This window comes from Haemaphysalis longicornis, unplaced genomic scaffold (genome assembly GCF_048455015.1).
Source record: "Haemaphysalis longicornis isolate Haplotype H1 unplaced genomic scaffold, Haemaphysalis longicornis Haplotype H1 scaffold_1, whole genome shotgun sequence".
In the NCBI taxonomy this organism is placed as follows: domain Eukaryota; kingdom Metazoa; phylum Arthropoda; class Arachnida; order Ixodida; family Ixodidae; genus Haemaphysalis; species Haemaphysalis longicornis.
Genome location: NW_027526203.1, coordinates 266,089,322 through 266,161,410, shown reverse-complemented (window position 1 = coordinate 266,161,410; position 72,089 = coordinate 266,089,322). Strand labels below are relative to the sequence as shown.

Here is a 72,089-nt window from a genome sequence, read left to right as displayed (position 1 = left end):
GTCGGACTGGGCCTGGACCTGCTGCTGGAGATGGAGCCCTTGCCCAAGCGGTGCGCCCTGCTGTGCGACTCCCGGGTGGCCCTGGTACGTCTTCGGGACGGAGACTCGAACTTAGTGCGGGGCATCCGGGAGAAGGCGGCACAGCTGGCGGATCGGGGCACTCAACTGTGCCTGCAGTGGGTCCCCGCCCACAACGGTCTGGATGGCAACGAGTGGGCGGACGAGCTGGCCGCCGGGGCACACGCGCTGCCTCCGTCGGACATGGTGGCCCAGGCGGCAGCGGACGACGCCCGCCTGCTCATCCAGCGACACATCCGGACCAGGCATCCAGACCCGCGGCTGCGTGTCGGAGGGGGCCTGCCGCCTGTGCGGGCCTCACGCCTGCCTCGACGACTGCGCTCGGCCATGCTGCGCCTCTGCGTGGGGGACGCTTGGACGGCGGAGCGGAAGCACCGACTGGGGCGGGTGGCCAGCCCCGCCTGCACTCACTGCCGAGCGCCCGTGCAGTCCCTGCCGCACGTACTTTACGAGTGTCCCAAGTTTGCGGCAGGGCGGGCAGAGCTGCTGGTCGTGCTTCAAGGAGTGCGGCCACTTGAGGAGCTGCTTTGGCCCCCAGGCAGTGCTAGGGAGCGGGACCAAGTGCTTGAGGCGCTGGGTACATACCTGGGGGCCTCGTGGCTGCACAGTGCACTCCACTACAACTCCTCCTAACTGCTCAGATTGTGGTGGAGTGCTGCTGCTGAAGCAGCTTCTCTACCTGTGTGTGCGTGTGTGTGTGTGTGTCCCCTCTTACATGTGTGTTAAACATTGTCCTCTGTAGTTTCATGTGTTGTCTATATCTGTAGTGTTTCTCTGTAATGCCAATTTCCTCAATGTTTACTCCTTTTTTTATTTTCAATGTGTAACTCCTTTTTTTCTTTTTTTCTTTTGTGATTTATATTTACCCTTGTTATATACATTGTAATGTCAACCTTCTCCCCTATCCTCCTATCCCTATGTATTCTTTCCTCCCTGTCCCCCCCCTTACACCAGCAGGCGTTCCGGTGTCCGCCCCCTAGGCGAGACAATTTACGCCTGTTGGTGGATCTTCCTTTTACAATGAACAATACATCCATCCATCCATCCATCCATCCATCCATCCATCCATCCATCCATCCATCCATCCATCCATCCATCCATCCATCCATCCATCCATCCATCCATCCATCCATCCATCCATCCATCCATCCATCCATCCATCCATCCATCCATCCATTCATTCATCCATCCATCCATCCATCCATCCATCCATCCATCCATCCATCCATACATACATATATACATACATACATACATACATACATACATACATACATACATACATACATACATACATACATACCCATTACCTCGAAACTTGCGTCCGCATTACTCGAAGCTTCGCTACAGCAAAGCGCAGCGGAATAAAGACGAGGCAGCAAGTGGATGGAAAGTCCCACGTACTGCACTTGGTTTTTCTACGTCGATGTAGTGAAGGAAAATATTCCTCCATATTCCTCCACGACAATATAAGATAATATAATTCCAGATTCCTCCACGCTCCGTGCTCGGAGCCCACGGAAGCTCACCTTGGGGTACAAGGTTCCGCGTATATAAATGTCCATGATATACCGAGAGAAGGAAATTGGGAGCAACGAACTAGCCAACCATTCTGCTACTCGACCCATCGAAAGCCCCATAAACGTACAATAACAATTCGACGCCACAATATCTACCTTACACCAAATATCGCTGTCGTGGAGAACTCGTCGAACAGGAGCCAGAGGTAGACATTTCTAAGAGGGGAAAAGAAGCGGCTAGATCGACTCCATTCAATATTTTCTCTGGACCAGGACCATCCCCTGCGCGGAATGGGCACGATGTGCTGTTTCTAGGAATTCACACAGGAGCAGCTACAATGCCTAGACCCGCAGAATGGAAAGTTTACTCAGCCAGAAACAAGCAGCGTAGGGAATGGCGATATAATGAATGAAATTGTAGGAAAGGAAGCCGTGGACTCGGTGATGCTGTGGCTCTCCTACATTTATTCATGGTGTGCAAGCCCTCATAGAGTTTCATTAACTAGAGGTGAAACTGGCGCTAGCGGCAACGCGAACACGGCGGCGGCGCTTACGCTTCAATGGGAATGATGGGTAGTTATGGAACAGGATTGCGTAGGATCGAAACGGGCCTATGGCTGCGCAAATTGTGTTTTTTTTTACAAGAAAAACTCGTATTGCCCGGTTCTCCGTTTACAAATAACATGGCAAACAAGAAAGTTAGTGACCAAAAACTGGTTTTGTGCGAAATAAAACGGCGCGTTTAAATACAAAGCAGACGAGGAGTCGAGGAGGTTGGTGGAGCAGGTTTGCCATTTGCCGCCAACTACAGCAGGACGCGGACTTCTTTAAAAACTATTTGTAGAAGTTTCGGCGCTGGTAGTTTGTAATACTAAGAAAAGTTTGGTGCTCATAAAAAAAAGAAACCGATTACCTTTGGAGAAGTTATTTTTGCCTGAATTAGTGACATTCATCAAGCTGCGTTCCTATCAGCCGACGGTACTGCTGGTCTACGCCGTAGGAGCCGGCGTTCGCACTAAAGGTGGGGCTCTTCCAAGCAATTCGCAACCGTCATCAGCTTCGACAATACATTGCTCTGCCGAATGAGCAGTGCCGAAATTCTTAATTCGGAGACAACTACGCCACACAGAGCGCCGTCATTTGTGTTTTCGTGTTCGCTGTGCCGGCAATGAATTAAGTCACCAAATTCGCAACTCTGGTTATAAAACATTCCACTCAGCGCGGCGTCAGTGCGCGCGAGGCATGCAGTTCAAGGAGAAACGTATTTTTGATCGCTTCTTCTAACACCCCAAATGCGTTCATGTAAATCCAAAACGAAAACGAAGCTACCTGCAATCCATAGTAACTTCCACAAGCCATCGAACGCCAATCCAAATCCACAACTACTCATCATGCCCGTTGAGGCGTACGATCGCAGTGCCAGATTCCTCTCTAGTTATTTATGAAACTCTATGCAAGCTTCGGCCGGAACTGGAGAGCGGCGATGGCATAGGACGACCGCCCCTGGAGCGCAGCCGTGTTCGAACTCTGTCGCGTGGAACTGCTGACCTGGCCAGGGACCGCTGATGATGATTGCGAAAGGATGCAGATGATGATGATAGTGGCGCTAAATGCAGATGGTGCTGCCGCCACTACAGGACTCCCCCCTTAGCGGAGAACACGTTATGATAATTGTATGTCTGATCCACTGTGCCCGAAAAAAAAAACTACGCACAGGTATGCACTACACAAGCAGTTATAGAGGTTTGTCCGCATTCGATTTAAGACAGCAGTCCTGGTCGGTCGGGTGAGAGCGTCCGGGGCGTAGACATACCTCCGGTGGCCTAGCCTGGGAGTGGCGTAAGGGACGCAGATTGCAACGTACTTCTTGTGATGCGAAATCATACAGGCGCACCGAGGGGCACAAGAGAGGTCAGGAAGAACTCGGGCGCATCCTGGGGTTCACAAAGCGGTCCCAGGAACTGGGCGGACAAGGCTTGCGTGTGTGGGACGGCTCCGTTGTGCAGGCACCTCTGTGGTTACGCGGGGCACGATAATGTGTACCGTGTGAGGGGCAAAGGGTCTTCCGTAGTCGCCTAAGGATAGAATACTGGCGAAGTGACATGAACATTCGAGGTTGCTTTGTCCAGTCATTTATCTTACTGCTGAAGGAACATGAGCTTGAAGCACGTATACGGGTGACCAATGTCTGTCGGACGCGATGCTGCTGTTGCCGATGGTGGAGAGCCAAACGTTTCCTCAGCAGTGCTCGCGACGCTGGCAATGTCGTGAAACGGGCTGGGTGATGCAGAACGAGGACTCGGCCGCAAGGTGCACAACGTTTGCGTGTTTGCTGGCCGCTGCGGCGTCTCCGAGCAGAAGACGTGGCGTCGTTTCGCGAAGGAGCAGGCGAGAGTGGAATTTGGTATTTACGAGCGGTAGTGGAGTCTTTAAAGTTTTGAGCCAGTTATGGTATGGTCACGTGTGCTCGTTCAGTGTCCTCCAGCTCACTCGGTTCCTGACTGGCCAGCAGGTCCCTCTGAGGGATGGCAGTTTCGTCCATAATATCGTTGCGACTGCGGAAGTCTTGCGCGGAAGACTCATGCTGCTCCTTTGTTTTCGCCGAGACGGGACACGCAATGTCGCAATGACAGATGGTGGGTGCGTCGGTGTGTGTCTTACCAGTGGCCCGCAGTGCCTGCCGTGTAGGCTGGCTTGGAGGGGGCAGCGTTGCGGTGGACTGGTCGTGAGGTGATGTCGGAAAAAGGCTCGCCGTGGGTGTGGGTGGAGGTGGTGCTGTCAGCCGAAGAGGAAGTGAGGTCGCAGCTTCAGTATTGCTTGGCTCACGAGTGTCTTTGAACGGTGTGGCAGAAGCGGGCGAGGCGGGAGGTGGTCGGTGAGCGCGTGCAATGTCGTCGGGCTCAGGTCCGGCCGGTGAAGGTGAGGCTGCCGCGCTGGAGGTAGAGTGTACGATGGCGACGCTCGTGGCAGGAAACGACGCCGATGGTGCAGAAGGTACGATGTGCGGCGGCGAAGCATGCGCGGACCGCGCGGGTACCTTATCTGCTGCAGGCCGAAAGCAGTCGTCCCCGAAGCCGTAGTGCGCGAGCATGGCAGCGCGAAGGTCGTCGTATGGTGATTCGCTGGGCGGTGGTAGGGCGAGGACGTAGTGGAGCTCGAGGGGAAGCGTCTTCCAAAGGATGGAGTGCTTGAGCGGCTGAATGGTGACGTAGTTGAGCGAGAAGGTGGCCTCAAGCTTGAAAAACCATCCTCTGATGTGGCGTGCGTCGAACACCGGTATTGGCGGGTCCCCCCACGTTGCCATGTCGGTGTGCCGCTGGCCGGGGATCACGTCCGGGTCACCACTTGTAGGAAAGGAAGCAATGGCTTCGGTGATGCTGTGGCTCTCCTACATTTATTCTTGGTGTGCAAGCCCCAGCCGGAACTGGAGAGCGGCGATGGCATAGGACCGCCCCTGGAACGCAGCCGTGTTCTAACTCTGTCGCGTGGAACTGCTGACCTGGCCAGGCACCGCTGAAAGTGATTGTGAAAGGATGAGGATGATTATGATAGTGGCGCTGAATGCAGATGGTGTTTTCGACTCTACAAAGTCACCCAAACCCCATAGTTACTCCCTCTCTCTCTCCTTTCCTACAATATTTTAACCTAAGATGCGTTGCCCACTGAGCAAGCACCCTACACTCAGTTGACGGTGAAGAACCTGTTCTGGGATGCCTGGGGCAAGATTGGAGTCTAAGAGCAGGTACGTTGCATCCTTGGCGCGCACGATGCGTCAGTTGATTCTTACGATATCAGGATTTTCTCATCTTCTCGTGCTTGAGAAGAGATGAAGACGACTGTGAAGTCGGTTGTTTACTTTATGCAATAAGCTAGTATCGCCTGCTTCCGTTTTCTTAGTGCTTCACCCAGACCTGCCCATCAATTAAGATAACAGTATCTGTATTGCTAATCAAATAAACTACACATTGTGTCCCCATCAGCAGCATAAAAAGAATCGCCTTCTCATGTACCTAGAAGCCGGCCAAGCTCTCTGCCAGGCTGAATTCTTATCATGAAAAGCATCCCTCCTGCCTCCTTCTCTAGAGAGCTAGCCCATCATTTGCTCTCCTCAGACAGGCTAATCAGAACGAAAATGCTCAGAATAATCCCCACAGGGTAGTAGTAGTAGTAGTAGTAAGTATTGCTGAACGAGGCGGACTTAGCCTTGCATAGTTGCCGGCAATAGCTCCGCCTAATCATCCCCAATACAATATCAGAGACTCTCAAAGTCATCACACCTCACTTAGTCCTAAAATAACAGATACACAATGTCACCACAGCTCACTTAGTCCTGTGGACTGCAAGAATCCGAGTAGGAGATAAGACACCTCTCTTCGAACAGTCCAGTGGTCCCTAGGAAAAATAATGTCCTCCGATGTAGCATAGGGAACTCCTAACTTCTGGAGATCACGAAAAAAGTTCTTCCGCTCAGGGTTTTGGAGCAGTTCATAATGAAGTGATCAATGTCACCAGTCACACTGCACGAGGGGCACAAAAGGAATGAAACAATGTTGATTTTATGTAACCAAGATGGCGTACGGGCTGAGTGTGTTCTTACTCGGCAGAGCAAGCAAGCTTCGGCTCTCTTCAGGCCTTTCGTCACGACTGGTTGATGTACTGGCCGCAATAGCTGCCTAAAGTGCTCGCGAACGGTATGTTTCTGTATGCGTTGGAAATCGCACCATGTTTGCACCGTCCTTGTAGATGATAAGACGTCCTTGGCTAAGCTGTCAGGATGTTCGTTTCCCGCTACACCGACGTGCGACTGGATCCACTGGAATTGCACGGTGAAGCCTTCATGCTTGAGCCGCTTTAGTAGAACTAGGGATCGCTTACAAGTCTTTTCAACAGGTATACCCCGCTGCAACAGGTGAAGGGCTGACTTTGAATGGCTGAATATTGCGACTTTTTGCCTTTCAAACGATGACTGTTGGCGCAACGCACCTTCTACGGCAACACACTCACTCCCTAAAGCAATGGATACCCCGTTCACGCTGAGGGAGCTTCAAACAGACCTTGCTAGCTTACGGAAACGGTGTGCAGCTGGCCCTGACGGCCTCACGAACCAAATGCTTCTTAACTTGCCATTGAAGTACCAGCATATTCTCCTGCGATTCTTCAACCATATTTGGACGACAGACGGCATTCCGTAATCGTGGAAGCTGGCCTGGGTGGTACCGGTGCCTAAACCTAACAAAGATACAGCAGGCCTCTCATCCTACAGGCCGGTGTCGCTTGCTTCTTGTGTCTCAAAGCGCATGGAAAAGCTAGTCTGCGCCAGACTGATGTGGTGGCCAGAGCATCGGAAAAAGCTTCCTGCGTGCATGACCGGCTTCCGCCAGCGGCTGAGCGCCCAAGATAGTGTACTGGATTTGGTCAGCCACTTGAAACATAACAGAGCATATGGCTTGTCCACAGTTGCTGTGTTTCCTGATGTGGCTGAGGCATGCGACTCTGTCTTGTAAAGTGCGTTTTAGAGTCATCTGCAAGAACGGGAGGTGACAGGACACCTACTCCGCTTCATTCGAGTCTTATTAACCTACCGCTTCATGCAGGTGCGGATAGAGAATGTTTTTAGTTCAAAAAGAACTGTTGTACGAGGCGTACCCCAGGGCAGTGTTCTGTCCCCCATTCTCTTCAATGTAGCCATGGCTGCCCTGCCTTCTGCGCTGAAGAATCATCGGTCAAAAGCTCGTATGTCAATATATGCGGATGGAATCTGCATCTGGCTCACCGGATACCAGAAAAACCGATTGCGTGTAATAGCACAACATGCTGTTTCGTCTGTTGGGGCTGACAGTAGGGCTGACAGAATCAGAGGATAAATCGTGTTTTGTTCTATTTCCTGGTGTACGACGCAGGTCTGCGCGTGTCAGGATAGAACTGAATGGCATCCCCATCCGCCAAGATACTCATGTACGATTTCTAGGAATTGTTTGGGTTTGGGAAAAGGGCTACTTTAGACCCGCCTTGGTCCCACGAGAGTGTGGATTGTGCATTGGCCATCCCTAATACGCGCTCGAAGCGTTGTACACCTATTGCTGAAGCACGATCACTGGTGCTGGAGCATTTGGAGCGGGAATAAGGGGACTCTCTGCACATATACACTGATGGATCGGTTGACGCAAAAAGGGGGGTGTGCGCTTCGGCTTTTTTCATACCCAGTTTGAATATTTCGTGGGCTGCCAGGGTGACGCCTTTGGTTTCAATCCCCACAGGGCTTCAAAGAAAGTACAACAGACGTCCCGTTTTTAGCGTTTTCCCGTGGTTTCGCTACCCGCATGTGCTGCGAACTTTATAGTTTTTGCCGCAAACCTTTTGTTCTCAGCCCTCAAGTCAAGCGTGGGCGTTCCCTTAGAACGTTTCATTGCGCTCGTTTAAGCCAGGGTCCATTCATCTTTACTAATTAACGACCGCTATTTAAGGAGCCGCTCCTACAACGTGCGGCGAACAACCCGAGCTCTGTCGCATGGCGCCAAAACTTCGTTATAATTGATGAGTTTTTCTTCCGAGGAATCAGTTCGATGCAGTGGGCTCTGGACGGTAGGATTAATGATTTAATTAGGAAAGCGGCCGGCTGCACGGAGTTCACCGTCCGTCAGCTCGCAGCGATCGACGGGCACTGTTTCCTCCCTGTTCGGTTCAATGAGAAATGATTCACCATTCGTGCCTGGGCTCACGAGCCTTTGAAACAATGTGCGCACGCATGATGTTGCTTTGGAGACTTAAGGTAACACTTTTCTAGTAAGTATTCCCCGCTTTCAAGTATTCTTTTTCATACCTTTTTAACTGTTGTATGCGACGCTCGAGCGAGTGACAGGGACCATAGAACATGAATGTGAACAGAGCGCTTGTTGAATTACACCAATTGATCGCGATTAGCCCAGAACTTTTATGGGACAATTGAACTGCCATGTTCAGGTGTTGGCGTGTTTGCGCTGCCATAAACAATAACCTTTTTGGTTTCCCTGTAGTAGATACAGGTCGCGCACACCATGATTGGAAAATATTTGCATTTAAGTAAACATTTATGGTGCCTATACTTACGACGTTGGATGCCTCAAGCGTTGTATGGCCGGTTAATTTTTGGCGCCTAAAATGCGCTTTTTTAATGCCTAAATATCGTGTCTCTAATTCTAATTAAGACACGTTTGATTATGTGAAAGGTCGGGCATAGGAACGGACGTGAGGAGACAAATCTACGTCTTGGTTTTAGGCTTTTTACATGGCTTAACACAGCGAAAAAGAACGCAAATCATTCTTGTATGAACCATGCGTGGAATAACTTAAAACCAAGTGAGGAACATTTTCATTTTCTTTCCCGTGGAAACAGTTGGCAGAATATATTGGCGCGTTTGAGGCTCGCAAGCAATGCCTGTGCTATGAGGCTATGGACTATGTCTGTGATATCGCTTATCATCGACGAGACCCCCCTCCTCCGTGCCTCACCATGCCGGGTTCTGAGCTTCCCCTCTATGACCCTTCCTTCACCCGTGTCACAAAGTCCACGACCACATGTATGCCACCAGGTTACTCACTTGGTCGGATGGATGGTCAAGCAGCATGGGGGCCTTAGTGAACGCAGAGCCTGTCAACAGCCTTCGTCCTGAACAAAATCTTGTACTGTCTCTCATACTGCATATTCTAAGGTGATTAAGGTAAGGTAGCAAAACATTCCAAGGTAAGGTTCTAAAACATTTTAAGGTAAGGTAAGGTAACGTAAGAAGGTAAGTAACATTCGAAGGTAAGGTGACAAAAATTCAAAGGGTTCAATGGGCCCTTAACACACTTTACAAAGCTGCCATACGACCCCCAATTCGCACCTCCACAGTGAAGGGCAGCTGGGCCACCTGTCCGGCTCGACGCAGGGCCATTGGCTGCTCCAGGGGGTCGGCGTCTGGCCCCTTGACTTTCCCCTGTACACCTGTACACCCCCAACGGTCCATTTCTAGTAACCTACACGGGCTCTTTTATTCCAAGTGCGTATTTATTGTATCCATAGGAACGTCTCATTGTGATGACATGTACACAGTTGCGCCATCTACATCGCGTGCTGGAAATGGCCTTAGGAATACGTTTAATTTATTAAAGTTCTGCATCGCACCCGCAATGTCCGGCCTGCAGTGGCTTTAAAGCTGAATGTAGCATAGAGCTAGGCAAATATGGAAGTAAAAAATGGCTGAAGCAATGTAAAAGCTTTTAGCAATAGAGAAAATAAAATAATGGTGTGAAAATAGATTACAAGTATATTAAAAATATGGTTAGCTAATCGTCCCTGTACATGTCCTTTACAAGCAGGGTAAACGACTTGTTTCGGAGATAAAGAATGAAGGGTGCGACAAACATTCAGGTGTCATAATGCATGCCCCAATGCTCCCCAAATGATTATAAATTAGGTTCGGACAAGAAAAAACCCACGCGAAGAAGGGCAACCTCCAAGAATTAAATTAAGAGGAGGAGAATCGTCGGCATGAAATAGGAAGTGGTCAATGGTCTCCGCTTTTAAATAAGCTTTAGTGTCATTACTGATGGCGTTGTACGCCAATACGCCCTGCAGGAAAGCCAACCTTCCATGACGATGATGATGAATGATCGTGGGTAAAGTGGAATGAACGAATGAATGACTTTATTGCAGAGAGGAGGCTACAAAGCCCTGTGTGTAGGGAATGGAAAAAGAGGATTGGGAAAGACAACACTAAGTAGTTGTAGTACATCTAAGTGATGTTAAAGCTTCACTGCAGCTATTACTGTAGCTGTCAAGGTCCCGTTGGAGCAACGCACACACAGTGGCCTTCCCCTGAGGGGAGGGGGTTTCCGGCATAGTTCTTGATGGCACATTACGGTTGGTGTGGCAAGATGGATGCGCACCGGTGTTCATTTGTGACTGGTGAACTTGAAAAAGGTAGTCGGTCAGCCATTAAACCATCTTATAGAGACCATTTGTTAGGGCAAAGTTTGTGATTTTTCCTAAGATTTCGTGGTTGTCCTTAACATATTCGACATGCTCTAACGCGGACGTCGGAACCGTGGCGCTTGTGACCAACTGCGCACGACCGTCTGAGAAGGCTGCACATGACCAAATAAGGTGGAACAAGTTGGGTGTTTCGTTGCTGCCGCAGTGGGGGCACCTGAGTAAGGAGGGACGCCTTGGGTTCGTCCACTTCGAAATCACATCAGGGGTATAGGCCGAGTTGGCATAAACTTTGTTGTTGAAGACCTTTCCTGTTCTGGGAAGGGTCTTTAGTGGAGCGAGGAAACTAGGGGGTGAGGCCTCGGCTAGCCGGTGCCGGCTGAGGGCTCTAGCTTGACGAAGTTTTTGTTGCCAGTGTTGTTCAGATGTGTTCGGTGGGTCAGATTGTGCTGAAGTGGTGTCAAGAACCGTGGGAGGATTTAGTAGACACTCCCGGGCAGCGTTGTGCGCCGTTCGGTTGCCGCCCGCTCCAGATGTGCGCGCAGGTGTCCGGACCATGCGTATCGTGATTCCTTCATGAGACAGGTCCCTCACTAAGTAGAGGATGTTCATGGCCGTAGAGTTAGGCGTGAAGGTCCTATTCAGTTCCCGGAGGGCAACGTGCGAGTCAGTGATGATGCGGAACTTCTTTGTGTGGATGGTTGAACAATGGGTCTGGATGCTTTCAACTGCGCCCAGAATTCCAAAGAGTTCCACTTAATCTGAGAGGCCGTAGGTGTTCGTAATGTTGCGAGAACCGCCGAGTTGTGGAACCTCGGGGCAAGTCCAAGCAACAGCGGCTGTTATGTCTTGGATATCGGCATCGGTGAATAAATGAACTTCATCGTGGGCTTTGCCGTTGGCCAGGGTGCGGACGTGCTGTTCCCTAGCTGCTCGTTGACGTCGGGGAATGGGTCGTCATCAGATAGGGCCGATTGCAGGTCTCTTCCATGGTAGGATGGATTTAGGAAAGATTGCAGGGTTGAAATTGCTGTTCAAGGTGTCCCATTTAAAAATAGCTCGTCCCTGCGGCATGTATTCGAGGTGCTTCTGGAATAGCAGCTTGACTTCTTTTCTTCGACTAGATTGATGATCGGAGGAAGTGGCACTGCTTGTTCCAGCACGTCCGTCCTAGTGTGGATTGGTAGGCCTGTTGTAGTACCAATGAGATGTCTATTTAATATGGTTAGTTCCCTGAGATGCCGGGGATGGAATTCATATACGGGAAATCCGTAAGACAGTCGGCCGTGCGCAACGGCGCGCGCAAGCTTGAGACAGGCGTCTTGGTGTGAGTCGCCGTATTTATTGGACAGACGGGTAATGAGGTGCAAGGTGGAAAGCCATGTTGTTCGAACATGTCGGATCAATGTAGTGGGGCTATTGCAGCTGTTAATCTGGAGGCCAAGTAATTTGATGATACCATTTCTTGATTCAAGAATCGTATTGGCGATATTGAGGTGGAGGACTTAGTTAGGGTTAGTCGAACGCTTGCCGTCGACGCTGAGAAATTCGGTCTTGGGGGATAATTGCAGCTGGCATCGGAAGAGGGTGCGCTCTAAGCTAAAGATAGCAGCGTGGAGTTCAGCCTGCATAGATTCTTTTGAGTCATAATCAGCAGCCTCTGTCCACGCAACTATATCATCAGCATAGAATGCGAAACTGGCCGCTGAGTCCATTTCAAGGGTGTGGGCTACACGATTCATGGCCAGATTGAAGAGTAAAAATCCGAGAATTGAACCTTGGGCAACTCCTCTGTCATGGTAGTACGTATTCGGCGTTGCTTCCTTTGGGTTAAGGCGAATGGGTCTGTGCGTTAGGAAGCCGCGAATCCCCTCTGAGCCTTCTGACTGGTGAAGGCAGCGGATAGTTCTTGCAGGATACCTTTTTGACGGATGTTATCGAACGCCTTGTGCATATCAAGTGCCAGGACGTAGCCGGGTAGGCTCTTTCGGGATGTCCGGTTTATGACTCTACGAAGAAGCCAGAGGTAATCATGTGTGCCTAAATTGGGGCGAAATCCCGTGAGGGCCGGATGGAACCATCCTGTGTGTTCCAGGTGGTGGAAGCCTGTTGTTTATGAGACGTTCTGTCAACATGCAAATAACAGGAGTTAATGCGACGGGTCGGAGATTCTCGGGTTTTCGAGAATCTTTGCCAGGTTTTGGGATGGGGTGGATGATTGTTATTTTCAAACGGTTAGGAACTTGCCCAGAATCCTAGGATCAATTGATGAGAGTTTAGAGGGCCGCTTGACCCGATGAGGGAAGATTTCGAAGGTTTTGCCATTTTATTTGGTCGCGGCCCGGTGTAGATTTGGGTTTTCCTTAGGAGATGGCTATATGCAGCTCGCTCTCGGTGAACGGAGAGTCGAGCTCCGCGAGCGGTGCACGTATATCGATTTCAGGCAGAGGTGAGAGGGTCGAGATGTCAGCCGTGGCTTGCGGGAAGAGAGTGTTCACAAGAGTACCTTCAACTTGAGAGTAGTTAGTATGGAGGTACATTTCTTCTAGAATGGGCAGTTTTACTTTCGCCCGTCCACTGAGACCCCGAAAGAGGCTCCAGAGATGTGAGAGACCGCGTTCTTGCCCAAGTCGTTCGCAGAGATTATGCCCGTTTTCAGATTGGAGGATTTTTTGATATTCGTTTATCGCTTTGTAACGGCATTTTAGTTTCATAAGGTTATGGTGACGTTTACCGCGTTCTCTATACCTTTTGGTGAGGCGTTCAGCGGTACGAAGCAGTTAGTGCATGTGGGCATCCGGATTATTGACCTCAGCTGTGCTTGTTACCGTCTCTGTGGAAACGTTACGCGCTTCCTCCACAGAGGCAACAAACTCGGACAGCTCACTGGGAATTGCGAGCGAAAAAGATCCCAGTTGATGTTTGCGTACGTATTCCTGGAGCGGAATTTCTTGCAGTTCAAGTGGAGCAGAATAGGGAAGTGATCACTGCCCCATGTACAATCCAGTGTTCACCATTTTTTAATGACGCCGGGTATGGTAAGGGTTAGATCCGGTGTGGTGTCTTGCTGCGAGCTGTGGAGACCTATCCGGGTAGGAATGAAAGGTTCATTGCCGAGTTGGAGGGGGCTGTACTCCATTGCTTCTTCTGGGAATTTTCCGCGTAGATCGGAGTGGGAATAACCCCAGAGAGTACGTTTTGCGTTGAAGTCGCCTCCAATAATAACTGGACCAGAAACGTTTAGCGAAAAAATATGCGATATCCAGTCACAGGAATCCCTAGCCCGGGAGTTACATTGAGGCCTGTAATTTACCGAGACCACGAGCGCAGGTTCCCACTAGGGGGTTGAACACGGACGATAATTACTTCTCAATTTGTATTGCTTGCTTTATCCCATCGGGGTTGAACTGAATGACACGCCTTGTGCGCCAGAACTGCTGCCTGACCAGGGGTGGAGGGAGACTTTGCCTTATCTTTGTAGGTATGCGGGATTTCGGGGTCCATGTAGGTGGTGTAGTGAGGAATTTTGTAAGGGCCTCTAGTCTACTGTAGCAGTAGGGCTAGAAGACGGGTGGAGGATACCTGTGATTTCAGTAAGGGGCCATTTTGAGCGAAGCTTCAGCAGTTCCATTAAAGTATGATACGATTATGGTTCATTTAGGAAGATTGCTTCTTCTTGCGCTTGGAGTCACTAGGAGTGACCGCCTCAAGAAACTTGCGCCTTTGTTACATGACCTCTTGCATGTCCTGTTTAAGAATGGCGTATTGCCCCTGTAAGTCTGCAATATTGCCGCAGGCTTTCTGCCATTCCTTGCACACCTCAAACTTGATTTGCGCCTCCCGTTGTTTCAACATCTGTTCAGTGACATAGCTCGTGGGTTTGCTGCTTGCTATCTGCGAAAAATCTGCTGTGGGGCGACGAGAGGTGCGCGAACGGCTTTGCCGCCCCGAATCCGGGCCACGTGATTGGGGTGAAACCGATTGACGCCATGTGCTGGCTTTGCGGAGGAAGGCGAGTTCTTTACGCATCGCCTGAAGTTCTGAACGAAGTTCTAGAAGGCTCTTCTTGAGTTGAATATTTTCGATCATGACTGGGTGGTTTTCTGGTAAAGTAGCGGTGAGGTTACGACCAATCATCTGCTGGTGTACTGTGACAGTGGCTGCCCAGGAAACATTGTTATTGTTGGGACGGCTTGTTTGCTTTGTTTCACGGTTTGCATCAGCCTCTTTTGGTGAATCGGTCATTGGAGACTTTTACTCCTTCTTTGGAAGCCGGCTGGGGTAGACTTTGCTTACAGCAAGATGACCAACGGCCTGGAACTGGACATAAAAGGGTGCGGATTCACATTGGTCCTTTTGTGCATGAGGACGGCCGCACTCCGTACACACACTGGGGGATGGGCAGTATTTGGCCATGTGCCCCAAACTGTGGCTACGACTTCGCAGCGACGACTTCACAGCTAAAGGGTCACCCACGTGTGTATCTGCCAGCATAAAGGTCGAGGACCTCGAGGTGTTAACTCGCTATGCGACGTACGTATGTCGTTCGCTTGGAGGAAGAAGAGTGAACGCTGAAGATGCGCCAGCCCGAAAAGAAGCGTAAATGAGAGCGAAAACAACGAAAAGCCGCTGTGACCGCTGTTGCCGCCTCAAGTTACAGCTGGTCTAGTATTTGCGAATTCCTCCTGAATGAACAGCAACTGGCCCCCTTGAAGGCCGACGATGGCCAATATCACTTCTTCAGCTTAAAGGGCTTTCAGAGCGACACTTTCGACAGTGCCTTTCATTTCTAAGCACTTGGTGATGACCGGTTGCCGGCTTATGCGTATGCCGGTTTAAGGAGAAAATGGGAGGGGGGGGGGGGCATGCGCAGCTAAAGGTTTCATGCTTTTACCGATGGCATGCCCTTTGTGTTGGCGTGAGCTGTAATCGGGCCGTCAAACAGCCCATTGGACCGTCCGGGGTCCTTAGTGGAGGAGCGATTGCGTTGGCGTGTTACACAACAGTAAGGTGCTACGACGCCGGAGGGAAAGAGACAGCTCTACGTTTGTCCGCTAGGATAAAGCTCGTGTCTTTTCAAATGTAATTCAGGTAATTGGCTAGGAAGTATGATCAGTCGTAAGTTACAAACAAACATGCTGTGTTTCATGCAGTCCGTGAAGGACGTGCAGCTTTCCAGGTTATCCTTCACAGAGTAAAAAGGCACTAATTTTTAAAAAGTGTGTCCACGGAAATCAACAAAAAAGGCACCTCACGTGGTTTTAAATCATTATGCGCCAATTAAGTAAAATGAAATAAGAAAAACACCAAAAGGTAGATATTACTCTATGCGCATCATTTCCTTTGTCCAACCTTTCGCAACGAAACGTGTCATCAATGCAAAGAAAGTGAGTGCCGCGGTTCTTGATATAGTCATCAGTTTTTCAGGACGGGTAGAGCGGAGAAATTCGCGTTTTTAACAGACACCAATAATTATAGATATAGCAGGGTAAGCTGTTAGTTTATGGTGCGCACTTATTGCTCTGCAAGACACGGCATTCCTCAACTTTGCAGGTCCTCTGTGTTTCGTCTTGTAAGGAAAACCTGCACTGAAGCAGATAACACATGCAGAAAGGCAGGCCGGTCTCACACTGTCCCATTCTCACAGTGATCGTCCTTTCTACTTGTTCTGAAGTTGAGTTTCCAGCTCTGATTTGTTTCTGGAGTTTCCAGCTCTCACTGTCCAACTCACTACTCTACTGATACTGCTAGTCGTTCCGGAGGTGAGGTACTGCTGTCGACGAATTTAAGAGCGTCTTCCCAAAAAAGTTTCATCTCGTGCTTCATGCGTCTAATTACCCTTTTAGTTTGTAATGGCATAATCTGTTGAAAGATTCCGCAATGTAGCGGACAGAACGATGGCTGTGGGTCACGCGGAACCACGGTATATTCATTGTGACAAACGTCCCTGTGTGTTTGCTATGACAACGCGGTCCTTGCCGACGTCGCAAGCCGTTCAAAAGGGGCTTTGGACCTCAAGCTCATCACTTGGATATGCGCTTGGAGTTTATGAGTAACCGTTTTGTGGATCATTGTACTAAAAAGATTTTTAGATGCGGAGCGTCTTATGCTCGGGGGTATGTCCCGCGGCGTCGGCGGTGGTCCGGCGTCCGCACACCACCGTTTCTTGGCCAATCCCCCCCCGTGGGTACGTGCCATAGAAGAGGAACAACAACAACAACAACAACAACCCCGGTTGTGCTTGCGCTTGACTCCGTTCTTCAGATGAAGTAGGATGGAAGCAACAGCCCAGTCAGTGAGTGTGCTGACGCAACTAAGTGAGAGCCTCAGAGCAAACACTAACACACTGACTGTACACTTCAGTAACCATAAGGCCGTCAAACTCAAAGTAACAAGACGTGCAAACCTAAATAAAGACCTTTAGAAACCATTTCAATCTCGTCTCACTCGCGAAAATACGCATACAATAAGGAAAATTACACCCATCTCCCCGAAGGGAACCAAAAGTAGGATATATGAGCAATACGGGGTTCACTACATTTCCACCAAATTTGGCTAACAAACATAACAGAAACGCAAACGGAACCCCTATGACGCTCCGCATCCTACTCATGGTTCTCTTCGGGGAGATGGGTGTAATTTTTTTTATTGATTGATTGTAGGGTTTAACGCGCCGACGCAACGCAGGCGATGAGGCGCGCCGTAGTAGAGGGCTACGGATTAATTTTGACCACCTGGGGATCTTTAACGTGCGCTGAAATCTCGTACACATGGGTGTTTTTGGTTTTCGCCTCCATCAATACTAAAAAGAAAAATGGGTGCGGCATGTATGTAGGTACTCTCATAACCGCCGTTCAAGGCCAACTGCACTCATATTTCAGGTCATCCAATTTGACCTTTAGCGTACAGTATGTACAGTGTTGTACACATTCCTCTAAAAGAGGAACGAAAGCTAGTTGAATCGAGTTCCCGTTACAAGTTCATTTATTGCGAAAGGAACGCGTTCCAGTTCCACTTCGAACATTCGAACGTGCCGTTACATTAACGTTACATTATATTACAAAACCCAAAAATTTGTACACAAACAATCACGTGATCCACACTCTCACTCAAACTCCCAACAATTCATCAAAGAGCAAGTATAACACAGGTTGAAACAGACCAACTAAATCAACTCTGAACGCTAGCCGTCGACCTTCGGGCGGCCTCTCTCGGGTATTGTCCATACGGCGGGCGACGAAACTATGCCCAACATTAACGAAATTTCTGTCCTTTGTCAACACGACGCGTGCAGAAAGGACCTGTCGCTCCCGTTGACACATTCCTGCCAGATCGGCAACAGACCGCGCCGTGACGAACTGCGCGCGTACTCTGCAACTTCGAGCAGTACAACATCCCGAGACACTGAGGCGCACCTAGCTTTATTGATAGCCGGTGACCCTTCGAATGACCTCATAGCGAGCGCAAGTCCCCCGACAACAATGCACCCGCACCTCGCGCGCACTAATGCGGTAATTACCTCTGACAATACACATATACGGTGGTTTTCCACGGAATCTGAAGCGCCGCTCGTACTTAGACAACCTTTCCCAGCAGGGAACAATTCCATCGGTCAGAAGCGCTTCCTCGCCTCCCCAGACGAACGATAACAGGTGAAAAGCATTATCGCGGCTGCGCTATTCACCCGTCGAACGCCGCGTAAGCTCAACCGGCATGAAAGCAAGCACAAGCTGCGGCCCGCTACCTGGTTATTCTTCTGCTTTTGACCTTCGACGAAGCACCCGCTGAAGGGCTCGCAAATTGGCCAGCTTATAGGAATAGAAACAAAGTAGCGACTTGTGGATTATGTACTCGAGCCTTGGCATCAAGAACCGCCAAGTCCAAGCGATGTAACGCTTACAGGAGGAACGCCGTTCCTGCTGTTCCTTCACAAACCTAACGAGTTACCCTTACAGTTCCACCGAACCTTAATGGAGCGGTTGCGTTCCTCCGTTCTTCCAAAAAGGAACTAGTTCCAGGAACACTGTTCCTTGGAACGCCGTTCCGTACAACACTGAGTATGTACCACCAAACCAACTGGGACGTTACTTGTAGCCCCATGAAATGCGTTTTTATTAGTTCTAAACGTTTTAAATAGCTCCGTCGCAGGCGACGCTGCACGTGCCGGCGGATCGCACTAACAACCATGAAGCGGAAGTGACATTGCGGCCGGCACCACGCTTTTTCCTACGGCCAGCCAGGAGAACCACTCGAGCTCGCTTGGCCGCGATATAGTGCTGCGGCAAGGGCGAAGCGTTGCACGCAGGTTTTCTCCGGCAGGCAAGGCGGGTTCGGCCGCTCGATCACCAGGTGGTCCGGCTTGAACGTCACTGCAGCCTGGCCGTAATGGCCGCGCTCTCTTAATTTCCGTTACGAAATCTGCGATTTTTGATGCCCGTTTGCGCCGCTGATACGTGGATTTCATCTTTCAAGGTTTGTATATTGCAGTCTTTTTAGGCAGTCTGTATACGGAAATGACGTTTTCAAGAGGTTGAAATTTTGAGTGAAGTTGGCCTTTAACGATCAAGAGAAATAATATTTCATCGTATAATTCAACTGAATTCTGTGTCAGCTTAATGGCATGTGCTTAAAGCCCTAGCTGGTCATCCACCTTCGGAGGGCCGGAATGGCGAGTTAATTTTCATCGTTGCTTTGCTAGTTTGTACGATTAAAAAAGTGTCCTTCGCAACTTTGGCCAAGGAAGGAAGGAAGGAATAGTACAGGAAAGGCAGGGAGGTTAACCAGAATACTGTCCGGTTGGCTACCCTACTCGGGGGGGAGGGGATACGGGAAATGAAAGGGAAAGAAAGGACAGCGGTACATATTAAAGGAGAAAATGAGAGAAAGATAAGTAGAAAAAACACAAGGCGTGACCAGGCAACTATAAAGGCGGTACAAACAACGCACACAACCAGAAAATGCACAAAACTAATACGGTCCACTGATAACATGGGCGAACTAAGGGCACTGCACTATAGTAATGTCCCTACAATCGTTCAGACAGGCCCGTGTCCTTCAAAAAGAGCAGTAGGGCTTTTATAGCCTTTTCGGCCTGTGTCGGACAGCGCCTATGGCACAAAATTGTCTGCGCTGTAAAGGGGAGGTCGTCGAGTCGGCGAAGTGTGGTGGAGAGCTGTTGCCTCGGCGTTACGAAGCGGTCACAATGGCACAGAAGGTGTTCAATCGTCTCGTCGGTGGCGCACGCGTCACAAGCAGGGCAATACTGCTCATTGGCATGCCCCAAAAAAGGAAACGAAGGAAATGGAGCCCACGGCTGTGCATCTAGGAGAAGCTACACGAATAAAACACAATAAATGATGCAGCCAAACACTGAGATGGAGGTTTGTACGCTGAAACATAAACAAAAATGTGAATTCGATAGTAGACAGGGCGTAGGAAAGCTTGGTGAAGGCTGGGAACGCGTGCAAGCGTCGGCAGCAGCCCACAGCTCCCAACAGCGGCTGTTTGGAAATACGCCTCCAAGGTCCCCAACTACAAGCTTAACAAGTCAGCACTCAAGCTCCAGAATATGGTTCACGACTTGGATGTTGAACTGGAGAGATAGGAAGGCAAGTCGTCCGAGCTTGGGAAAGCTAGTGGCAGATTGATCCCTTGCTAATATTATAGGAGAGGCTTGCGGTGAAGAAAGACAGAGCGGAGTTTGAGGGGCTACGAACCATGCCGCCCAGAAAGAGAGCTCCCTCAAAAATCAGATTCAAGTCTGCAGTTGACCACAGGGGGAAGCTGCCGTTGGCGTCGCCCATGGTTCGCGAAAATTGGTAGATAAAATTAATAGTGCGTGACACCCGTTCAGGTGTCACGCACCTGAACGGTGCATGTCACGCGCCATTCAGGTTCTTACAAATGGGTGTCACGCTGCACGCACTATTGTATAACGTTTACATTTCCAATTCAGTTTTTTTTAAGCGGGCACAGCATCCCCTCAAAGCTCCAGATTCCTAGCCAATCCCCCAAATGCGCATGTGCCGCGAAGAAATGAACAACAATGCCAGCTTTTGCTCCAACGCTGGCGACATTGCCAACTTCTGTAACGACAAAAGAAGTGTTTTGGAAATGCTCAGGTTACCCAGGCAGTTCTGGGCAGTGTCTGGCGCTGCATTGAATCTCGAAAAGTCCAAGCGATTTCGGATCAGCATGTGGGGTACTCGGCCCAGGCTTTTGGGGGGAATGACGTGGGGTTGTAAAGAACTCCAGTACCTCGGAGTTCCTCTCAGCCACATACGTAACAGTGAACCTCACTGGGAATCAGCATTTTCCATAATTAAGCGTGGGACGCAATGATGGATGGGAAGGAAATTATCTATATTTGCCCGTGCTCCAGTGTGCAATGTTTTCCTTTTCGTAAAGCTTGCCCACGTCCTGCAGGTACTCCACTGTGCTAGGAATTAAGAGCAAGCACTGCATAGGGTGCTCGGTATACTTTTCTGCGGAGTTCACACTGTGAGCCCGTGCGCTGAGATAATCTCTTCCTTCCCTAAGAATCTGGAGTACTTGGATTTGCCCACATTTTTGTACACCAACTGGTTTTCCGCTTTCTTTTCTTTAGAAATATAAACCACCCGTCCCTAATAGCAGTGCTTCAACGTCCGTTGGGTGCGCATTTGCTGTATTTAATTGCTCCTCTAGGACCACTGGTGGCGATATAGGCCCCCTGGTTATTCTTAAAGTAGTGGAGACATTCAATTTTTGTTAAGTGCGTTTCTCACTGGAATACTTGTTTGACCTCTCCAGGTGTATTACTGGAAAACTTGTTCCCTGTACCTATGTATTGTGAGCCATACTTCAATTTTGATGAAAGGATTTTACCACGTGTTAGACGTATGTGCATTCAGTCCGCTGCGGAAACAGTCTTCTTTAAATTGGATGCGTCAACCCTTTCTGCGATAACGTGGCTACATTCTAAGGGATTTTTTGTACCATGGTTTGTGAACTGTCGGTTGTGTAGTCAACCTGAACCTGGATGTGTAGAGACGCAGTGTTTTTCTCTTTTTGCTGAACAATGTTGACTACGAGAATTGACATTTTGTGAACGTTTTGCTATATAAACGTCTCGTTCAAGAATTATTTTAGCTGTTAACTGCTAGGCGGGTGTTTGAATCGAGGGACAGACAGACAGACAGACAGACAGACAGACAGACAGACAGACAGACAGACAGACAGACAGACAGACAGACAGACAGACAGACAGACAGACAGACAGACCAAAATTTTCGCGTATAAGTATACCAAAAAAAAGTACCGTCTTTAAAATTCCACTGGCAAGTTCATTTCAACCCATTACGCCACGATGAAAGGTTCGCGTTACGTCGATTCCCGCCTACGCGTCGGATCTGTCAATTTTTCAGACACTGTCTTAGAAACGTCGTTGCTTTTTGTGACTCTGCGGGCAGCCTTCAGCTGGCCTCTGCCGGCGTTTTACAAAACCTATCTCTAAACTTTGTGATAATCCTCGTATGTTGTTTGTTACTCCGATTCTGACTCCTTTTTTCTTCCCGTGCCTTCTTCCCAGAGAAGGGTAACAAAACCGGACGTCGTTGTCTGGCTAACCTTCCCATCTTCCCTTTTTCCTGATCTCACTGTCTCGCTCAGATGTTATTGCTCTATCAGTAAACGTGGGCACACTGTGCGTAGCGGCGATATAAGCGGGAAAGGGGAAAAATTTGTCCCGCTCGCAGAATGACGGGATGAGTATAGGAAGGACGAAAAGCGACGTCATGAAGTGCGGCATCACTGCATCGTTCGCAAGAATAGCCAAAATATATGAATAGTAAGGCTGGCTCATTCTGTTTGGCTAACGACGCGATGCGTTATTTGACTCTACCTACTGATGGAACCAGCTTGAGCTGCTGGGGAATAAACGAAAGTAACATAAAAGGGTGCGATGTATTCAGCTTACTGGCACTTGAGAAACAGAGAATACACTGGTTTTCGTGGTTTCAAAATACAGGAATACTGGGGCTTTCCAGCTGCACAAAAACTGCTTCTTTCGACGGGGGTACATTCCAGGGTTCCCGAGCAAAGCGTAGACGGGGAAAGCCATGGGAAACAAACGGAAAAATTACACTGACTGAACAATCGGCGCAGTTTTGAGTCAACGAACATAAGTGGAAATTGTGTGTGCAGATATTTTTTTGTTGTGTTTTGTTGTTGTTGTTGACGCGTAGCAAATAGCGGGAAACGCCGGAGCTTTCCCCCCAACCGTGGGTACTTTCCCGTCCAAAGAGCGTTTGCTGTGCTCTAAGTTCATGGTTGGGGGCGTGCAGAATAGGCCTCCTTGATGTGGCAATACGGTCTGAACTGGTCGAGACAGAGCACCGCTGTCTTTAGATTTGCCAGCGCTGCTTGCTGCACCTGTACCTCACCGTTCGGTTCTTCCGGAACTTTCCGGAAGTCTTGAATCTCTACTCCAGCTAGCATGTTCGAATTCTTGGAAGAAATGAGACATCCAGCCGACACACGTCAGAAATTTTGCGCAGTTGACGCTACGAGAAAACAAAGAAAAAACTAGGTCATGCAAAAGCCACGGAGGAGCAAGAAGAAATGCGCCCACACAGCAAGCGGTGATCAGAGGACGGCTTGCAAACAAGATGAATATGTAGACGCCGCAGGGAAAAAATAGCGCGGTAAGGCTAGCCTGCGTCTGAACTCCAGTATACAGCGGGGTTCGCAGATATCCGTCACAGCATTACTCCGGTTGTATCTTTTAATTCACCGTTTACCTATTGCCTGTTCATTCCACATTGACCTTGTCAACTTGGGCTACAAAGAACGTCACAAATCTCTTTTAACTGCGTGAGAGGCACAAGGCGAGATTAGGTGGAATTACAGCAGGCATTACCTGATAGCCATAAAATACCAACGCAGCAATAAAAAGCTTTCTTTTTTTCTTGCTAGGCGTGCGGGAGAAGGAGATGGGCCTTGGTGCTTGGCGCATTGAAGGTATTAAAAGGGTCGCCAACGTTGTCCTCGTCCATCTTGAATCGGGGCCTGCAGCCCCCGCAGTTTTTCCTTGCCGTTCTCAAGCGCCGCAACCGATAACCTCTCACCCGAGCCTTCGAAGAAGGCGAGACGACAATCATGTGCATCTGGAGGCCCGCGGTAGGACCCCCACAGCCAACAAGAGTCGCCTTCTTTTACAAGCCAGAAAATAGCTACCCGTTCCGCTCCACTTCTCTAGAGCCTTTTCCCCCATCGAGCAACACTAACGGCGCAGGTTTGGCGGTCGGCGGGCTTGTACGCGATTGCGTGTGCGTCCGTTTTCGGGGGCAGCAGATTCGTTTCGCGCGGCGTTTCTCCTTTGCCTTGTAGAACAGCGAAACCCGGTGGTTTCTTTTGGGTGACGGGCCTGGGTCCCGCACGGCTGCAGAAAAGTCCCCGACGTGCTCCCCCCCCTCCCCTCCAACCTCCGGCTTCTGCGCTCGTCGCAATTCGAAGCACGCTGCAGGAACTTACGTACGCCCCTGTATTTATGTTGCCTCTGCCGCGATCTTCGAGCGCGAATGCTGGAAGAACGGCTCCCGGTGATTACACTCGCGAGTGAGAGCACACTTTACCGACACCGCGGCATCACCTTTTTTTTTGCGCAAGCCGCCCCAAAGCCTTGCGCTGCGTTGCCCTGCTCATTCACGTGTGAACCGGCTCACCATCCGCGCCTCGCGAAAGACAGTACAAACACGGAACGCTTCCTTCGCACGTGTTTCTGGATCTTTTACGTCATGCTGTCTTCCTTTTTAGCTCCCTAACTCGAAAATGTTCACGTCGCGTGCATCTGTGTGTACTCTTTTTAGGCCGTGAAGTTCCCTACTCGCAGAGGGGTTTGTAACAACCACTCTACCAGATGGAGTTGCCGGGGGCACTAAAAAGAATGAAAGAAAATCACGCAATCGGCTTACGTTGACGCAACAACTGCGGGCGACGTGCTTGTCTGTCGAACAGGGCTATCGTTCGGTGAAGAGCCGACACGAAGGCCCACGTAACGCGCATCGAGAGATCGTTGCCAGAAGCACGCCGCGTTCTTTCTACATCGCCTTTCCCCAACGGGTTTATTTCGACATAGCGGTCGTTTGTCTTATCCCTGGATTAATCAATACAGTCGATGCAAGAAAAATGTGCTGCCGAGACTGGTATTCGACGGCATTATCCGTTACATCCGTAAGCTTCGAGAATTCGGAAAATGTCACATAACTGGCCCTCCAGCCGGAGCAAAGTGAGGCCAAAAGGAAAGGAAGAGATGAATAAACACATGGAGCAAAAAATGATTTCCTTCTTACAAGTACATGCCGTGTAAGTAGGCGATGGCGCTGCACTCGGAGCTTCTGCAGCCTGTAGCGCTTATTAACTAAGCGCCGAGGATATGCACCCCCCCCCCCCCCCCCGGGATATATTTTAGTTCATACAGCTCTTGATGTGAAAGCGCGCCAAAAACCTACGTTTAGCTCTTGTGGAAGTCTGCCGAGAGCAATGCATTTTTTGCTGCAGTTTTGTTTTTCTTCCTTTTTCTCCCTCCCGGTGGTTGTGTTCCCAGCAATACCTTGGAAAGCGGTGGACGTTTTTTGGCCCTTTCGCTCAGTTTTACATGCATAATGCTCAGGATTGTGTAGCAGAATTAGCTCAGCAGCACACAGCACAGAAAGGTGGGGCAGCGACTTAAAAAATGCACAACACATCACACCGAAAGAATTCCGTCCTCACGCCACCTGGAAATGCTGCCACTGATTCGGCACGACCGAAAAGTAATCGTGCTTGTTCCAAATGCAATCGGCATTTGAGGGACCCGGCTGCATGGCAACGCATTCGCGCCCATTCGTCAGATCTAGCCGTAACCTGATAGGAGTTAGAGCTGGTCGAAGGCGACAAGGAGGAGACAAGGAGCTTTCTCCTCCATCTTTAGCTCTCACACTCTTTCCCGTTCCCTCCTAGCATGCTAGTGCTGTCAATTCACTGCTGCTTTTCAGACTTCCGGGGAGGTCGCTTAGTTCTCGCTATTTTGTTTACATGGGAAATTATATTCTACAGTGCAGTTACAACGAAGACAAGACCACGATGCCTTTCAGGCACAGTCCCGTGGCTCTGGTGATACTTCTGGTTTCTTAATTTCCTAGAAGAGGCGGAATTCTAATTTCTAGAAGTATCTTCATTTATGCCGGACGGTATGTTGTCGCATAAAGAATAAAGGTTCGTAACCGCTTCACAGTTAGCACCGCTTTAAAACCTCTCGCCAACTTGCAGATCGCGCACAATGGGCACGTGCTCCCGTTCCTTTAACTTTCCCGTCGACACAGCTTGCGCCACCGCCCGTTTGATAAGCTTCACCTCGAGATAATGTTCAGCCTGCCTGGCGTGGGCTTCCCTCTGGGTAGCAAGGATAAGAAGTAAGGGTAGCAAAGACATCGGGGACTTACACCTGTAACGAACACCAGCGCTATGAAAAATGCCATAGATAATGGTTCGAAAATGTTTTTATTCCTGGGTCCGTGCCCCAAATGACTTCGAACGGGATAGCAGAACGGGATAGCGGAACGTTCGCGAAATTCGTCAGGGTGCTAAACCATGCGGATATCGCACCGTATTTCTGTGGTTTAGAAAGTGCTTTACTCCCGCCTCACGCGTTTTTTTTTTATTTCTTCTCTGCGACGACTACAGCTGAACGCGGCCCAACTTGGACAACAAGTTGCAGAGAACAGAGATAGCATGTCTGTAACTTCTCTTATGTGGCTAAAGGTATGGGACACGTGTTATCTTTATCGCGTAGTATCCCCTATTCCAATAGTGCGGACTCAACAAACAGGGTGTAATTCAGTTAACACTAGGAAATAATATGAATTAATGGGGTTTGCTAATACGTATTCGTGCATTGTGAGTGTGCGCTCAAACATTCACCTGTAAATGTCATCGCGAAAATGGCCTTCAGCCTTCCTAGTATTATGCCTGTGCTACACGACAACTTTCGATTGACAGTTGAACGCTCACTTAAAGGTTGGACCTGTGCATTTACAATGGGGCACTCGATAGACAATTGGTTCGAAGGCCTTCGGAAGGCCTTTGAAACGGACGTGTAGCACAGGCATTAGGCGGGATAACACATCACCATTTGAAATATACGTTGCTTTACTCTCTAAAGTTAATCCTAGCTTTGAGAAGCAGTGGTGCGTTAAGTATGTGAACCATATGAACGTCGTAAGGCTCGTTGAAGTGGTAGTCTGCGAAATTCGAGGCAGTCAAGGTTCTGTGATGCGGCTGACAAGCCAGACGGAATACGGTTTTTTTGTCATGGTCGAAAGTCATGCGCCCTTATTGAAATTTTCGAGGTAGTGGTGTAACTCTTAAGACGGGCTGCAAAAAATAAATTACAATGGGTGTGCTCCGAGCAGACGCAGCGCATATGCTTTATTATTTTTCAAAATGCGCTGAACAATATAAAAGTATGCCGACTACGTTTCAAGTCGCATCTACAAGACAAAATCGCGTGGACGTTCCAGCCAGTTCGTATACTCCATAGACTGTTTCCACAGATCAGCGCAGACAAGGTCAATGAGAGGGTACACGAGCAAGCGCTGTCTAGGTTACAGCCCTTTCTTGATCCACGTCTCCGTCGCGCTGCGAAGACGGTCAATCTAGAAGGATTTAAAATCCATCGGCATAAAGTTCGTACTTGTACAGCTCTAGCTGCTCTAGTGATCCCTACTCACGGCGGGAAACTACCTCCCTAATAGTTACTAGCAGTTCTGAAACATGATGAAGTCTTTCCCTTGGCTTTTCCGCCAACATCGGGGCCCTCAAGCTGATTACTTTGGTTGGGAAATACGAAAGAGGTACATGCAAGAGAGTTTTCTTCCCTAGGCTAAAAAGACGATTTGGGCAAGCAACACGGTTTTGAGTTAGAGTATAGGGTATGCTTTATTTTTTTTTAGTCTGAGGTAGATTGAGTTGGCTAAGGTGACACGTCGTTGAACTCAAACTCAAACAGCTCATTTTTCACTTAAAAACGACCACGATTTTGTGTCCGCGGCTGTCAAGCAAAGAAAATTTATGTCTGGCGATATACCACGACTGAAGGTTTTGATGATCGCCATATTTGGCAATCTATAACAATTTCAACCATTGGAGGCAATTTAAACTACATTACATCCACATCACCCTCTAATGAAAGGGGCCTCACTTTGCCTGCCTTTAATCGCCCAAGATTCACCTTAAAATCACAAATATCCCCCATTCTTTGCCTGGAAACACCAGAGGGAGATCTTCGACACTGTTGACATGGTCAGGGGAAAAGGAAATGTCGTAAGATGGATAAAAAAGTCAGTGCAATAGCTTTGACCCCTGTGTATGAATTTGCAGGCATGTGTATACAAGGGACGCAACTCTACATGTTCCAGCAAGAGTGGTTGCTCTGCGAAACTTGCTGCTGAACAAGTGGACCAACCTTTTGTTTCCTACTGAGCCTGTCTTCTGCTCCGCATGAAATAAGTTCGTTGATATCGACAAAATGTAATACCACATCGCCCGCCGGCCATTCATTCGAGGCCCGCACTGGAGCGGCACTGCGACTGCACCGAGTTCTCCGTCTCCGTGGAAGCATACATTCTAAAATTTCTCAGCTGAGATTGCATGCACCTTCCGCCCGAGAGGAAGAGTAAAATCGGAGCTGGGGACTGTTTCCAATTTATTTCGGGCTACATTACTTTCACCGCGAATTGATTCAAATACGAGCGCAATACAATAGCGCCGTGATCCCTGCAGGTAACGCTTTCAGACGTGATCCCAGGAGGAGATAAGCAGACGGAGTGAGCTTCCCGGCACGTCCCCGGTTTGCGGGAGGGGATTCGCCCTCATGGTTCCTCCAGGCTGGCTGCAGAATTGATGGTGGAGATGCCGAAAAAAAGTGTAAATCAGTACCTTGCATTTGCGATGGGTAAAAAAAGAAAGTAGAAGTCGCCAGTAATAAGAAAAGTCTCCGGTGATTTGCTATGACGGAAGCATTGCTCGAGTATACTGGCGCTCCGATGCTATAGCGGTCAACAAAAAGCTGCAGCATTCATTTCCCACGGGAAAACGCACGTTAGCTATATGACAGTAGTTACGTTTCTTGCCTAGACGAACTGTTTCTGGAAGTATTTCGGGAAAGCCCGCACCGTGCAATAATACTAGCATTTCAGTTTGTGCAATCGCTATTTTCCTCTGGGACACTCCATCATAGGGAGACGAGAGGCGCTACTTTCTCTTCGTGTTGCGCTGCGTATATTTTCGGGGCTCTCCTGTCGAGGAGACTTCCGAATGGCTTGCTTGAAATGGGCTCACCCGTGTACACGCTGCGTGACAGGGTTCGTTTTCCAGCATTATTATACACCTTGCAGTAAATAAATTCACTACCAAAAAGTGACAGAGGAGTGAATGCGGCGGACCTTTAGCAGCAGCAATTCCTCAATGGTGCTCCGAAAACACATTTCGCTTTATTTCACCGCCATAAGCGTGGGATTCCCTCGAGAGCGCGGTCTTGTATCACTTTCCGTCTCCGTTGCTGTATCTTAAGGATGGCAAGAGGTAGGATCACGCATAACAAACATTCAAACATCCTTTAGCAATATCGGCAAATTAAATAAAATTATTGCGAGAACGTTGCGGGCGGAAGAACATTACGTTTACTATTGTTATCCCTGTGATTACTACATGTTTCTCCTGAGCACCACCAAAAAACAAGGTACTATCTTGGATGCCTAAAACCCATTCCAACACTTGCTTTGATTGATTGATTGATTTTAGGGTTTAACGCGCCGACGCAACGCAGGCGATGAGGCGCGCCGTAGTGGAGGGCTCCGGATTAATTTTGACCACCTGGGGATCTTTAACGTGCGCCGAAATCTCGTACACACGGGCGTTTTTGCTTTTCGCCTCCATTAGAAAAGCGGCCGCCGCGGCCGGGAATCGAACCCGCATTCTAACACTTGCATCCACGCCGAAGAGCGTGTAGTAATGCCGAACATGTCCCAGATGATTGACCTCGGGGGATTTTTGATGGCATATTAAATGTTTCCGCGCGTGCGAAATATCTTTTATGGCAAGCTTTTCGCTACTCAGGCTTCATCACGTCCAGAGAATTTCGCCACCGCAGTCCTCCCACACTCTAAAGAGGTTTCTCCTGAGCACCACCAAAAAACAAGGTACTATCTTGGACGCCTAAAACCCGTTCCAACACTTGCATCCACGCGGAGGAACCTGTGGTAATACCGAACGTGTCCCAGATGATTGACCTGGGGGGATTTTTGATGGCATATTAAATGTTTCAGCGCGTGCGAAATGTCTTTTATGGCAAGCTCTTTGCTACTCAGGCTTCATCACGTCCAGACAATTTCGCCACCGCAGTCCTCCCACACTCTAAAGATTTTTCAACCTGGGGCTGCCAGCTTTCAATGAAGTGTACTCCTGTCGTCAGTACGGCATGTGCCAGTGAAAGAGCAATGAGATCACTGCAAGATTCAAAAAAAGTTATTCTCAAGCATTTTTTTCACTCCAAAAAGGCAACGGTGATTAATATACCTTTTTCACATCCCGTCCGATGCTTGAGAGCCAGACGTACTAAAACTCACTTTGTGTTTAAAATTGCAGGCAATTTAATTTCTAAAAGGTTCGGGGGCGAGCTAGTAGGTACTTACTTTAACAGCACTTACAAGGCGAAGAAAGAAGGAGACACAAAATAATAACGCTTCGTGCTGTGTCTCCCACTTCTTTCTTCTCCTTTCTTCGTCCCTTGAAAGCGCTGTTCAGGTCGCACAATTTTTTTGCTTACCTGCTTCTGCCGTTCGTCTTCCAGGGCAGTAACCCTGGAAAGAGTAGCCGCAGAAGAACAGACCAAGAATAGCACCCCTCCTGCGACACCTCTAATAAACATTCCCACCCGCATTGCCCTCTCCTGCTGGACAAAATCGGACAAAACAGTGAATTCCTGACTATCTGGCAATAAAGAAGTCGATCACTACGTGCAAGAAACAATCCTTCCCCCTTTGTATGAACCAACATGCACTCGATCTCAACACGCTACTGGAAACAGGTACAGTTGATACATCCTTAAGAGGATACCCAACAGCATTCCGCACCACCATGCTATCGAAAATATTCCTTCAGCCCAACTCACTGCACACAGGTAGTTGGACTACACCTCCGCAGAACTCATACCACGACGCAAACAGCAAACCAACCTATTGGTTCTAAATATATACAGCCCTGATCACGCCCTACACGGTATTGACCTACTATAGTCAGAGCCCTTCGCCACAGAACGAAAGGCCATTAATTAATAATTGTAGGAGACCTCAACGCGCACCATCAACATACTACGCAAGGTTAAATTCTCTTAAAAAAAATCACGGCCCTGTACAATAAAATACAAACTGCAGAAGCATGTGCGCTCCTGCTAAGGCAGCAAAACTGGACACAATTTCAAAAGATTACAAGGAAAACTGGGGATTTGGCACGTTTCGTATCTGCCACGCTTCTTTACGGGGTGTTACGAATCGGCCAGCGCCGCCGTACTGTCCCGCATCACTCCTCGGCTGTGCGGCGAAGCCCCTGCGTGCTCCTTCGAAAGCAGGCGCAACCATGTCGTTGGCAAGTTGCGCATTTCAAAACTTCGGCGGTTGGCGGCGTGGCTCGTCTCCACGCTCTTCAAGGACACAGAGGCCCCGTCGATCGCAACGGAGTCCTCCTCTCTCCCCTCTCTCGGACTCAACGTGCCCGAGGCTATGAACGGCTTACGAACTCTGGAAAGAGTTGTGCGTGTTCCCACTTGTTGCGTTTGACCGTTATCGCTTTTGGGTATAAATAGAGCTGCCCAAGCGTTGTAACTCATTCCTGTTAGAGCAGCGAATCGATGTTGTCGCTCTGCTCGAGTCCTGTATTGTAACCTCGCCCGTCGGGGCATTGTTCTTTGGCTTCGGCTCACCTCTCGCTATGAAGTAAACAGTTACGTTAGCCTACGGCTTCTGGACTTCTTCACGGCTGCAACAGCGGCTGGCCGCTCGCATCATACACGCTACCACTCGTATGTCGGAGGCCACGGAGCTCGGATCGGGTGCCCCCGCCCGGTCGCAACAGGGGGCTAGTTAAGATTCGAAAATGTGACGATCATAGAATTGGTCGGCCGCTCGTGATTAAAGAGGATGGAAATAGGTGACTGCTGGCTCATGGTCGACGGCAGGGGGCAGACGATGGTCTATTCTAAAAATGAGCAATTTACTTGCGCGTACTCTTTACAGAGCCTAGCACAGGAGGTCAGAGAATGCGAAAATTCCGCAACCATCAGAGCTCCCCTAACTCCCAAGGTATCAAACACCTTGGTTGTCTTACGAAAACCCCGCCTCCAGAACGACGTCGCATCAGAGAGTGAGGAGGTCCTATCAATTCAGTAAACTCACGTTGAGCCGCTGCTTGGCAACAGCAACAACGATCGTAGTCCTGAGTGTGTACAACTAGTCATGTGACCCTGAGTGAGTGAGTGAGTGAAAGAACTTTATTGAGGGTCCGGCGATGACGCGAGCTCGTCGCGCACCCGGCTAGTCCCACGTCGGGATCGGCAGGTCTAGCCCACCGGTCCGGTCGCGGGCACGCTGGACTGCCAGGATTTGCTTGTCTAGAGCGGGGCTACGCAGAAGAGAGTCCCACTCCTCCTTGCTGAACTTGGGGTGTGCGGACCCGCACTCCCAGAGCATGTGAGCTAGAGTAGAGGTCTGTCCGCAGGACGGGCAGGTGTCGTCGCGATATACGTCGGGGTAAACTTCGTGTAGAACTGCCAAACACGGATATGTGCAGGTCTGTAATAGTCTAAGGGAAACGGCTTGCGCCCTATTCAACTTGGGGTGAGGGGGTGGAAAGACCCTTCTAGACATGTAGAAAAATTTCGTGACCTCGTTATAAGTAGCGGGAGCATCCCTGTGGCCGTAAGGGGGAGGCGAGTCAGCTCTCCTTACAGAGGAAGCGCGGTCAGTGAGGTCGCGCGCAGCCTCGTGAGCAGACTCATTGAGGTTCGGGGGAGCACCCGCGAGAGATCCTACATGAGCGGGGAACCAGTGAATTGAATGATGCGTGAGAGCATCTGTACGCCAAACGCTAAGAAGGCGAGCAGCTTGCTCAGCTATGCGGCCATTCTGAAAAGCCCTCACTGCCGTTTTGGAGTCACTGTAGATCTCTGACCCACGACCGTCTAGCAGGGCGAGGGCGATGGCGACTTGCTCAGCGACTTGGGGGTCTGATGTGCGAATGGAAGCGCAGTTAGAAATATTTCCGCTGGAGTCGACCACAGCGACGGCAAAGGTCTTCCGATTGCTGTACTCCGCAGCGTCAACGAAGCTTGCTATAATGTTTTTTTGCTTGATCTGTTTGAGGATCGCTGCTGCTCTTGCCTTGCGTCTGCCCTCGTTGTTGACAGGATGCACGTTTCGGGGCACGGGGGCCACTATGAACTTCTCTCGAATGCACCTAGGGATCGGGGTACTGCTCCTCGAGGATCCTGCTGAAGGGTAGCCTAGCTCTTCGAGGATGCGTTTGCCTGCTGCTGTGGTGTTCAGGCGAGCAAGTTGTGCGCGTTCTTGGGCTTCGGCAATCTCCTCGGCGGTGTTGTGTAACCCCAGCTTGAGGAGATCCTCTGTATGAGTCCTGATGGGCAATCCGAGAGCCCTTTTGACTACTTTACGGATGAGAGCGTTGAGCTTGTCTCGTTCCGCTCTGAGCCAGTTGTGCATGGAAATCGTGTACGTGAAGTGGCACAGTACGAAGGCATTGATCAGCCTGAGGAGATTGTCCTCCTTCATGCCCCGGTGTCGGTTTGCAATTCTTCGAACGAGCTGGAAAGCGTTTTCCGTCTTTGCAATGATTTTGCGGAGAGCCGTTCCATTCCCGCCATTGAATTCGACAAACATGCCCAGGACCCGAATGACGTCGACCCTGGGTATCAGCCCCCCGTCACTGGTGCGAAGAGTGATGTTGCTTTCGGAGACTGGCTTCCAGTCTTTGGGTCTGCCTCCCTTCTCCTTTCTGTAAAGCAGAAGCTCCGACTTCGCGGGGGAGCAACGAAGTCCGGTGGGGCGGAGGTACTGCTCGGTCACATCGATCGCCTCCTGCATAGCTTCTTCAACTCTTCCCTCGCAGCCGCCGGAGCACCAGATGGTGATGTCGTCGGCGTAGATGGTATGCTTGACGCCCTCGACTCGTGCCAACCTCTCCGAAAGGCCAATCATACAGATGTTAAATAGCATGGGGGAGATTACGGCGCCCTGAGGAGTTCCCCGTCCTCCGAGGGGCACTTCGTCGGAGCGGAAGTCTCCAATGCGAAGCGTGGCCTTCCGGTCAGTTAGAAAAAAGATAACGTACCTGTGGAATCTGGAACCGAGACCCAGGTCCGAAATTGTTTTGGCGATGAAGGTGTGGAGCACGTTATCAAAAGCCTTCTCGAGGTCCAGGCCGAGCAGGGCCTTTACGTCCCTGGAACGGCCATCCACGATCTGATGCTTGATTAGTTTCATGGCATCCTGCGTCGAGAGTCCGACTCGGAAGCCAATCATGTTGAACGGGTAAATCCCGTTGTCTTCGAGGTACCTGTTAATCCTATTAAGGACGACGTGCTCCATTACCTTGCCGACGCAAGACGTTAGAGAAATCGGCCTGAGGTTCTCGATGTTCGGGGCCTTGCCGGGTTTTGGGATGAGAACCGTGCAGGCCATTTTCCATTCTGCAGGAACAATGCCATTCTTCCAGACCTCGTTGATCTTGTCGGTCAGAAAGGCAATCGATGGGGCGTCAAGGTTTCGCAGCATTCTGTTAGTGACCCCATCGGGACCCGGCGCAGACTTGCGATTGAGCGCGAAGATGGCCTGTCTGACCTCGGCAACGGAGAAGTCTTCATCCAGTACGGGGCGAGGAGGGCCTCGGTAGTCCGGGAGTTGCGTCACCACATCCCCGTTGTGCCGGATGGGCAGGTACTTCTGAAGGAGTTTGGAGACTAGTTCGTCGCCCGTGTGAGTCCATGTGGCCTCGTGAAGGGCCCGGGCCAATGTGTGCTTCTGGTTTGACTTGGGGCCGCTTACGTCGAGAAGGTGCTTCAGCATGCCCCAGGACTTGCCGTTACGTATCTGTCCGTCGATGGATTCGCAGAGCTCGTCCCACTGCTGCTTGCACAGCACTTTGCAGTAGTCATCGATAACCTTGTTGAGCTCCGAAATCTTCTTTCGAAGTCTGCGGTTGAGTCTTTGACCTTTCCATCGGCGGAGCAGGGCATTTTTGGCCGCGATCAGGTGGGCAAGCCTACTATCCATTTGCTCGACGTCGAGATCGGTTACCACTTTCTTGGTGGCCGCGGAAGCGTCGTTGCGGATGCCTTCACAACATTCCTCGAGGCTGGCAGGTGCACTCGCTCTCCCGGGTTCTTCCCGAATCTTGCGGAAATGGTCCCAATCGACGAACGTGAATTCCCTGACCCTACTCCGAGCGACCTTGAAATGCGTCTCGAGAATGTAGTGGTCGCTGCCGAACTCCATGGCGGTGTTCTCCCATCCCACGTCCTCCACGTTCTTGACGAAGGCGAGGTCGGGTGTAGTGTCTCGGGTTGCGGAGTTGCCGATGCGTGTGGGAAAAGCCTTGTCTGTTACCAGAGTAAGGTCCATCTCGTTGGCGTCTTGCCACAAGTTGCGCCCCTTGGTAGTGTCATAGACATAACCCCAGAGTCCGTACGGGGCGTTGAAATCACCTACGACGACCAAGGGTCGAGGGCCGGCCAGGTCGGTCGCTTTTTTGAGGATGGTCTTGAACTGTTGGCGCGAGTCTCTAGGGTTGCTGTAGATATTGAGGACGAAGACGCTATTTTTTCGCTGATTCCGCTGTGGCGCGTCGAGCAGTACCTCCACCATGACGTATTCGAGTCTACCGCTCGCCAGCTTGAGGTCGTGGGTGAGATGAGTTAGCCTTTTATCGATCAAAGTACAAATACCACGGCCACCAGGCTGGCCCGATACGGCTCTGTAGCCTTGAAGCGATGCGGCGGAGACTAATGTTTCTTGGAGTGCGACGACCTGAGGTTTAACCGCCAAAGACCTGAAAAACTGCTGCGGAGGGGCTTTCTTGGTAGAATACCCCCTGCAGTTCCATTGCCAAATGCGAAAACTTTCTTTGGACCTATCCATTATGGGGCTGATCGAACTGACTACCGCCTAGCGGGGCAGTTAAGGTTGCGCTAAAAATGGGACATTCTGTCACCGCGTTGGTGGGATACTTAAGCGTAGCTTCCCTCAGTACGGTGGGAGCGGTTAGAGGATGTACGACAGTGGCAGGTGAAGCCATTCGCGCCTCATTGGCGTCGATGCGATCTGCGAGAGCTCCGAGGCCCCTGTTGGGATCCCCGAGCGCAACCTGAATTTGCCGAACGCTGTCGCTAAGAAGGCTGACGTTAGCGGTGACCTGTTTGAGGCCGTCTGCGAGCGCAGTGAGCGTTTGCTTAATCTCGCCAACTTCTGCGGTCAACACTCCCGACTCGCATGTGTGATCGACCACTGCCCTGCGTTTGGAGGATGTTGCAGTACCGTCTACCGGAGCCGCGACTGGAGTCTCGGTGGCCCTGACTGCCTCACCGTTACCCGACGTATTCGAAACGAGTTTTCTGATTTCTGCCATTTCATTAACTAGCCTGTTGATCATTTTCTTAAGGTCGTCGTTCTCTTTGCGTAAACGAATGACTTCCGCGTCCCTAGCTTGCTCTGGGAGCGGGTTGTTACGAGCGCCCGGAGCGACCCCAGTATTGGCGCTGGGGTTGGGACGCACCAAATCGGCCCAAGCGAGAAACGGTTGCCTCCCGCCACGTGTAGAGACGGGCTGATGTCCGGATGCTGGCTGGGTTCTGGAAACCGAACGGCCCCTGGATCCGGATGGGGACCTGGGACTGGATCGGATTCGGGATCTCGACCTGGACCGGATCCTGGAGATGGAACGGCTCCTGCTACGGCCCCGGGAGCGGCTACGAGATCTGGATCTCCCCTTGGACCGGGAGCGGCTGCGGGAGGATGGGCGTTGAGACGGTGATTGCTGAGCTTGATTCGAGGTCTCCATGGACGGAAAATCGTCGTCGTTGAAGGTGACGGTCTGTCTCGAACTCTCCGCGGCGCGGGAGCGTTCCCCCCGTCTGCGCCTGACCAGGTACGGTGTCTGGAATCTTCGCTTGCACTCCTTGGCGGCCGTAAGGTGACCGCCTCCGCACAGCTTGCATTTGGGGTAGCATCTGTGCTGAGCGTCGGGGTTTGCTTCTCCACATCCCCTGCAGACGGCATCGTTAGGCGAAGGGCAGACATCGGAGCGGTGCCCGAGGCGGCCGCAGCTGTAGCACACGTCCATTTGCTTGCGAAATAAAGTGCACCTGATCATTGTGCCGCCGTAGGAGACGAAATTAGGCACCCTGTACCCGTCGAACAGGACCACTACGGTGGTAGTTTTCTTGATTCGTTTGGCGCCGAGCGCCGCGGGGTTTCTTGAATTGACCAGCTTTTTTTCGATCTCCGCGGGTCCGTCGCTAAGAGGAACGCCTCGAATGACGCCCTTGCACGTGGAGTGGGGTGCTGCCTCGTAAGCGCTCACCTCGAAGCGTTGACCGGTGACGGTGATGCCCTCGATGCCGACGTAGCATGCAGCGTTGTCCCTGCTGGGTGTGCTTATCACCATGATATTTTGTTGAAAGTTGGGACACATCGTGTCGGTGTCCCGCGTCGCCAGACCGAGCCCGGCAGCTTGCCATATGGCGTCGGCGACGACAGTAGGTCCAACCTTGCTGATACACAGGCCTCCCCGGGGCCGCACGACGATCTTCGCTTCTTCTTTGGGCAGCGGAGGCATCCTGCCCCCTCGAATGATCTTGCTTTTAAGGTCGGCGCGGTCGGCGCGGCCCATAGCGTTCGAATCGGCGTTAGGCTTAAGCCCGCTCGCATTGCCGCCAATCTGGTTGATGGCCGAGTTTCGCACTGAAGAACGTCGGGAGACAACGTGCTGCCACCCGAAGTCTTTAGTAAAGTTCTCGGGGGCTAAGGGCTCCCCTTCCACCTCGCACTCCATCACAAAGTCCGTGAAAAAAGCTCCCGGCGAGAAAAGGCAGGCGAGCGATGCCTCGCCGCACGAGCACGGTTAGCGTTTCCACAGTCACGGTGTGGTCGCTAGAAAAGCGGCCATAAAAGTCACAAACGTCCACCCACCCATAAAAGTAGGGTATCAGCGTGTTCCTCTTGACTTCACGAATCCAAAAATGCAGAAAGTTCAGGGGAACACTATCAAAAAATCTCCGGAAACTTTGCAAAAAAGCAGGAGCCGAACGAGCCACGTCCGAACCCGTCACGTCCGAGCACGTGCCCATGTGACCCTACACTTTTTCATGCGGGATATATACTCAAAGTTTTATCGAACACAAGTTCAACACCAAAGTATAGATTTATTTGCCGCCTCCCCCCCCTCCACCCTTAAAGACTTTCCCATTTACTTGTTCTAATTTGTTTCGTTTTTTTTCATTCCTTAAATATTTATATTATGATATATGCTCCAGAGCGATGGCCTGGACTTCCGCCTTTGGGCCCGTCGTGGCGCTTAAAAATATCTTAATGGGAGGACTTGTACTCCCCCTCCTCCAAATGATCCTCGAGAGTCTCAGCGAACTCTTTTTCTATTTTCTTTTTGTTCTCTCCTTTGGTTGGCAAGCTTTTGATTGCTGACCCGGGATTCTAATTTAGTTCATTTTTTTCTCACTGTGCCTGTGCGAACGTTTTGGTTTCTGCGTGTCCTATATATACGTTGATTGATTGATTGATTGATTGATTGATTGATTGATTGATTGATTGATTGATTGATTGATTAATTAATTGGGTAACCGATTAAAATTAACAAACTACGTAATTGTTGGTCTGACGATTGATTGATTGATTGATTGATTGATTGATTGATTGATTGATTGATTGATTGATTGATTGATTTATTGATTGATTGGTTGATTGATTGATTGATTAATTAATTCATTGATTGATTGACACAGGGACAACGCAAAGCGAGAAGACCGAAGGAATGCCGGCACGGGGTGCGACTTAGCGAAAAGTTTAACCGATCTCGTGATGAAAACGGACGTCGCTTGTTCAATCTAAAGAAGCGGAGTCTGCACTTGGATGGCAGCCTAAGCGTACGAACGCCCTTGCGCCAACATTTTCTTCTACACTAACCAATTTCGGGAGTTGTAAATTACGGCGGAGCATTGCAGCCCGGTACGCACGTAACGTGGCAACTGCAGCTGCTCCGGGACGCCTCCCTCGGCGCATTATTCTTTCTCCCCGGCCTCTCAGCCCCTAGCGCACGCCGGCAGGCAAAAGCGAGTTCCACCGAGGTGCGACGACGCCTGCAGGAATGCGGTGGCGGTCGGCTCTCCGCCGGTGTCGAAAGTCTGCTCGTCGCTCGTGTTGCCCTTTGGGAAGCTTTTAATTATGCAAGCATGGGAAGAAGGCGCTTTGTTCTAAGGGCCCTTTTAATGAATCCGCGCCTTAAATTAGCGGGGACATCTGGGGAATTCGTTTAATTGAGCACGGAGGGAATTCCCGTTGGGTGCCGTCGCTCGGCTCGCGGCCGTTGTCGTGCGGGGAGGATATTCGCGGAGGGCGAGGCCAGTATGACGGCGACGCGCCGGTACGTCGTTTGGCGTCGCCATTCTTGCTTCTCTTACTTCCTCCTTTTCGGCAGGATGATTGCGAGAGCAGGGATAGGCACGCGCGCGCACGTCCGTAGCACGTTGCCGAGAGAGAACGAGTGTGCAACGCGCTTTTTCGTAATCGAAGCCATTCCTGACGTGTTTTGCCTTCCTTCTCTTGGCGCCCTATTACGGTCTGAATACCGTTAATCGCGCCATACCACTGTCGAGAGGCGTGGGCTCATCGCACCGTTCGAAAATGCCAGTCAGACGAAAAATTCTCGGCCTTAATTCTGTTTCCCGAGGCCGTCACTTTTCACTCGCTGTTTGCTTCTCTAAATACGCGCTTGAAAACCAAATAATTGTCAAGAAACGCTTAGGCACGTCGCGAGTGGCTTAGGTTGATTGCAATTCCTCGATTGCCTTAGTGTTTACTTGCATAGCTCTGTGGCGTTTGCGCAAAATGTCAAGACATATGTTTTTTTTTTCTCCGTAATGTCCTGAAGATCGAGCAGGCGCGGTCTGTACGCATTTTGCTGGAGAAATTAGCAATCATCATTTCTTACAAAGTGGCGTTTCGTTATCGTACACTCTTTCCTACGAACACTTTGTATTATACAGTTTGTATTGTATTCTGCTATCGTACACGGTTGTCGTGCGGGCACGTTGCACTGATGTTTGCCGTCCGAGCAGCAGCGTGGTTCTGCACATCATGGTGGTGTGGGGAGGACTTTTGTGCGGGCTCCCCTTGGAACTGCGCGTACGGCTCTTGATGATAAATTTTGAAGAAACTTCCACTAGTGTATCGAAGCCCTAGTGTACACTGCAGGCCCATTTCATAGGAAAAGCGATGCGCTCTTAGCGGCCTCTGTACAGTGAGGGGTGTATATAAAACCGTTGCAGCTAGCCTCGCTCTCTAGGTTGACTCTCAGCTCTTCGAGAGAGAGAATAAGGAATTCAGCAAGGCCGTACCAAAACGATGGCTTGACTACGAGGCAACGCTACCGCGTCTCACATGTTACGTCCTAAGCGTAGGTGTCCCCTGCAACTCTTTTTGTTTCTTCCCGCTGGGAAGCACGTCTACAAATCCTTCTGCTTAGGCCTAAAATGTTCTCTATTACGCTACGCCTTTATGGCAATGTCTGCATGCCACCCGATCCAATGCCCTGTCACTAAATTCACCAACTGTCCGCGCGTCTAGCCAGATAAGCAAATTGACTCATCCGAATGAATCGTCAAACCCCAGGAGTCATGCTGTATTCGCCCTTGAAAGGTCTCCGATCCACGCAGAGGGAACTGAAAGCCACAGCTCCCAGAAAGTAAGCTGGTCATCAGCGCAATGACGCGGATCCTTCATCGTCATAACGATCCACGCTCCCATAGCCCACCACCTCGATAAGACACCCGTTCTCGGCCCTCTGACGCCGGCTACACAGCACATAAACATGCTGCGAGGAACTCTCATCAGGTCCACAGGAAATAGGTCACAAAACTCCAAATTATAAGCGGAACATATAATATCTCATTCTTAATTGAGTAGGAAGCGCTATAAGGCAAATTGTTATTGATTAAAGCGAACTTATCGAACACAGGCTCCCCGAAAGGCCAGTATAAGATCAGTAAGGCGTATGCTACACGCAAAGCAGCCATGTAAAGACTTGCCTCTGGGGAGGCTTAACTGCCGCGCGTTGAAAGGTGAGTACTTCCGAGCTGTTGAACAACCCTAAGACTTTCCTTGTAATGAGTTTTTCAGCATGCGCTGAGAACAACGAAAACACTTCGAAGAGGAATAGTTACGTTTCCGGAAGGATAAGAATATAGCGAATCTTGAATGCTGCTGATGCCAATCCTCTTGTAATAATTTCAGGAAACGCTGGAATTCCTAGGAAGTGAAGAAGAAGTCAACAAAAAACAAGACGAATCACTGTATGCGAGTATGCGCCCCCACAGACACAAAAAAGAAAACTAGAGCGTGCAAGAGGAGAAAAGGACGAGGGCGAGAAAGCGCTGAGCGGAACAGCTACCACAATAAGATCTGTGTGACTCGGCCAATCCACCTAGTGGGTCGCGCCATTGTTATCTTGAATCCAAGTTATAAATGCCCTCCACCTTCCAGACAAGGTCTGCGATTTCGTCCGATACTTCCTCCAACACCGTTCTTTTTCCATCCGCATCAACGGAGCAAGTTTCGGTCACTTTACACCAGTCCGAGGCCTACTACAAGGGTCTGTTCTGTCTCCACTTCTTTTCAACATCGTCTTGTTGCCGCTAGCTTGGCACCTTGCTTCAATCCGAGTTCTATATTTCCTCACGTACGCGGATGACATTACCGGGTGTGGTCAGTGCATCCAGACATGTCACGACAAGCGGAGTGCCTCCAGCAAGCACTAACAGACTGCCGGAGATGATGCGAGTATGCGCGCCTCACTCTCTCGCAAGAGAAGACTGCTTTACTTCCTGTGGCCAACGCTTGGGGCCGCCGCCTCCTAGCAGTGTCTCCCATTTCACTGCAACTGAATGGGAACGACATACCCACTCTTGACCGTCTTCGGGTCCTAGGACTAGAAATATCGGCGTCAAGGTCAGCAGCTCAGTGGCTTCGATCTGCTCGAGAGAAAGCCGGACAGATGCTCCACCTCGTTCGCCGCATCTCTCAGAAGTTTGGCGGGGCTTGCTGGACGATTGCCCGTCTCCTAGTGCACAGCCACGGGTTGTATATGAGGCACAGTTCCAGCACATGACGCAAGCGGACTGGGCTCGGCTTGAGGCCATCAACAGGGCCGCCATGCGCACCATTACTGGCTTCCCTCGCATAACACCAATTCCACCGCTACAAGCCTAAGCCCAGCTAAACACGCTAGATGAGATCATTCATCAGCGTCGTTTCGCTCGCCTGCTAAAGCGTATATATGTACCGGAGGCAGCAGCTCTGGCTGCATATATGGACCAGGTTCCTGATACGATGCCAGCCTTTTCTGCGGCTAGACCGAACTGGCTCTACCATCAGGTGACGGACAACAAGCCTCTGGCAAGACTACATATCCGAACCTCTGGCCTTCATCAGCCTCCGGATGCAGCCCTCCTTCATGTCCGTCACTGGGCGCCTGCGACGCGGCCACGAGTCATGCAGGCTTTCGTGGACGCCAGGGCACACGACTGCCTCGTAACCACAGCCATGGCTTGTCCCTCTCACCCAACCTTAAACCAGTGCTGCACCTACGAGACCCTCCGCCCTCTACCAAGCCTGTTGGCAGAACTTACTGCTATTCGGGATGGTCTCCAAGCACTTGCATCGACAGTAACTACCGGCGTGAAACTGGAAATATACACGGACTCAACGACAGCGATACGTGACCTACGCCGCGTTGCGCGTAGCACCAACATGTCGTATTCACGCGTATTCACGCGATCCTGAACATATACCCATGCCCTGTGCGTGTTTTGTGGATTCGCCAGGACATGCTTCCTGCCCACATAACGGCCGATCGCGCCTGTCGCCGTATAGACCTTCCATGGCCGCTACAACTTCTTCCGGTGTACACCCTAGAAGAACTACTGGTGGAAAAGGAGAACCTCCGCCGCGCCACGCGTGCTTTACTTCCACCGCGTGGAACTGACCTTCCCAGTGGGATCGCTCGCTGGGACGAGGTGCTGCTGCGGAGGCTTCGAGTTGGGGTGGCCTTATCCCCAGCATTAACCCCACGCTTGGCCTGCCCGCTATCACCCACCGTTTGCGGACACCTTGCCCTTTTGTACAGTCCCTGCATCCGAAGCCGATACGAGCCACCTTCTATGGACCTGCCCTGCCCTTGAAACCTCTCGCCTGCAACACCTCCGGGGCACAGGGCTCCCTCCTGGGAGACCCCCTGACCTACTGCGGTGGATATGGGCCCTAAGTACCAGTCTCTGCTGACGTTTCTGCGTGAAACAAATGTGATGTTGTACATATAACTATTATGCAGTAAGGCAAACTCTTGAAAAAAAAAAGATCCAACCAACCAACCAACCAAGCTGGATCGGCTGGAGTTCGGAGGTGCTATACGTCTGCACACAGGACCAGCGAGAGCCCCACTCGTGAATAGGCTCCGATGATACAGCGCCAGAACGCCTACAGCTTCTGCCGACACAGCAGGGCCCATGCCATGGCAATGGGCCACCCGTTCCAACTTGAGGAGCCGGCGGTTTGCACAGGGCAGCCTGGACACTGTGTCCTCCGGTCGGGGGCCGTAGGACGGACCACCCGCTCCTTCCGCAGCTCGAGGTATCCGTTCCGTGCACCGGGCAGTCTGCTCCCCGAACCAGCTCGCCGGGCGCCGCCACGTGGACCACCCAATGGCTGCTAGACCACTGTTTTTGTTGCCGTGCCACACGGGGTGTATCCACTTCTGTCTTTCCGGCCTAAGCCAAGGCACCGATGCTGCAGACCCATTGCGCCCTTACGTCAAGACCCGGGACGCTACGCTGCCGCCAATCGCTGCAGCGCCATGGCAGGCGCTACACCGCGTCTACCATGGTTGCACCTCATGACGAGTGCTCGATGAGTGAACCTAAACTGTGAGCTTGTATTTTTTTTTTTTTTGAATAGTGAAATTTATCGTGTCCGAAAATTGTTGCTTTTGCTACTAGGACCTACACTCTTAATCTGGTTACAGATAGGTTCCAGTTAAAAAGACGTTCCGCATATTTTATCTGGAACACCACAAGACTTTACGTGGATAGGGCCGTTGTCAAGAAAAATAGGAGGAACAACAATTTTTTTTGCTTAATGCCTTGCTAATTTACGTGAAACACCGTATCAGTAAATGGATGTATGTGGAAGCACTCCCATCGCTGTTTCCTGTTACTCCCGAGTGTTCCGCTTGTTCCCGACTGCAGCGCCACCGAGCCGTGAAAGGGGCTCAGAGCTCACCGGTGGCGGGGGCCGTTCCAATGGAGCTGTTGAAGATTTAAAACACGGCTGCAGCCACCCTCATCAAGAAAGTTTTTCTCCCTTTATGGTACCGTTACTTGTGCACCCGGAGGCGTTTTCCTGAACAGTATTCTACCCTTCAACGTGGCGCAAATGCAGATGTTCTAACTGCCAGAATATCGGTTTTTATTTGACGGAAAGGCACTCGAAACAGCTCGCTTTGGGTCGTCGACGACGTTGTATTTGTTCGGCTCGGTGCGCTAGGTTCGCGCGCGTTTGAATGGTCCATGCTTGTTCCGCAATGACAGCTGTACTAAGACACTTATTTGTTTCATCATATTAGTTTCATCATCATCATATTTGTATACCTGTTACGTTCGCAAGCATTTATTTGTATGTTGCATTGCTTTTTAGTAATGAGGAATATACTGAGCGCCCATAGTCGAGTCGTACTGACTTGGTGGCGTCAAACACTTAAGCTAGCTTAAAGTGTACCTGACACCAGGCTGAGCGGACTCTATACGTCATATGACCCATACCACCCCCTACCTCGTAGACGGAAGACTTTTAATGGAGCAGTGCGCTTCTTGGTCATATTCTCACGCCTTTCCAACCTGATACCGTACGCGCTACGTACATTCATATGCGGCATGCAGGACTCGCGCCATGCGGCCGCTACAGCAGTTTGAACACCAAAAACTTTGTCGCAGAGTCACGTGTTTCTTTCGCCTTGCATAAAATCTTACTCAAGTGTTTTAGCTCACGGAGATACTCTGTTTTGGAACCTTGTGTTTTTAGGCTTACACTATTAGAAAGTTTGCGTATATTTACTTCGCAAATTCCGCGTTCTATATTCTCGGCTAAAAAGTGCGGTAGTATCAAACATTTTTTGCTAGGGTATTATACTGCTGACAGCACCCACAAGCCTTATAAGAAAACAAAGCGTACTTGTTTCCCCAGCTTGTCTAGAAATCTTCCTGCGATCAGGTCATCTTCCGCCATATCGATAATAAATTATTCCGGTTACCCTGTGGTCTTGCAGAAAACCGTATTCCAGGTTTTTATCATTGTTATAGCATCAGCAATGGGCTCCGTTTTTTAAATCGACAGTAAATATTTTCGTCGGTTTGATTGCTACCAGTGTGACAAAGACGTCTGAGAGCCTGCATGATTGACCAATGAACCAGATATACAAAATAGTCTGATGCGGGATTAAAGTGCGCAGCGTTTCTTTTTTCGGGAAACTTGCGAAGTGTAACCAGGAAAAAAGCTCTTTGAACTTGTACCTGAGCTAAGTGGAAGCTTTCAATCTTATTCAAATTCTTACACGGCTTCTGCATAGGTGTTTTAAAATATCTTGTCACCTTTTTGCTCTTTTATCAACATGTGGTCATTACGTGATTCTGCCCTTACTCGCGTGTATACGGTATTTAAAAGATGTATTGAAAGTATGCTTGCAGTAGTCCTGTTCACGGCCTTCTCGCTGGCACATATACAAACAAGTCTGGCGCGACCACTTTCATTATTCCTAAACTTCCTACAGGCTGTACGATTGAAGGCACGTGGCTGAAATTGGCGCCCACTCGGCGTCCTTTGAATGGAAAGCCATGAAATATGCACAGACTGTCAGCCTGGCCCAGCGAGAACGCAAAAAAACGAGCTCCACCCACTGCGCAGAGCGTCAGAGTGGCTTAGTGTACAATGAAAAGTTATCAGAGTCATGTCAATATCAGGAAGGGGAGTTAATAGGAATCCCAATGTTTTAGCACTAGGGTAAAAATGTTTAAAATGGTTTTCGGAGTTCTGTGTTGTGCTGTATATTATATTCTTTACTTGCCATTCAATATACCCTGTACCCGTAGTTTCTTAAGGCATGCGCTTCAAGATCGCCGGTCAAGCCTGTAATGGTCAACCCCAAGCGTCATATTTTTTTTCTTCATTTTTTTTTTTTGCAAAAAAAGTTTCTCTTATTAAGAGTAACCTATGTGTAACCAGATTAGGAGTGCAACACCAGTATCTTAGCGTTATACCTTTTCTCTTGCAGAGTGTCGTGTTTCGCTTCATGTTTTCGGTTGTCCTGCTTGTCTGAAGTTTTTTTTTTCCATTCTTCTGTATTCTTTCCGCTTTCTGGAGACCCATGTTGCCTCTGGCCATACTGATCACGAGTGCCACTCTTGTCATTTGACAACAGACCTTGCCTCCACATTACACGCTCGATTCTAATTCAAATCAGAAAATGCGAAATTTACTTTACCGCCGCTTTCGGGCGAGAACAAAAATGATAAGATATTCCTGCGAAGGTTGCTCAAGCTATTCGAGGCATATATTTGATAGTCGGCTAGCGGTACTCGCCCTGAGTGATCGTCTGCCTCGTTTCATAAAATGACTTTGTATGATACGAATGGTTAGTGTTTATTTACGCGAAATCTTTGGACAAAGCGAAGGAGGACGCACGGGAAATAGAAAGCTTGGAGGACACTTAGGCTTCGCCTTAAAGAGTGGAACCAGATAGCCGAGCGGGAACATATGTTGATGCGCCCTCCGCACTCCAAGCAGAAGACGACTCAGAAGAGCGCCCCACACTCGTTATAGATGGGGCCGCTCGTCCATCGCACACGTACTGCCTTCCGGCGGCCTAGGCACCGCGCTTTTTACGCATTCTTCGCGGGCGAACTAAGAGGTCAGGATCACTGCGCCACTCACCGGGATACGCGACAGATGAAAACTTTCCGCTTCTCCAATCAACCAATCAGGATTTTCGCGTCACGACAGCGGCGCCGAGTTTACTGCCACACAGGCTCCTTAACAGCAAGATATGCTCCGCACATAAAATATAACAGAAATTTCTCTATTCATTCGAATTATGTAATATAAACGGGTTGGCTGCGCAGAGATGCATGAGGTGCATACCCCGCTTTCATTTCTCGCTTGTATATGAGCGAAGAGTTGTGCAAGTTGAGCGAGCACATTGGAGGCGTTCTTGGAATTTTTAGGTGTCAAACAAGCTTAAAAACAAACCCCTTTCAAATCGTATGCGTGGACCGGGAACCTACGTGCGAAATATTGCTGAACGTCAACGTTCCTGCGTTCTGCTTCTGAAAGGAATGAGGTCGAGAACATAAAAGAACAGCACCAGACACGCAGTTATTTTTACCAGTTACCACCGCCTTCCAATAATTTAAGTAAATGGGAAGGAAAAATGCATGAGTTGAGCCGTGCGGCCGCATGCAATGCATGATGGATCGGAAAGCCTGACTGAATCGAGCGATGAGCCTTTTTCGTGTTGTGTATCTGCTAAGACCTCTGTCCCTCTGGAATCTTTCGCTTAACCCCGGTCCCGAAAAGCAGCTGTTTTTGACAGCGCAACACAGCCATTATCCATCAAACAGCGGTACATCCTGGGACAACCTTCGCCCTCCCACAATCAATTGATTCCACTTTTATTTTTCTTGGCGGGTACATGCGAATAACCTGCTGTGCTATCTTACACCCTACACGCGATTACACTTGCAAGTTTCCTTGCATGAAGAAAACATTATTTGAGCCATATGTTGCAAGAAAAAAAAATGAGCTCCCGCTTAAAACATCCCGAGAGAAAGGGACATAATATATTTGATGGTGGAGGCAATGTTAGACAAGCCCAGCTTGCTTACATCAGATGATAACAAATAAAAAGATATGGGATAACGCTTACGGAAATCTCAGTAACACACCACCCCTTACACTAATGTTGACTACAAAACTTCGTCCAGGCCTGTCACCGGTACGCTGAAACAGCAAAGGAGCCTTGATAGAAGGGAAAGGTTTGGGCGTGTTGGTTCATCGTCAGACGGAAAACAAGCGCTAAATAAAAACACAGGACGAGGAGTGGACGGGACAAGCGCTTGTCCCGTCCACTCCTCGTCCTGTGTTTTTATTTAGCGCTTGTTTTCCGTCTGAGCCTTGATAGCCCGTGCGGCGTCACTTGGACCCATCCAGGGACCCAAAGCAGCCCTCAGTTCAACGTGCGCGTCATGCGACCTGCACAGAGACGTAATGTGTCTGCCTGGGCACCGCGAACACTGAGCGTAAGGAGATGGCATGCCATTGATGCCTTCAGTGCGCGTCAATGTAGAGCAAAGTGGGTGGCGAAGAGGCCTCCTGGATTTTGAAGAGTAAATGCTTTGTGAAGGCCACATTCAACTGCAGATAACGCCAGATGGCTTTCTCACGCTTTGCCATCCCTGGTCATATCCGTAAGGTACAGTTGAGGTGAATTAAGTGCAGGGGAGCGTGCTGCGCCCCTGCACTTAATTGACCTCAATAAACATCAGTAAACATCAGTTGTTCGTCAGCGCCGTGTTTGTGTGGTCCTCCTATCGTCGTGTTCCTGCGCTGTTTGTGACTCAGTTATGTACCAGCTGGCCCGCCTACAATCCGTCTTCCTGACCGGAGTTGCCGCATCCTTTCTCGCGAATAAAATCGGCAGCACGGGAAATAGGGAAGCTGGTGGTGCCTAGGTGGGAATGGACGTAACGGGAAGCTTTCATTGTAGCATAGCTCAGTTGGAATCACGTGGTTGAAATTAACTGGCGGGTGGTATTTTTTAAATGTTATTGTGCTTGGCGTAGTTGCTCGATATTCAGAATGGTGAGCCGTGGTAAGTGCGTCGAGAAATGCGAGACGTAGGGACGAACGTTCGACGTTTTGGTCTTTCTGGAGGAAACACCACCAGCTCCAAGAGCAGAGAATGGGATAAAGGCCGGAACTGGGGCTCCTCAAGCACCTCTCCTCCTCCCTCTCTCCTTTGCGATGAGCGTAGGTCAGCTAGCGTTATCTCGTGAAAGGTAAAAGCGGGGGGCGCACCAGGCCATAAAACAATAGCAACAGCAGCAGCCCCCTCAAAACCTGGGAGAAAAGCAAAAAAAAAAAAAAAAACGTCCCTTTAGAAGCTGTTGCTGTTAAAAGTACGAACACCTGGGGCCTATCCACACGCGGGAACGGCCAATAAGTGATAAACAGCTCCGTGCACTAAACTATGGGAACGCCAGCTTTCATGCCTCATTCCATGCCATCTATCTTGGTCTCAGCATATTAACTTTATCTACACAAAATCTTTAAAAAAGATTAGGTTATTTAACACGAACACTGTCCCAATCCCCGAAAAGCACTAAATTACTGATTCGTCCTGTACTTCACTACGCATGCCCCGTATGGAACACACACAAGCAGGGTGAAATCGATAGAATCGAGGCCATTAAAAAAAAAGCTATCAGATTTATTTGTAGTCGCTATGATCGCTACTTTTCACCTTCCCTTGCCCTGTCTTCTCTTGAACTCACCACACTACGCATGCGCCGACTAAAGGATTCTATGAAATTGCTTTACTGTTTTATTAACTTAGTATATCGCATGTCCAACAATAGCTACATCTCATTTGCCTCACCGTCCATAACTAGAAGTAATCACTACCTTAATATCAAGCCTTACCATTGTCGAACCAACGCCTTCCAATTTAGCTTTTTCCTTTTCACTGCCGAACTCTGGAGTGGATTGTCCGGTGATACTCGCTACCTTCCGCTGGAAAATTTTTTACTTGCCCTTGCTGACTTACGCTAACTGTTTTTTTATTGTTCTGTTGATCTGTTTAATTGCTATTTTTTGTTCGATGAATTCTCACTCCTGCCATAGCCCCAAATTGGGGGCTGCAGTGTGTATAAATAAATAAATAATAAATAAATTGCTTGATCGGTCCCTTGCGTGCTGGCGTACACAGCTATAGCGAAAAATATCCACATTTTACCCACTCGTTGACTTTTTCAGCCAGCGGTAGCCTTTTCATTTTCTCCCCATTATACTGAAGAAAAGAGACTGAAGTGAGATGCGCAGAACAGTGCAAATATTTTTATAAGTCTCCGTGTCTTTGAAGTAGCAGCAGCTTGCAAATAAGCCCGCCGGAGTGTGAATATCACAGGAAGGCTGCTGATAAACAAACCTGTCCGTGGCGAGTTTCTGGGGGACAACCTAAAATATTCCACAACATCGTTTTCCCAAATTGCAAGTTCAACACTCGCCAAAAAAGAAAAACAAAACAGAACTATGCCAAAATTGTCGATAGCTCTCGCATTGCCGAATATCGAAAGAATGATTAATAGCTGTACGGTCGTTTGGCGACTAGACTTTGAAGCCCTCTGGAGTCTTGCTCGCAGTTTCATGCACCTCGTCATAGCCGCAGGAGAGTTGCCGCTGCACCGGCTCCCGCCCTTCGGTGCCAAGGCCACCTCCACTCCCCCCGCGCTTTTCCGAGAGGTCTAAAGGATGGCTAAATGACGATTGGAGGCAAACGGTAGGGAACATAAAGGTAAATGAATCTAGGTATTAGAATAAAAATGAAACATTTATCCCTAACTTTCTTCCCTGAAGGAACTCCGAAGGAACCTGAAAGGAGCAAAGGTTTTTTTCTCCCTATTTACCGCAATGTCTGACGGAAAGAAGCGCCACCACTATTTTTTATGCGGATTATCAATGTTTTCAATGCTTTTAACAGGATTCTTATGTGGGCCTATGACCTCCTGTCTGAACGGTCGAAATTAGTATTTTTAACATTATTATTGATTGTTACCGGTAGTCTAGTATCCATATTTGTACCATTGTCGAAAATGGTTAGTAAAGTCATCGCAGTAGCCGACTATCCCTAACTGCATAACGATAGTTTTACAACAACATACTATTTATAAAGCGCCACAGATTGTTCTCTTTTTGCTTTTGGTAGTTGTATACAAATTAAACTATGGATAGTTTGGGTGGTTTTGCAGCGCTAGATGATACTATTTGTTTGTCCTGGTCTAAACGGCTGCTAATATTTGCTTGTTTTGTGGTGCAGTTTCACTAGTAACCGTGTAGCTTTGTGATTTCCGCCATTTTACTTCTTCCTGGACTCAAGGTCTGTCTAAGCTGGACTACCTGCAAAGCTGGACTGCTGCCTGGTACGCCTGCAAAGACCAAGTAAACAAAGACCTGCCATTATCGTATCCCTGCGTCTTCCGGCAAGCCTTTGAATGTCCAACGATTTCAATCATGTTTGCCATTTAAACTTCCAAGTCCAACTTAGTGCTTAGTGACTGACTGGACGTCCCGATCTACGGCAGAGTCAAGAAGCCTCTATGCAATACATTTTGAAAAGCCCGTTTGTATGCCCCATTGCAATCCATGCTGTACTCAGCAAAGAGCGAAAGTAGCCTAATGGTTTCACAAAAAGGCCCTGTTTGCATTGGAATGTAGAAGTGTAGAGATTTAATGTATACTAGCGCACTCAGATAGGAAAAAAAATATTGAAACATACAACACGGAAGGTAGATTGAAAATATCAGAGAGAGAGAGAGAGAGAGAGAGAGAGAGAGAGAGAGAGAGAGAGAGAGAGAAGGAACTTTATTTGAGCCCAAACTGGTAGAAGGAAGGGGGTGACAGGGAGGAAGTCACCTAGCCTTCCCCGTTAGATGCCGGCCATGAGCCCGTGGGCCCTAGCGGCATCTTCCGCCAGCTGGACGAGTAGTTGTTGTACGTCGGGGTGAGAGCTGAGCAAGGCGGCCTCCCATTGCTCCTGAGTCCTGATGTTTAAATGCTCTATTAGGTGAACGAGGTTTCTGTGGGCATGCCCATATGATATGTTGTAGGGTGGCTTTGTCTGCACACCACTTGCATCTGTCGGAATACGTGTCTGGGTAATAACGGTTGTAGAGAACAGGGTTGGGGAAGGTGTTCGACTGTATTCGTCTCCACGCAACCGACTGCCATCTGTTGAGGGAAGAGTGTGGTGCAGGGTACTTGAGGCGACTCAACCTGTAGTGGTGCGTAATCTCCCTGTACGTGGCCAGCCTGTCTCTGCTCCCCGTGAACGTAGGCCCGATGTCTCCGTCGAGGTCAGCCTGGTTGCCGAAATCTCAGGCTGCCTCGTGAGCCAGTTCATTCCCCGGCAGGGATGAGTGCGCTGGTGTCCATACAAGGCGAACATGCCTGCATCTGTCGCCAATAAACGTAGAAAGAATTTTGGCCGCTGGCAGGGATATTCGTCCCGCCAGGAAGTTTCTTATTGCCGTCTTGGAATCAGACACAATAATTTTGGCTTCCGTGCTGGCTATTGCGAGCGCAATAGCCGCTTCTTCCGCCACCTGAGGGTGCGTCGTCAGGATTGTGCCCGAGGTCACTGAGTGTCCTTGCTGGTCTACCACGGCTACGGCCGCAGCCGGTCGGTCGTGATAATTCGCAGCATCCACATAGAGGACACGTGGGTTCCCGCACAGCTGCCGGTGAAGTGCAGAAGCTCTGGCGGTTCTTCTGTCTTGATGATGATCCGGGTGCGTATTTAGTGGTATGGGAGAACAATGGATGTATGATCGAGTGCTGTCATCCAGAGAGCATTTGATACCGTGTTGAGAAGCGAAGGGGATGCGCAGGGACCTTAGAATTGCGCGGCCAGTCTCGCTGCACGAGAGCCTGTGCAGCTACGCCATCCTTTGTGCTTCTACTAGCTCTTCCAGGGTATTGTGCACCACCATTGCTTGGAAGCGCTCCGTGGATGCCATGACGGGTATTCCTACAGCTTGCTTGTAGGCTTTCCGGATGATGTACTGGAGCTTCTCTATTTCTGCTCTTTTGAAGTTCAGAAAAGGAGCCACGTATATGATGCGACTTATAATAAAAGCATGAACCAGGCGCAGTAAATTTGCCTCCTTGAGGCCGTGGTGTTTGTTAGCTATGCGGGCTATAAGTCGGCTGATTTGCTCCGCACTAGATTTCAACGTCGATACAGCAGCTGTGTTGGCTCCATTTGCTTGAACACGAAGGCCGAGTACGCGAATGCACTCGACGCGTGGAATCAGGCTGCCCTGTGTATACACTTGAATGTTCGGGACGTCTTTCTTTCTTCTTCCCTGTTTGGGAGGTTGGTAGAAAAGGATATCAGATTTTTGAGGTGAGCAAGCAAGACCTCTCGGGGTGATGTAGGCGTGGACTGCATCGGCAGCTTTCTGCAGCCTTTCCTCCAGGTCCCTATCACTGCCTCCAGTCGCCCAGATTGTAATATCATCTGCGTAGAGGCTATGTTGAATGCCCGGGATAGCCTCTAGGAGGGAGGGCAGCTTGGTCATGGCGACGTTGAAGATGAAGGGCGACAGTACGGATCCCTGTGGTGTGCCCTGACTCCCCATTTGAATGAGCTCCGATTCAAATCCTCTCAGGGTGAGACGTGCCGTGCGATGAGACAGGGAGTCCTTGATGTATGCATAGGCACGTTGCCCGACTCCAAGCTCGGCCTGATTGTATAGAATGGCATCGTGCCTGACGTTGTCAAATGCCTTGGTGAGGTCCAGTCCAAGTATAACTCTAGTGTCAAGGTCCGAACCTTGAGTGTCCAAGATCTGGTGTTTTAGTTGCAGCATAACGTCTTGCGTGGAAAGCTTGGGCCTGAAACCCACCATCGTGTGAGGAAACAAGTGGTTTGTCTCCATGTGCTTGTACAACCTATTCAGCACCACGTGCTCCAGAAGCTTGCCCAGGCAAGACGTAAGAGAAATAGGCCGTAAGTTCTCCAACTTGAGTTCCTTGCCCGGTTTCGGGATCATGGAGATCTTAGCTGTTTTCCAGGCGGGCGGGATTTGCCCTCGTTCCCAGCACTGGTTCATGTACCGTGTGAGGGCGGCTATGGAAGGATCGTCCAAGTTAGTCAGCAGTTTATTCGTGACTCCATCTGGGCCTGGCGCCGATTTGGTCCGGAGGTTCGTTAGTGCAGCTCGAATTTCAGCCTCCGTTAGAGGCCTGTCGAGTTCGGAGTTTTCAGGACCAGTGTATTCTGGCAACGGCTCTGCGTCTCCCTCTTTAATGTAGAGGTCCTTAATAGTTTTCAAAAGTTGCTTCTTATCACCGCCATATGTATGTAGGAGAGCGAGCAGGTTATTTCGCTGTACCGTTTTACCTCCGTTTGGGTCTAGGAGGCTTCTTAACGTATTCCACGTGCTGATTTTCCCCATTTGTCAATCCATGCGGTCGCATACAGTATGCCATTGCTGATTCGTGAGATAGTTAGCGTGTGCTTCAATTTCCCGATTCAGTCTTGCTAATCTTCTGCGAAGGGGGCGATTCAGTTTCTGCTTGTGGAGCCGCGCCTGGATGCTGGCTTTAGCCTCCCACATGTGTAGAAGTCTGGAGTCAGCCTGCCATAAGTCTGCCTCTTCGGGTATAATGTGTGTGGCCAGGTCAACATGGCTTTGTAGCTCCGAAATCCACTCATCCAAGTCTTCGATCGCTGCCCCTTCTGGTTCTACATTTGCTTCTCGTAATTTCCGGAATGTGTCCCACTTGGTAATAAATCAATGGGCAGACGACATATGAAAATATCAGATAAATATTATAAAAATGTACGCTTGCACCCCTGACGCAAAAAACATCTTCTGAAGTACTGGCACAACAGGACAAGCTCTAGGTGTAACTACAGATGAGGTAGCAATGCCGCTCAAATGAATGAAGGCAGACACAGCTGCAGACAAAGCTGTAGCGACTAGCCATCCTTGCATGTCCGTCCTTTGTCTAATTTTTGTTGCGCTTCACGGTCACGTACGTAAGTGGAGTACCGAAGGTTATGTATACCGCGAGAGGCGAACAACTGGTAAGCCATCCCTCTAACGGAATGGCTACCAGAGGGCGGCAAGGGAAACACGGGGAGACAAAAAAATTTGACAGAGCCTTGTAGGACGAAATTTGGGGCACGGAATGTAGTCGGAAAACACACGAAATGAGTGACTGGAAACTTGGGAGAGTCCTTCGTCCTGACGTTGACACAAATTGACTTTTTATGATGATGATCAAAAGCATTATCGAAACGGAGGGGGAGCTGAACGCAGCAGTGCATGAGCAGCGTCCGTGCCTTTAAGAGTACGTTCAGGGAGAAGTTGCCAAACACAGAAGAAGCCAGAAACAAAATTAATATAATCACACATAGGTTCTTGTAAAGCCTGCTCGACTAGTATGTTTTATTTTTGACCATTGCCGTTCATTAACACTTTCAGAAGCATTATCGACTGCGGCTTTACGTTGATGAGCTTTCTTTTTGAGCTGAGCTTCATGTGTACAGACGCAAAATTTGGCAGGAGGAGCTTGAAAGCATCTACAACGGGGCCATTTTGTAGTTGGCAGCGCCATTAATGTTGCGCGAAAACAGAATGTTTTTATAATGAAGAAAGGACTAGATACGCACATTTATTCAGCTAACGGCTGCGGCCTTATCCCAAGAATGGGAACCACGCTCGTAGTAACTCCATCGAAGTGGCTTGCAAGCCCGACAAATAGCGAAGTTCGATATGACAGCCCACCCCAATGAATGCCTGCGATGAGAACCGGAGTTACCTTAGGGTTACCCTTAGAGGGTTAGAGGGTTAGAGTTACTTTTGTAAGCCACTGCTCGCTCATCGAAGCGATGGGGCACTGGTTACATACATAAGAAACTTTATTTCCACCAGTCAAAAGCACAGGATAACCTCCGTGCCCACCCCATCAGTCGGCCGGGATCCCTTGGGACACGGCGGCTTCTAAGGCGAGACCGATGACTTTGCGCTGAGTGCTTGAGGTCCGGCTGAGTAGTGGGACCTCCCAGAATGCAGCATTTCTATGACGTTTGTTGTGAGAGGGACACGTCCACGCCACGTGGACGAGGTCCGTGATGCCGTTACAGTTCTTGCATCTAGTCGTATACTTTGGGGTGCCATTTGCTGTATAATAAAGGGTTTGATAAGACCCCGGTTTGTAATTTCCTCCAGTAGACCTCTTTTTTTCCTGCTAAGCTGTGGATTAGCCGGGGGAGTACGTTACGCGCTAGTCTATAATGTTGGGTAATTTCGTGAAAATTTACAAGTTTGTCTACCCTCGGGGATGGTTGTAGAAACGGGTCTAGGGCATTCTCGGCGATCGTCCGGAAAGTAAGGCCTCGGGCGGCTGCATGCGCCTTTTCGTTCCCGATGAGACCCCGATGAGCTGGAGCCCAAATAAGCGTCACCTGTTCGGCTGTCACTTTTGCATTCGCGAGAAGTTTTCAGGCAGCGTCGGAAATCCTGCCTCGGTCGTAACTTCTAATGGCTGACTTAGAGTAACTAACTATCACCCTCGTTCCTGGCTTAGTCAGCGACAGGGCGATGGCAGCCTCCTCTGCTTCTTGTGTGTCGCTACTAGGTATTGTGCAGCATGAGTGCGGGACGCCGTCTTCCGTAAATGCCACTGCCGTGTAAGCTTTCTCTCGTAGGTGTTCTGCGGCGTCGGTGTATAGAACGTCCGTCCTGACTCCGTATCTGATTTGCAGGGCGATGGCCCTGCTCCTACATCTGCCCTCGTGATATGCCGGATTCATGTTCCTGGGTAGGGGCGATATCGTTAGCTTTTGTCTAACATTCTTAGGAAGGTCCTTCATGTCCTTAGCAATCTCTCTGGATCTGTAGCCCAGTCGCTCTAGTATTCTCCGACCTGTTCTACTGCCTAGCAGCCGTTGTTGCTGCGACGCCTTGGTCGCCTCGATGAGCTCGTCTAGGGTGTTCGAGACGCCTAGGCTGAGTATCTTGGCCGTCGAGGTGCTCGGGGGAAGACCCAATGCACTTTTCATCGCTTTTCTTATGATAATGTCTAACTTGCTTTGTGGCAACTGCGCGTAGAAAAGGACGAGAAAGAGGCAGTTTGGGGCACGCGCAGCGTGTGCACGCTGGAACGAGACGAGGGACTTGCGGCAGTGTGTGCCTGGCCTTCGGGGAAATTGGACGTCTGAAGACGGGCTCGGACCTGACTAAAGGTCTGCTTTTCTGGGACTCGGTGTCTTTCTTGGGGGCCGCGGCCGGGCGCTGGGACCCCGGTACCACAACTATTCTCTTCCTTGGTGAGTTTCAGGAACGGTGCAACAAACAGAATCCGGCTAACCCCAAATGCCTGAAACAGCCTGAGGAGGTTTGCTTCCTTCATCCCACCATGTTTGTTGGATATGCGTTTTAACATTCTACAGATTTGCTCTATACTGTTGTCTAGTTTCCTAATTGTCTCTGTGTTTTTGCCATTGGCCTGGACGTGTAGTCCGAGTACCCTGATGCGTTCTAGCGCGGGTATTGGTCTTCCGCCGGCTCTCAGCATTATGTCATAATCGTTTCGAGATGCCTTCCCAAAATTGTTTGGAACAATGAATAGTGCCTCCAATTTTTCAGCAGAGCATTTTAGTCCTATTGGCTCTAGATATTTTTAGACCTCGCATATGGCGTTTTGGAGGACTTCCTCAATGTGTCCATCGCTGCCACGGTTGATCCATAACGTGGGGTCCTCTGCGTATATGGTGTAACGTAGGTCCACTATCTTATTTAGTCTCTCGGGGAGCCCTATCATGGCGATGTTGAAAAGGGTGGGGGATGAGACCGATCCCTGCGGCGTGCCCCGATTTCTTAGTTGTATGTTTTCGAGGGATGCTCCCCCTAGCTTTATGGTCGCTGTCCGGTTAGAGAGAAAATCCCTCACGTAGTTGTATGTTTTCACACCTACGTTTAGTGAGCTCAGATTGTTCAGGATTGCGGTATGCTTAACATTATCAAAAGCCTTAGCGACGCCTAGGCCAGCGATAACTCTGGTGTCTTGGGTAACTTTCTCTATGATTTCCTCTTTAATCTGGAGCATCACGTCGCAGACGGAAAGTTTGGCACTGAAACCGATCATGGTATCCGGATACAGCTCTTTGTCCTCAAGGTACCTGCTGAGTCTAGTTTGGATGACGTGTTCCATCAGTTTTCCTACACACGACGTGATGGAGATTGGCCTGAGGTTTTCGAGTCCGAGCTTCTTTACTGGTTTTGGAATGATGGCTAAATTAACCTCTTTCGATTGCGGAGGTATCTCTCCTCTATCCCAGCATCTCTGCATATAATTAGTTAAGTTGCAGATGGACTCGTCGTTTAGGTTTCTTAGCACTTTGTTACTGACTCGGTCCGGGCCCGCGGCCGTTTTGGTTCTGAGACGGTTAATTTCGGCTCTAACCTCCGCTACCGTTAGGGGGGCATCCAGGGCCTCATTCGTGGAACCTGTGTAGTCGGGCAGACTTTCGCGAGTGGGTGGACTTAGGTAGCGATTGCGGACCTCATCTAGTAGCTCTTTCGAGGAGCCGTTGAATTTGTAAACGAGTCTCTGAAGTTGCTGTTGCGCTTCTGATCTAGTCTTATCCCGGTCAACCAGGTGCCAGAGTAATTTCCACGTTTTTGCGCTGCTGAGTTCTCTGTTCATTTGGTCGAAACCTACCGAAACCACAGGCGAGATGTTGGTTATTCAGGTACTTTGTAGGGAAGTAGGTTTACGGAAGTTTTCAGAGTGTATGAACACGACTGTAAGGCAGTCCCTCTTCCGAAATGGTAGATTTTAAATGCCCACGGTTCACCTCTGCAAGGACTATAGGGAACTGGCGATAAGAGGATGCATAACTTTGTGGCCGGAGAGCAGGCATCCCGTTGGGTCGAGAAAACGGGACTCCTCTATCGCAACGTCTCATACCAATTGTTGCGACGTCGACTGTACACATAAAAAAATTCAGTGCCCTTCCGCTCTGTGAACAAGGATTACCAGCGGAACTGTGGTGCTGTATGGTAGGGTCGTCTGAGCGGTTAATTGTCACATAATTTGTTTCCGGATATTTCCGGTAAAACAACAGCTACAGCCGTTTGCTTTAATCATACCCCCTCCATAGATGGCGATGCTTCACTGTGCAACACACAATCTGGAAAAGCCAGCTTACAAAGACCAAGCTTACACCAATCTCCATAAAAGCGGCCTCACCTCTAAAGACAAATGAATTGCTGGGAAGGCGTTTATTTGGGGGCAATATAAGTAATCTTATATTAAAATAGGGAGGCCGTAGGACCTATTTTTTATTTCTTAACGATATTCTTTCTTTGCTGGAAACCGGTTTTTGGGGTGGAGAAACCTGCTTCGGAGGAAGCGTGACACGATACCAGGAGAGACTGATGTCAAGCCCAGCCCTGGAACAGCTCCGCTGTGAAAAAAAAAAAAAAACATCAATTATTCACAAGGAACGCAGTCCTGATTTCCCATTGCAGTCAAGCCTTCAAAATAAGCTAGAACACTGAATTATCGCGTGTACAACGTGAAGTTATTTGCGTTCTGTCACAGGTCCGCTTGTGTGCGTAACACAAGCAAAAAAAAGTAAAGCAGTTCCACTCAACGTGAAAGCAGTGGAAAGTGCAGAGCAATGATTAATCCTCTGGAGGGGCTGTGGTGCCGTTACCCGCTCATTGCTACCGCCCCTCACATTGTTCCCCTCCCCGCCTCACCCGTGTCTTGATAAATTGAACAGCGATTTTGTCCAATGCAATTCAAATTTCCCGCCTCCGCAGTACTACCGCGGCCTCAGCCTGGAGCAGCACGAGCGGGAGTTGTGTTCTTTTTGTGTTTGGTTACATCTCTCACGTGCCGGAGCCTTACTGCGCAGTTTCGAACGCGCCATTTTTTTTCTTGCGCGGCCAGTGTTTCCCCTTACTATCGTAAAAACCAACCCAACGAGCATTCCTAATTAAATGAACGCAGGGATTGCAGGTAAAGTTGATATATTTTGACTCAAACGTACCTGCAGTTTTCTTTGCGCTAAATAATGGAGACATGTATGACCAGTGCCAGGGGTTCCGGAGTTTCGAACGGTCATGAATATATAAACCGCTCGTTCAAGTATCAATTAACTGTTGGCCGGACGGCTGAACCGAGAGACAAGCGGGTATCTTTTCTAAGTATCTGTTTGAATGCATGACGCCGTGTGACCCTGTTTGGGTTCGTGACGCCCCATGATTGCGGTGGCTAGATACCGTGACAGCGAACGAGCTAAGACAAAAAGCCCGGCTTTTAGAGCGCTCTGCCCTTAAAACAACTGTTTCCTTAGTGCGTGAGCATCACTCGCGCGTTAGTTGGCCCATTCGGCAAAAATCGCTGCCTCCCCACATTGGCGTAACCAAACCACGGGACCGGAAGATGCGGGCCAAAATCGTAGCCGTAACATGATTGCAAAAATTTTCCTAAGCTTGCAAAGGTCCTATGGCATTCATACTTTGATATGGCTGTTTATAACACCCGTGAAAAAATGTTCTCCCAGCAATGCGGTTGGGTATAGCAGTGAAGCAGACTTAAAAGTAAACGCGTAAAGCTTGGTCTTTGTAAAGCTGGCTTTCCCACATTGTTGGTTCAAGCGACATTTACTCATAAAGGAAATGTGAGTGCTTGTGTGTTTCACCACATCATACACTCAGCAACACTAAATAAGCCGCACAAAACTCAGCTTTACTAAACTCAGCGACATAGGCACGGCGACATAACTAAACCAGAAGTGATGCTCGAGCACTCCAACATCATAAAATAAAACTTACGGCGAAAGGAGCTGAATGCCAGCCGTCGATATGGTCAAGGACCTGCAGCGCGCAGTTTGGCGGCAACAAATAATCAACGTACCCTGCAGATGAGCCACATCCTGGAACTATTTTTCTCAGTGCCTTAATCAAGACAGCTAAGCATGAGGCCTCGTGCTGTCACATGCAAGTGAATATTATTGTATTAGCTGTTGAATGACCACTCTGTTTCGCCGTTATTACAAATTTTAGGTGCGGAGCACCTTAGGACCGCAAAATGTCCTTCCGCGTCCGTACGCTTGCATTTACAATCGCAAAAAATCACACAGGCACCGGCAGGATTCGAGCCTGTGTCTGGTAGACCAGACTGAGTTAGTGTTAGTCGTCTTACCCATTGGGCTACGACCGTGAGTTAGTACACGAGAGTCAAACGGCTTACTCCCTCGCCTGTAACGGGGCGGAGTACCTCCCAATGTCCGTCCGCGTCCATCCGTGCGCACACTACCATCAAGAGAAAACCAAGCGAAATTCGATTTGAGCCGTGAGTTGCAGTTTCATTTAGGGAATAATCAACGTGCAACTCACGGCTCAAATCAAATGACAGTACGGGTGCAAATTGGATGTCACTCGGGGCGCAACTTGGATGTCGTTTCGAGTCCCCGTACTCCGCACCCTCACCATCATCCACGGAGTGGAGATGCTGCCATTTTTTTGCAGCATACGAAGCAGAAGTTAGCCCCCTGCATTTTGACGGCAACGCTGGTTTTCAATATTACCCCATTTTTAATCCTTTACCACTCCTTGTCCAGCCCCGCAAACTCTTAATGCAAATGCATTCCTAGACTGGTTCTCCACAAAGTCTGCCCGTCAGACACGATGCGCTTCATAGGATACATGCGGTTGTATGGAGCCTTTGGTTAAAAGGCCCCAAGTACTTGATATGAATGTAAAATTTCTCATATCGTCACCGAAAAAAATGTCTTCACACCAATGCATTTGTGCAGTTGCAGAGCTAATTTTAAAGGAACTCGGTGTACGGAGTTCAGTAGGGATACATGGAGTATCATGGAAGTATTTAATAAAAGGTGCAATAAAAGGCATTATGGCATTTATATTTTCGTGACTGTTTATATTACCCTTCGAAAAATGTCTCCCCAGGAATCTATTTGTGTAAAGTAGTGTAGCTGACATAGAAGAAACAGCAGTCAAGCCCACTATGCATTGATTTGGTCTTTGTAATCGTGGCATTCCCGAATTTGTGTATTTCCATGTAGTCTCACGGCAGTAAATTATCTATGTAAAAAAAGCCTAGGGGTACCTGCACAAGTGCAACGGATGCGGACAGAATGCCCATGCACCATGAGAGAATGCTCAAAGGAGCTACCTTAATGTTTTTAATAAATCTACGTTCTCTACCATTCCCTGCCGTTACTAGTTATGTTATCTGGTGATGCCGGTGATATCAACAGCGGCCTGAGAGCAGGGTACCTCTGCCATTACACTCTATCTTCGCACACGTTCGGCTCCGGGTTTAGCGATTACAGTTTGTGTCGCTGATTACCAGAACATTAGCCAGAATACGCGATAAAATTAGCGGGTAGTGTTGCACGTAGACAATACCTTCCCCGTGGAACATCGCCTTCAACTGACTTCTCAGTTCGCAAGGTTCCCATTCATAGAACAAGTACACGCTGTTTCGTTAACAAGTTGTCAAAGTTTAAAGAGGCCCCTTGCGTTCATAGAGGCCCCAATCTTTGGTAGTTTACAAACGGGTAATCGATACCAGTATCAGACATGGTTGCAGATATGAGCTGTAACGGTGGTCAAGTACAGCTTGCCATTTGCTTAGCGGATGAAGAGTTGTACGATGCGCTTCCGCACTCACTCCAGACGCAAGAAATGCCTTACCTAGTCCTATTTCTGCCCATTGCTCAAGACGCACCACACAACGAAGAGGATTCCCCGAGCCCCAGGGAAATGGACGTTGCTGACCCTCGTTCCAGGTCCAAGCAGGTAGGTCCTCTTTGCGGTACTTGAATAAACCTGAGGAATTCACCGAATCCGGCCTCGTAGCTTCTCCTGCACTGGAACAAGTAGTCGTATGCCATGCCCAGCCAGTCGTACTGAAGACTACGTTCCTGCAAGAAAATAACACTGCAACGATTTCAATCAAGGAAGCTGCGTCAAATGCGGTACATCATCGTCAGCTGAAAAATCATTTAGGTGTGCCCGTTTGGCAGAAATCTATACGTTCAAGAGTGTCTGGGGTGAATCAACACGCAGTCGCGTAGTCGGGTGAGAAGTGGGGTATCAAAGCGAGGGCACACACACAGTACATATTTTAGGTCCTCCCAAACCCAACAAGCGGGACAGACAGGGGAGATAACGTCCTGTGCAGGTAGTCGTTGCTGAAAGGGATGTTGAGGCTCATGCACTAAACAATGATTTTGTCACGCTTGCCCAGGCCATACGGCATTTGCAAAGCGCAGGCGAGCTCAAACTGTTGGAGGCTGACGCTTGAAGCAAGAGAAGGCCTTTTGGAGGCCCTCTTGCTTTCAAGACCCGTCTTCCTCCCGGCACTACCCGGCCCCCAAGCCCGTTCTCCATGGAATAGGGAGTGGCTATTATTTGGATGATGTAAGCGTTTGTAGAAATTTTGCCAGCTGACTTGGCGCATTTCACAATCAGTCTGCACATGGTGTATGTACAATAATATTGCGTTTTCTTCTCACAGCAAAGGCCGCAGAAGCCAAAACGGCAAAAACAACAACAACAACAACGCAATAATCAATCAATCAATCAATCAATCAATCAATCAATCAATCAATCAATCAATCAATCAATCAATCAATCAATCAATCAATCAATCAATCAATCAACCAATCAATCAATCAATCAATCAATCAATCAATCAATCGTTTATTAACGTGCCCAGGAACAGCAGGAGGGCCTTTGTGCTGGCGCACGAAGAAAAAAGAAAGAAAAAAGCAGGCAATGTAAGATACCCACACCTCACAGGTAATGCAATTAAAGGACAGCGATACTGACACACGCACACAAAAATTACACACTGTCGTACACCAGAATATACATGCACCCGCAGAAAACAAAAGCACACACATACACACAAAAACAAGTACAGTGCCTTGCAGTAAGGCATGTGACATCACGCCAGGGGTCTTCATACACAGATAATTTCAAAAATATACATAAATGTTAAAGTTTAGTTTCACGGAAACGGAGTGAATCAAGATAGCTTATATGTAAGAAAAGGAGCATGGAAGGAATGTACATGTAAAGAAAACCAATAATAATAATAATAATAATAATAATAATAATAATAATAATAATAATAATAATAATAATAATAATAATAATCAATTAATCAATCAATCAATCAATGTTTATTATAGTGCCCAGGAACAGCGGAGGCCTTCGTGCTGGAGCACTCAGAGGGGAAAATGCAGCACTGTAGTACATCAACAATTGGCTAATAAACACTCAGTGAGCAAAAAAAAAAAAAGAAAAAGAAAGAAAGACCTACAAAAACGGCAAAGAAGATTAGAAATAAAATAGTGCAATCCAACCGACTTTACGCAATCAAGTCGTGTTGGCGCACAGACAAGGTATAAGACAGCAATGAAATGCATCAACAGCTGGCAAAAGAACAGTGAGTGAGCAAAAAATAAGAAGAAACTACAACTTCAAAGAAGAATAAAAATACCATAGTGTAATTTTAGGCAACATTACACAATCAATAGAAACTGTAATAATAATAATAATAATAATAATAATAATAATCAATCAGTCAATCAACCTTTATTTTCGGTGCCCAGGAACAACCCTAGGGTCTTGGTTCTGGTACACCACACAAAACAAAAAAAAAACACACTAAAATTAAGACGAGACAACACACAAAAACAATATGTATGACATAAACAATAAAGTAAAAACAGTTACAGAAATCTTAGAAAGCAAACAAAAGGGGGAAAAAAGAGAAAAAAAGAACAGAAAGTCAAAAAAGCAAAGACAGGCTTGGCGTTGCAGCCATGACACTCGGCCAGCGAAACGTTCAATAGACGTGAAAGATAGGAACTATACAAGAAAAATATTGAATGAACATGACATAGAGTATACGTATAAAACCAAGGTTTTCTAACAACATGTTAGGAAGTTAAAAAAAAATAGAAAAAGCTTCAGCGTAACCAACACTGACACTAAAACGTACAGACATTCAAGCAACACAAAACAAGGAAAAGTGAAAAACAAGCAAGAATACAGTTTGCATATAACAAATACGGCACATAAATTTGGAATGACATAAAGGACTTAAGCTTCAACAGTTTTCAACTCATTAGAGAACAAAGTAGAAGAGCTCTGGAATATATCAAGACGAACGGAATATTCACTATATGAACATTGTATTCGGCAGATGGACTAGTGTCGGCTATTTAAAGCAACTGGTCTGAAAGCTGGAAATTTCCTGAAAAGTTTATTTGGTAAATTGACATTGATAAGTCTAACCAAGTCGTCACACAAAATATTACCATGAAGAAGTTTATAGAGAAATATAATATCGGCTCGCATTCGTCGACACCAAATGGAAGGAATGCTTTTCAGAAAAGACATGATGCCGTTTGCGTCTTCTTGCACATGACGGAAGCGGTGGTTAAAGATAGAAAGGAACTTATTTTGAACCCTTTCGATACGGTCACTATTGGACTTGCAAGTTCCATTCCAAACAACAGACCCGTATTCGAGAAGAGGTAAGCAGAGAGCCGAATACAACTTTAAGAAAGGAAGCGGACCTTTAAACTCTCTAGAATACCTGAAAACAGCACCCAGACATCGAAGAGAGCGTCGGGTAATTTCTGTAATGTGGGAAGAGAAAGTCAGAGAAGAATCAAGCAGTACTCCCAAGTCCCGAATTTCGGTCACCCTCGGCAGTGTAGTGCTTGCAATTCTATAAGAGTATTGCAGCTGTTGAGTTTTTCTACTATAGGAGACAACTTTAGTTTTTGAAGGGTTCAAAATAAGGTCGTTGTTGGTGCACCAACGATGGAATGTCACAATATCAGCCTGAAGAGAATTACAGTCCTGAACACTACGCACTTCTCTAAAGATTTTTATATCATCAGCATACAACAAAAAAGAAGAATTTTGAATGGCAGGAGTAACATCGTTAACGAAAATGGAAAAAAGAAGGCGGCCCAGAACGGAGCCTTGGAGTACACCACTGGTTGCTTTGTACCTAAATGATGTTTGACTGTTAACACTTACATAGCAATATCACTCGTTGAGATAGCAACGTATAAGACCCACCAAAGAAGCGTGTGCATCTAAGAGAGTGAGCTTGGCAAGCAATAACGAGTGGTTGACAACATCAAAGGCTTTGCTCATGTCACAGTAAACCACATCCATCCAGCTGGCTTCTACCAACGATTGCTGGGACAGCCTGCTCCATGAAGCATACAAGGTTCGTGGAAGTTGAACGGCCACGCATAAATCCATGTTGATTAGGAATGAGGACGTGTTTAAATGAGAAAGACAAGACAGTATGAAGAGATAGCTCGAAAATTTTAGAGGCAGAACAAAGCAGCGAGACCGGCCTATAGTTTATGGCATCAGTTTTTAGGCCTGACTTGAAAACAGGGAATACACGAGAGATTTTCCATGAGCGACGGAACGTGCCAGTCCGGAGACAGTTATTAAATATTGAAGGGAACACAGGAACGAATATATTTGCTTATGTTTTTAGAATTGCAGCAGGAATACCATCAGGCCCACAAGAAAGCGAAGGCTTGAGCCGCTTGATGCTGGTCCGAATGATGTTCTAGTCCAGTTGCAAACAACCGGAGTTCCCGCCCTGGTGACAAGGGACGCTGCTGTTATCACTATACTCGGTTACAACTCAAGAACAGCACCACCTCATGTAGTGTATCACTCCGCCAAAGCACCGGACCCGTGACGTCAGTGCGCGCGTGTTTTGAAAGGGGTTTGCTATGAATGCGTGATATCGTCTGCCTTGTCTCACGCAGTTTGTTTATCGTCACTGGAGTCGTTTATAAGCATATTAAGTCCAAAAAATCACGGGAACGGCTCACGCCATGTTCAAAATATTCCCAGTAACGCCCTACTTGCGCCGCGCGGAGAAACTTCCGGCTACGGTGATAAGGCACAGCGGCAACTTCCGGTGCCGTTCTTAAGTTGTTACCGAGTATACCACCGTTAATCCCCCCCCCCCCCAAAAAAAATAATAATAATCAACCTTTATAAAGTGCCTAGGAACAGCCGAAGCCTTCGTGCTGGCGCACTGAGAGGGAACAAAAAAGGCAGCACTGAAATGCATCCGCAGCTGACACATAAACAGCCAGTAAAAAAGGTGGGTGAGTGAAAAACACTAAAAACTAGAAATACAACAAAGAATAAAAATAAAAAAGCATCCAATCTACATTACACGATTAAGAGACGTTAAATTCTGGTACATTGCACAACGGCACCGTACAATAAGCATAGCAATAGGAAAAGGTAAGTGGAAGAGGAATGACAACAAGGACGGGGTGACATGAAGCATCAATGACACATGAATGTATGAAACAAAATACAGGACATATTTGTAACTATTGACAGAAAATTATAGATAATGAAAACATATGTTACTGCAGTGGCCTTCCAGGGCCTTTTAAAAATGCAGGATGGAAGACGAGTTGTCTAGAAAAGTGTGTCATAGTACATACAACAACAACGCCCGAATAGGGCTGGGTGTCGATCAAAAATTTTAACCCGATTAATCGGCTGCCTTTAATCCGTTAATAATTCGATTAATCGGATGGGTTAATTTAGATGAATAAAGCTTAAAAGACAAAGAATATTCAGTTTTATTTATGGTTTTTTTATTTTCACATTGTCGATGCTAGTTTGTACAAATCGTTTTAGAATATCAACGACAATTCATCCAGTTGCGGAGACATAGAAGCTTATTAACATTTTCAGGCAGCTGAGAATTTCTGTGCATGTTGACAGTCATCCCGGCTATGCTGAACAGCCGATCGCATGACTTTGAGGTTACCGGAACACACAGCAGCATTTTTACAACTGGTGCTAGTTCCGGAAGGAGGGAGCTCTGCACCCTCCACCACTCCAAAGGATCCAGATCGTCGTCGGCTACTTCTGCCATAGAGAGGTATAACGACACCTGGCAAGGTGTGCATTGCTCTTCACTTTCGGCCACAAAATGGTACTTTCGCTTTCTGCTAGGGGTATTTCAGTGGGCGTGGCGGATAGCTTAGTGGCTAGCTGAGAAAGCCTTTCCCACATATGTCCGCGGCGATCTCTGCCTATGCAAGCGAGGCTCTTGAATCGCGAATCAAGAGATGTGGCCACCTCGTAATCACTGTAATGCGGCCACGCAAGGAGCCTTTCTTCGGCGGAATCCACCAGTATGGCCTTGAAGCGGCAGATAAAAGCGGGGTCACAGCCGCTCGTCTTTATGGCATTCTTGAGTAGCTTCAAGGGAGGGATCAGCACGGACCACGTTACATACTTGTCCCCTCCTAAGAGTTCGGTCACATCAAGCAGTGGTTTGAGCGTATCCCTAAGCTGCTCCAACATGTCCCATTCGACATCTGTGATGTGCGGAGTGAGTGTCTTGCTAAACGTTCTTTGAGCTCAATCACACTGTTTACCATCACGTATATGCTGTTACAGCGTGTAGCGATGTCTTGCTGAAGCTTCTTTCTGGGCATACCAAGGTCACTTGCATGCTTTGAAAGAACTGCCTGGTGACTTGAGTTGTACTTAAAATGACACACAACGCGTCGACAACTTGCAAGAAGCCGTTTCACGCAAGTTACGCCGATCACCTTCGGTACACTGAGCTGCAGAGTATGAGCTGCGCACTTCAAGTTCTGAAAGTTCGCTATCTCCACCCCAAGAGAGATGTTCCGGGTATTATCCGGGCACACAGCTACCACTTTATCATCTATTGCCCACTCTAAGGCAGCCTCCAATATTTCACTGGCACATCGATCAGCCGTGTGCCGCTTTGGAAAGTGCCTCACCTGGAGGGTTGCCGATCAAAGCGCCCAGTCATCGTCTATCCAATGAGCCGTCACACAGAAATAGGCATTGTTGGCCGCAGAAGTCCAGAAGGTAGCCGTTAAGCTGATGAAACTAGCAGTAGAAAGTCCCGCTTGAACGTAGGATTTTTTCCTGTGGTATAAGGAGTCACCCTAGCCCCCACTGCACGACGGTACGGAGGCTGGTAGCATGATGAACCTGAGGATATCTTTAGAACGTTCGCTAATCCGTCATCTTCAACAATGCTTAAAGGACGGCTAGAAGACACAATCCAGGTAGTAAGGGCTTGTGCGATGCTTTCTTTCTTCGTCGTTGAAAGGGGCCTTGTGGTGTAGGCGTCGATTGTGGTCTGCGTTTTCTGCGAGGATTCCAGCTGCAGTGGCTGCCCTGATTGGCTCGCAAGTGGTATTAAAGCGATCTGGCGCTTCCACAGTAGGTTAAGGCCTTTTTGCACTGAAGACCGTGAAGTTGCTTCGGATTGCAAACTTCGCCCCTACACTTTACTTTAAACCCAAATATCCCAGCGGGTTTGCCTTTGATGCTGGTATAGCCGTCCAGGTCGGCACCGGCCGAACACTGAAAGGAGAATGCCACCAGCAGCTAAGCGCAGCCAGGAAAGCGCATGCGCGGAAGGCATCAAAGGTAGCGATGTTCCCAGGAGGTCCATGGATAATTGACGAGGCGCAAAGACGCATGACACGAAAAGGTTCAAAGGCGCCAATCTACAGCGCATAGCGACATCTCCACACATGTGTGTCCCCACTAGCGAGGGCTGTTGTCGGCAAGCGCATCTCACAGCTTTCTCGCTGGGAGACGGAGATCGCCGCGAGCGGTCTTTTTGGGAAAACATCTTGGGACGCAGTGTTCGTTGGCCAGGGTACAACGGTGCTGTACAATCTACTCTTTGAGAGTGTAAATTCTTCAAACAGCCGCCGCCGATCGCTTCCGCTAGGGGGGGGGGGGGGGGGGGGGGGGTTCCGCGATGCGGAAGGATGTTGTTTCGGTTAAACGAGCCCCCAAAGAGCATTTTCTGCTCAGAGCTGCGCGGCGTGAACAGCACGGCGTTCCCCCTTCGCCTGCGGAACTGACAGCGACGATCTAGACAATAGCAACACTGTGGTTGAGGGTGGCGAGCGGTAATGGAAAGGAGAAAGCTGGTACGTGAAACGTAAAAAAAAAAAATCGCCGTGTCGCACGCACGGTTGAATACAGCACGCCTTTCTCCCGTGGCGCACTGCACTTCAACCGATCAAAAAAAAATAATCGTGACTAAAGCATTAATCGATTAATCGGAACGTTGATCGATAAATAGCCCATCTCTACACCCGAAGCATCAACATTATACTCGAACAAATAAGAACCAACTCTGTGAAATAAATGCACACATAAAAAAATATCTGAAGAAAGGGAGTACTGTCGAAATGAAGTTAGTGCGCCACTGCTAACAACCCAGCCAAAAACTCCCGAAGGAACGGTGAAAAATATAGAGTTCCCCGGAGTAAAAGTTATATAGACGGTGCAGTCTATCAAGAGGAGAACATGTGCTAAGTGCTCCAGCTGTGTGAAATGGGTGGTTAGGCCTTGTTGCCTTTTTTAGAACACGAAACCTGATTGATGCAAGCAGTTCCGGGAATGAAACAGTACCATGAAGCAGTTTCAATAAGAAAAGAAGGTCTGATCGGTTCGCCGGGAACTTAAATAAACAGTTATCGGGAGAGGCTCATAGGGAAACCGATGAATAAATATTGATAAAAATATGGCCTGTACGCGCTCTACACGATGACAGTTAGATCTACAGGTTCCATTCCAAATGACAGAGGCATATTCTAGTTGGGGAATACAAAGTGCTCTGAACAGATTTATGAATGAATGAGAAGACGGGAAGTCTCGTGAAAGCCCGTATACAGCCCCAAGAGAGCGAAGCGCCCGCCGAGTAAGTTGAGTAACATGAGGTGAGCAAGTTAAGGCACTGTCGAAGAGCACGCCGAGGTGCCTTCTTCTACTTTAGACAGGGAGCCGCCGTCAATACTGTAGAGAAGTAAAACGTGATTTGTTTTGCGAGTGTAAAACGTGAACTTTGTTTTTGTAGAATTAAGATTTAATCTGTTATCTGAGCACCATTTAGCTAATGAGGATATGTCTTGCTCCAGGGCAACGCAGTCATCAATGGACTCAATGCGTCTGAATATTTTGATGTCGTCCGCATAGAGAAGAAAAGAAGAACTCTTAATTGCAGCTTACACGTCGTTTATAAAAACGGAGAACAAGAGAGGGCCCAACACGGAATTTGGGGCACACCGCTTGTTGATCTGTACATAGCGGACGTCTGGCCGTTAAGGCTAACAAAACTGAATCGATTGTCTAGATAGCTACCCAACAATGCAACGAGCGGTGTTTCAATGCCCGACCGTAAAAGCTTTCCAAGTAATAACGTGTGGCAGACAACATCTAATGCCTTGCTCAGATCACAGTAGACAACATCCAACTGAGCCTGAGGCCTGCTCCATGAAGCAGGCGAGATTAGTGCTTCATCTAGTGCTTCACCTGCTTCATCTCGCCTGCTCCATGAAGCAGGCGAGATGAAGCAGGCGAGAAGCAGGCGAGATTAGATATCAAACCGTGATGTTTACTGGTAAGAATATTTTGTACAGAACTTGACAATACTTTGTGCAGCGCTGTCTCGAACAGCTTGGAGCAAGCACAAAGTATAGAAACTGCTCTATAGTTGGTCGCATCAGATTTGGTGCCCGACTTGAAAATTGGACGCACCCGAGAAATTTTCCACGGGCGAGGGAACACATTTGTTTTTATACATTGATTGAATATTGCAGTTAAAGACGTACGAAAATGTTGCCGAATGTTTTAAGAATAGCGGGAGGTATTCCATCAGGGCCATACGATAATGACGGTTTCATGCGCCTTAGACTATCCATAACCAACTGCTCAATACTAAGCTAGATCCCTGAACATGATTTACCAAAACGTTCATTTCGGTCTCATCGCGCTGCCCATATGTAGTACTAAATTGCTGCGCGAAATAGTTGGCGACATCATGAACTTCTTCCCCAAAGGAATTGACAAGACGGATGTGATAATATGAGTTGTTGTTACGGGACCGAATATATCTCCAAAATGTTGCAGCCTGGGAATTTACGCTGTTCTCCACAGAATCGAGATCAGAACGGTGGTCCCGCTCATACAGAGTTTTACATAATTTAAGGTAGGAGCGGAAGTTCTCGTTCGGTTCATCAAGTCCGGTTTTCTTATGCTTTTTTGTGGGAGTGGTCTTTTAACTTCAGAACAGTACGAAGTTCTTTCGAAAACCAGTAGGGGTGCTTTGAGCGGCTGGGTTTGTACTTATAATAATAATAATAATAATAATAATAATAATAATAATAATAATAATAATAATAATAATAATAATAATAAT

At 48.8% G+C, this 72,089-nt stretch overlaps 1 protein-coding gene and 1 long non-coding RNA gene across 2 annotated transcripts; both read right to left on the bottom strand.

Annotated features, from left to right (window-relative positions):
* Positions 1-28,301: 28,301 nt before the first annotated feature.
* On the bottom strand, positions 28,302-62,713 carry LOC144169579 (uncharacterized). Its single transcript, XR_013322471.1, has 3 exons — positions 62,489-62,713; positions 30,392-30,425; positions 28,302-28,456 (listed from the first exon to the last, which is right to left on the bottom strand). It is a non-coding gene; the product is annotated as an uncharacterized LOC144169579 (long non-coding RNA).
* LOC144169571 (uncharacterized) lies at positions 32,108-33,919 on the bottom strand. The gene has a single exon (XM_077698809.1). It carries the CDS (start codon positions 33,849-33,851, stop codon positions 32,154-32,156), a length of 1,698 nt encoding a protein of 565 aa, XP_077554935.1. The 5' UTR covers positions 33,852-33,919; the 3' UTR covers positions 32,108-32,153.
* Positions 62,714-72,089: the final 9,376 nt, after the last annotated feature.

Bases quoted from the DNA above. Each gene is read 5' to 3' on its own strand.
- LOC144169571 (XM_077698809.1), bottom strand. From the start codon at position 33,851: ATGCTATTTAACATCTGTATGATTGGCCTTTCGGAGAGGTTGGCACGA.